This window comes from Protopterus annectens, chromosome 4.part0, assembly GCF_019279795.1.
Source record: "Protopterus annectens isolate FY-2018-M chromosome 4.part0, PAN1.0, whole genome shotgun sequence".
NCBI lineage: Eukaryota > Metazoa > Chordata > Ceratodontiformes > Protopteridae > Protopterus > Protopterus annectens.
Window position 1 is genome coordinate 493,045,496 of NC_056733.1, and position 72,089 is coordinate 493,117,584.

Below are 72,089 nucleotides of genomic sequence, written 5' to 3' on the forward strand. Positions count from 1 at the left end.
TCACCTTGTGTCCCCAGGTCTCTCATTACATGTTAAGTATGTAATGGGTTAACACCTATGTGGTAATTGGTGGGCACTTACTGTATATCCATGGGGGTTGACTATACACTTTTCTGCAATTAGCTTGCTGACATGGCTATGGCACCAGTTGTCTGTTTCTATGTGGCCCTTTTGTGGGATGCTTGTGTCAGCTGGAGGGTCAGATATGTTGGGCAGTTTGTAGTCCTCTGCAAACATGTTCAGACACTGTCCTTCCATGTTGGCCTGTACCTATGGGACATATATACCAAATGAGGGAGGTCCCAGGACCAAGCCTTGTGGGATGCCAGTTATATCTGGTTTGTAGTCTGACAGGGCTGCAGCATGTCTGTCCATGTCAGTTCTGTCCTTGCTCTGGTTTGCAACCCCTCTACTGACATAGGGGTTTATATTTAAGCTGGTGAGCATATCTATAATGAACACATAGGGTATTGTATGGAAGCCTTTGCAAGGTCCAGCTATGCTGTGTGGACCACATTGCCCTCATCAATGACCTTAATGACTATTTCAAATGAGTCAAACATGTTTAGGGGCAGGATCTGCACTTAAGAAAGCCACACTGGGTAAGGTCCAGTGTCAGTAGGTCCCCAATATCTTTATGTCTGCGGTACATGCTGATCCTTTCCATAGCTGTGCAGACCAAGCTTCTCAGGATTCTGGGGTGGTAGTTTTCAGTATCCATTCAGGCAACACCTTTGTTGAGAATGACCACTGTTGTTGTACACTGCTCTTTGGGTACATATCCTGTGGTAAGGCTGACATTTAGCAGTAGTGCGATTTGGCATTCCATTCTTCTTGGAGTCCATGTTGGACTCAGCCCAGGACACCATCTCATATCATTGCTGCTGTGTGTTTTGCTTTGTAGATGCTGGCTGTTACCTCAGCATCTGCAATGTCAGGGGGCCAGCAGTCTGCTGGGATAGATATTTTGTATTCTGTGGGGGGGGGGGGGTTGCACTGCACCTGTCAGGATGTATGTTGGCAATATGTGTGTGTGTTTGGTATGTTGTTTGTAATATTTGTGTGATTCAGAGCATATCTGTGAATTCCCAACATGGTTCCTACCATCAGTTGAGGAAGCCTTGGGATTATCCTTAGTGTCCTGCACAATTTGTATCTTCATAGGTTCATAGGTTCATACTAGGCTATCCACCCTAGGGCATTTGTAAGCCTAGCCAGAGTGTGTGTGGCTTTTGCCACCCCTTGCTATGTGAATATTATGGCCATTTATGATTTGCTTTGCTGTGCCTCTGTCTGGACATGACACAGTGAAGACCCGCAGTGTAAATCTATGATCATCCATCCACTTGGCAAGATTCCTGTTGAAGTGTCAGTGAGGGGCTCTGCCTAACATGGAGTGGGATTCTGTTCCAGGGTGTGGGGAGCCTCTGGGTTATGTATCTGTCCCTTCATCACATCCTATTTCATTATGTGTGGAGGTTGACATCTCTCATTCTCACAGCTCTGATGGCTTTGAGTTTTCTGGGGTGGAGCATGTCCATTACTCCTGTGTTGGACATGGCCTTGTACAACAGACATACAATGCCTCTGTGTAGGCAGTATGTGACTGCATTCAGCTGGGGTGTCTACAGCCAGGCAGCATATGACATATATTTGAGACCCTTTATCCTCTTGGTGAGGTACCTTTGAGGTCTTTCTAACTGCTGCAGGTGTCAGGTAAGATACATCCCAAATGAGGCATTGTACTAGATTATGGGTCTGATAAGAGAACAATATAGGGGCACAAAGACCTCTGTTGACGTTGATGTGAATCCTTTCATGATACAGTGTCCAATATAGACAGTCTTCCTAGCCACATTGGCAATGTGAGTGTCACATAACAGGTTATTGTCCACTTGTGTCCCTAGGTCCCTGATTACTCCTTCCATACATAATGGTTTACCACCTATGTGGTAATTTGTGAGTACCTTGTTTGGTATTTGGTGGGACATTCATACTGTCCAGTGTCTTCAGGACAGCTGGGTGGGGTTCCTGTGTGTGAGAGTGTGGTCTGTAGCATGCTACAGACTGTACAGCATTCTTGCCTATGGTTAGTTTCACATGGGTGGACTCCAATGCCTTGTGCATTGTCAGTTACCTGGATGTATGGGTGTCTGTGCTGAATATGGATACTCCCCCTCCTTTTATGTTTTGTTCCAGGTTTTGGGGCCATAACGCATGATATGTGGTATAACCTGGTAGTGCTGGTGTGCTGTCAGGAGGCTTTTAGCAGGTTTCTGTCACTGCACAGACATCGATGTTCTCCATACTGGGGAGGGCCTCGGGAGCATGCATATTGAGGTTTACACATCTGGCATTGGTCAGCATTACCCTTATGCTTCTTTCCACTTATGTTTTCTAGGGTGGTTGGTTAGTCTTTTCAGCCTTGCCTATGAAAGGCTGTATGGAGGTGGCAAAAGCCTTATCCAATATCCAGACACCCAGGGGTAACAGGTGCAAGCCATCCCTGGAACAGATGCGTGGCTTGTCAAGCATGACATCCCAAGCAGACAGACATTGGATCCCCTTGGAATGACACCAGTAATTGTGCCACTTGTTATAACTGATCATTCTGTGTTTGTACTGTGGCATCATTCTTGGTGAGGATAGGATGCTGCAAATGGTCAGTGTCATACCGGCCTGGGCTACATAATCGGAGAGCTCATCTATGTCTCTTTTCATGTAGTCCAGGGAGGTACATCTCAGGTCATTCACACCAGCATGGACTATGACTGCATCATATTTCTACTTGCTTTGGGGTGACCTGCATACTTGTGTTATGTGGCGTATTGTAGCAGCCTACAAGCAGCTTACTGTACCCTTTCCCTTGTTCATTCTGGTGTGCGGGACAGCAGCGTGTCTCACTATGGAGTCACCTATTACAACTGTATCAGGCATGTTGTTTCTCCTTCTGGCCTGTGACTGTTTGGCACACCAGCTTTGTGTACTATGTGTTGCATGTGCTATGTTTGGAGGTTGTTTGATTGGGTGTCTGCTTTGGAGGCCTCTGTTGGTATGGTGTGTTTATAATTCGGGCCTCTGGGAATGTTTTTCTGTGTTTATGTCTTTGGTTTGCAGTTGTGATAGGTCTATGTGGGACTGGGTTTGTGGTGTGTGTGGTTACCTTCTCCTCCTTATTAGTTTTGGGAGTACTGAGTTGAGGGAGCTCAGCCTCCAGTTTGGATAAATGGTTGCATCTCTCACATATATTTGTATTTCTTGGAGGGAGTTGAGGGTTGTCTGTGTACTTGGAGCAGGTGTAGCATTGCCTCAAGATTCACAGATTCAACTTGTTGTAGCTGGCCTTAGTGGATTGTATGTGTGGACATATTTTATTGCCATACTACTGATCAATGATTACTTCTTTTTTTATGTTTGCTCTGTCATGTAGTAGCTTCCTCATTCTCTTGCATGGTTTGGTAATGGCTGGAGTCCACCATGCCAGATGCCTGCGTGTATGGCATTGTGTCTTGTTTTAATTTAGGATTGCATAATCCAAGCATTCCTGGCAGTGTTCATGGAATGCCTGTATAACAGGTTCTGAGGTGTGGCCCATATTTTGCACCTGCACAGGGCCTTTAATGGATTCCACATCAGTTTGGAGGAGTGCAACTTTTGCTTTACACATGTTTTTCACTGTGGTTTTCTGGCCAGGGACTGTGGTCAGGATGTGTATATCCAGTGTGATTACTCTATGGTCTGGTCTTACCAGTGAGCAATACACTTCTCATCTTGCCATCCAGTACCCATGTTGCTGATTATCACATCCAGTATGCTTACCCCTCTTGTGGGAGTGGTACATTGTTCCTGGGCATTTTGGTTTATGGTTTCTATGAACTTTTGTCCTACAGTTTTGGAGCTAGTATAATGCTCCCAGTCTATGTCTGGATATTTTCAGTCACCCAATATAATGTGGTTTGGAGGACTTGATATGTTCATGTATTCCAACATAGGCCAGGTGCAATTCCTGGTGTTGTGATGGTAGTCTGTAGCAGGCTATAAACTGGGAGGCAGTTTTAGCCACTGTTACTTGACCATGGCTAGTCCATGCTGCTTCTTGTTGTGGTACCAACATGGGGGTGTGGTTATCCTTGACAATTATTGCTAGTCACCTTCCTTTTGTAGCTTGTTCTATGTTTTGAGGCTGTACAGCACAGTATGAGGTGTAACCTGGTAATGTTAGGGTGCTGTTGTGAGCCTTGACCCTGTTTTCTGTTACAGCACAGATATCAACATTCTCCATACTGGGTGAGTTTAGACTGCATGCATCTTGCTGTTTAGACTTCTGGCATTGGGTAGCATTACATCTAGGTTCTTATCCCTTCTGATACCTATGGAGGTAGGTTTGTGTTTTGTGCCTTACCTATTCAGGGCACGCTGTGGGTAACAACAGCCTTTGCCAGTATCCATACGGCCTGCACTGATAGCTGCACACCAGTCCTAGCAGGTGGAGCATCATGTCATGCTCAGCATGTCATCCCAGTCTGGCACACATTGGATCCCCTTTGACTAACTGCAATACTTCAGCCAATTATTGCAATTGATCATCTCATTGTCATATTGTGGCATGATGCTTGGTGAGGGTAGGATGTTAGTCACAGTCCTCAGGTGTGCATATAGTACATGGTGTTACATTACTTAACACATGGCATTCATGCCTCAGGTGGTGCTGCAGGGCTGCCTCTGTTGGATGCACATATTACACTCCCTGTACATGTTTGTGAGCAGGTCATGTCATTTTAGGCATCCCTGTTATTATTTGAGTGAGTCAGAGGGGGTATCATTCCCAGGGTTCCTACTGAACCAGTGTATGTGCTATGCGTTGCCTCTTTGCCAAGGCCAGGGCATACTGGGCACGCCTCCTTCTGCCTACTGGGGCAGGCTCAGGTTGTTCCTCCTCTGAGTCACTATCTGCCTGTGATGGCCTTGGCAATGGTGGGGGCTGTTTGGCCCAGCCCTATGCTGGTCCTGCTGCAGCTGTTTTCGCAAGATCATATTATGTAGCATAGCACATACCATGACAATTTGGGTATATGTAGTTGGTGTGTACTGCAAGGCTCCACCAGATGTGTCCAGACACCGGAACCATGACTTGAACAGCCCAAACACATGCTCTATTACATTACGTGTTTGTGCGTGTGCCTCATTATGGCGTTCCTGTTCAGGTGTGTGTGCGTTTCTGATGGGTGTCATCAGCCACGGCTCCAGTGCATAACCTGCATCCCCCACTAGGTGTCCGTGTGGGTTATCCCCACTGGCAAATGTCTGGTACAGCTGCGTCAAATGCCAGATGTGGGAATCATGGTAGCTCCCAGGGCAGCCAGCACACACATTCATTATTATGCCCTGGGCATCACACATGACCTGGCAGTTGATGGAGGGGAAGCCCTTGTGGTTAATGTAGGCCCTACCCCGCTCACTGGCTGGTGCTTTGATGCATATGTGCGTGCAGTCTATTGCACCCACTACCTCAGGGTATTTTGCTATTTGCTGGAGGAGACGCAGATTGCTGGCCAATACCTCACGGGCATTGGGGAAATATACATGATCACCGACATGTGCTGACATGGCATCCAGGAACTGGTGCAGTACCCTGGAGGCTGATGCCTGTGATATCCCCATCATATCACCAGTTGGTCTTTGGAAGGTATCTGTTGCTAGTATTCTTAGGCCAACACATACCTTGGTTTCCACTGGGATGGGTTCCCCTCTGTTGGTTCTGTGTGTGAGGCATGGCCTGCACAGCTCAACTATTTGCTGCAGGATGTCTCTGTCCACTCTATAGCACTCTACTATCTCCAGCTCATGTAACCCATGGTAGGTGACCCTGGGCCTGTACACTCTTCTCCGTCTCCTCACTGTGGGTTGTTTGGCACCATCTGCATTGTCACCACCCTCAGCAAGTCGCCTATGTCTCATTATGACAGCTATGGCAGCCCCTAACATTTCTGCTCTGAGTTCAGCTTTTTCAGTTTTCAGTTCTAATAGCTTACTCCTGTCTTGCAGTGTCTCTTGAGAGAAACATCCTGCACTGCTGTTTGAGAGTTTTAAGTGCTGGGCTGGGCTACTATTCTGCCTGTGTAATTGCCTGCTTCTAATTGTTTTCACCTGCTAGCTCCAGCAATATTCCCTGCTAGCTTCCTACAGATTCTGTTGCTTCCTTTTTCCTTTCTGTTTCCTCAGGGGCGAGCAGCGTGCATACCAGCAGAACACGCTCACAGTGGCTTACACGCATGCACACATGCTTACACGGTTCAGAATCTGCTTATTCGGGTTAACACGCACGCACACCCGTGCAAACAGCGTTACAAGTCTGCCTACAGGCTCCCACATGCTTAGTCTGCCCTACACAAGCACACACCAGCGCAAACAGTGTTAAATATCTACCAACACACTCCCACATCCTCAGTCTGCCTTACATGTGCGCATACTGTCCTACTCGAGCTTCATGGCACGCACACTTGCACATGCACGCCCAGCAAGAAACGTTGGTGTAGGCAACAGTGTACACCTTCCATTTCTTGACTTTCCCATGCTTATGTTGTGGCACTCCTCTTTCCATGATATGTGTCTGACATCTGTCATGTAACACTGACCACCAATGAACTGCATTTCTTTCTGCCATTCCCCCCTGTGATGTCACCTATCTCCTACTCTGTTCCTCCCCCTTATGTAACTCTTACACTACTCAGAATATGCTCATTTGCTATGTGACAGTGGAATTCAGTATCCTAACACTCATTTGCATCATCAGATTGCCTACTAATGCTTAGTTACATGTCTTAGACTCAGCTTCCCCCCTTAGCAACCACTAAACGGTGGCCATGTTGTTTTTAGTCTGCTGGTCCCTGCATTGTAAACCCATGTATTGCATAAAACCCACATTTGTGGGTTTATAACCTTAAAATTTTTTTTTTAATATTTGCATCGGGGTACCTTGCCAATGGCCACATATTTGCCCATTGCCATGCTGCCTGACACATATGCACCCTTTATTTGGAGCTGACATGGCTCCATTGTGGTTTTTGCAGAAACGTACTCAGTTGTCAACTGAGTACATTTCTGCAGCTAAAACGGCTCTTACACGGGCTGCTTTGGGCTTCCTGGATCGCTAATCTACCTCATTTGCATGCTATTCGGCTGCAAGTAAGGTGATTAGCATATCCACGCCCACTCCGTGTAAGAGACGTTTTAGCTGGTCTCTTACACGGACTTTAGGGCTGTTCCTGGATCGCGAAGGCTGCATGTAGTCTTTCACTACTCTTAGACTCCGTGCAAGCCTTCGTGAATCCTGCCCAACATGTATTCACATATTTTTTAACAACATTATTGAAGCTGTGAAATTTAAGGAGTATATTAATTAAAACAATTGAGGGCAAAGTTTTAACTGGAATGTGATATTGCAAACTGGTATTTAGTTCTTATTTCTACTATGTAATACTAATATAATAATATACTTAACTATTAATAACGTGAAATAAGCAAAATTAAATCAAAAAAGCTATCAGTTTACTTTTGGAATAGGATATCTGCAGTTTTCGTAATTGATTTACTAGTCAACACTTAGAGGAGAAAAAAAAATCAGTGATTGGATGAATAAATTACTGAACGTAAATGTAGCTTTATTGATTTATATTGTGTTGTCTGAAATTATCTGGAACTCTAAAATTGTAGACTCACTAAATAGAGCCATCTGCAACTGGGAAACCAAAATGTTGAGAATTTAATTCTACAGGGAGAAAATCTGACTGGGATTGAGGATTATGCATGCATTTAAACAAGTTGATGATGTGGGTGGGGTTTTTGGTAATGTCATATGTGATGTCATGAAGAAGGAGGCCCTTAGCAAAGTGGGTGGCAATGTTTATGATACAGTCTGAGGCATAGAATTGCACGTAAAAATCCTGTAGTGCCCCTTTAAAGTGTGTGTTCCTCATTGCTAGCTTGTCTGCCTCTGAATCACCTTATAATTACTTGTACTTAGTTGTTAGATTTTTTTCTAGTACCTTTTCAGTTGTAGCTAACTGAAGTGTGTGTTTCACATTAAGAAGACTGGTACTGAAAACTAGTAGCAGAAGAAAGGCAGTCTGGTCGGAGTTGGGATACACTCAGGTAGGCTTAAGTGAGAATTACTTGTGTAGCTAGTTGCTTGATTTGTTTCTGATACCTTTCATTTTTGACAAACTAAAGTGTGTTTTTAGATTAAGAAGGCTAGGACTGCAATTTTAGTGGGATTAGAAAGGTGGCTTGGTCTATTTTAGTTGGGAAAAATGAGGGAGGCTGAGAGGGGCAAATACTTTCACTTTTGGCTAACCAAAATGTGTTTTTACATTGAGAAGACTGGGACTGTTATTCTATTAGAAGTTTTAAAGTAGTCTAGTCCAGTCTGAATTCAGAAACACAAAGGGAGACTTACAGTGAGATTTTTTTATTAGCCAGATGGCTTATTATGTACTTAGTTGGTCAGTGTTAATCTGTACTTGATTGCTACTTTTGCTGTACTTTTATATTAAGAAGTCCCAGGAAGGATCATTCATCTTGTGGCAAAAGTTGTTTACCTGGTTTTGCTGAGCTGAGAAGCATTCCAGGGATCTCAAAATACAGTCATTTATTAGCCACAGGGCACAGGAGTTAGTTTTCCTGTTTTTTCTGTCTGCTATAAATTAGGTACTTCTTTATCAAATGATTCACTGTGCTGTGGTTGTTCCAGTACCCTGTATAGTAGCAAACCTATAAAGGTAGTACTTAAGACTTTAACCTAAAAAACAGAAAGGCTTTGTTAGGAGCTAAGCTTAGAGCAGCTATTTATTGCATCAAGCAGCACTAATATCATATTATAGATTAACTAAGATCGAGCCATAACCATAGACACCAATTAGATGATCCATGTAAACCCAAGTCCATAAACCATAATAGCCCATCCCTAAAACAGGTCTTGTTACCAATGATTTGCCATTTCCTAATGTCTCTGTGGACAGCTTGGTCGATATGGGCATCCTGGGACAATATAGCAATTGTTTCATATACTCAGACAAACTTTTATTGCTTAAACAAACTAACACCTATGCAAGAGACTGATATACATAACTTGGAGGCAAGAATCTCACTTACAAAGCAGGTTGCCAAGAACATGAATGCTATACATCCTTCACACATATTGTTCACCATGCACATAGAACGTCTTATGCTGAGGTACTTAATATAAACCTTTCCAAGCCTCAAAGACCTCCAAAGCTGTCAAATGGTAACACTTATCCTTAACAATCACTAAAATACACTCCAAAAGCACCACCTAACACCCCACAACCAATGATTCCCTAAGACCAAAGCCCATAAGGCAAGGAAACACTTTACATAGTACTCTTGTCATAAGAGATTTTATTGTATGACACACCAATGCCCCTCTCACCAGGCTGGACAAGGAGAAGGTAAGGTTTAGTTGCTATTTTTGGAGCAAGGATGTACAATATCATGCACCCACTCAGAGTACCACACTGCAGGTACCAATATGATGTTATTGTACTCCATGTAGGTGTAAATGATCTGAAATATATCTCACTGGACTATATGAAAAGTGACATCATGGATTTCTCTGCATATGTGTCACAGACAGGTACATGCTTTGCAATGACCAGCATTGTGCTTCACCAAGGATGATGAATGATGCCACAGTATGAAAAGAAAATTATTGACTTTAATAACTGGCTTAGTATCTGGTGTCACTTCAGGGGAATCCAGTATCTATCAGCATGGGAGGACATGGCTAACTGATCACATTGCTTTGCCAAGAATGATCAGCACCTGTCCCCTCAGGGCTTCCATATATGGGCTAAAACTTATCCTTACAGCCTTTTTAGGCAATGTCAAAATAGCGAAACTATAAACATTGGAAAAAAAATCTCAAAGCAACCTTATGGTGTTACTGGTTCAGAGCCTAAACAAGAAACTCCACATCCTACAAGCTTTCCTCTTCTGGGGAATATAAACATCTGTGCTGTCAGCAAGTCTTGGTTTAAAACTGCAGAAAGTACTCCAGCAGCAGTGGAAGGCTACAGTACCTTCCACACATTTAAACCAACAGTAAAACAGACAGGCATTAAAGAGGGAAGTGTCTTGATCTACATTAGCAACAAATACAACTCCAGGTTGGTTAAACAGGATGATGTCTTGGAGTTCATCCACATCCAAGATTCTATAGACAAGGTTCTGTATCATGTCCTTGTCAGCTATGGGTTGCCCTCTATGACCCATGAAGTTCACAGCTCTTACCTAAGCCTACTAGGGGTACTCACCATCCAACCAAATACCCTATTAAATGGAGACTTTACTTTCTCCTCCATAAATTGGAAAACATACACTGTCTCTAACTCACAGGCACACTGTTTCCTGGAGTTTATTAACACAAACTCCCAAGGATCAGATAGTGTGCACTCCAACAAGATGATCAAACATAATGGATATAGTACTCACCAACATGGGAGAACATTGCAACACCTCACCCCGTATCGCAAATTAATTGATGAAGTCAGACCACAAAGTTGTCTACCTCAAAATAAAAATAAATCCAGAAATCCCATCTAAACCTCTAACAGTTAGTAACTATTGTAAAGCAAACTTTATTCTATTAAGTGACAGTTTGTCAAAATTCACATCTCCACCAAACCCCAAGAACTCAGCTGTCTAAGCAGAATTATTTACAGAAACCATGTACAAGCATGAAAGTGACTGCATTGAGGCTGATGTACCTATCAGAAGTAAGGACAGATCTAAAACCAAAGCAAACCCCACTGGTGGAATTTTTCTCTCAACAGGGTACATGAAAAAAATGCCATGACCAATATCAGAAAGAACAACTCTCATACAGACAAGAGCTCTGTAATTCAACTAAATAAGAAACTAACAAGAAACTAAGAGGTTTAATAAAGACCAAAAAGGCCAATTTTGAGGTCAAGATAGTCTTTCAGGCTATGGACAATCACAAGAAATTATTTAGCTATGTCAGGAATCTTAAAGAAAGCACTCAGCAGTGTGAAGAACTGGAGGTAATTGGCACAACATTCAGCGATCTGGGTGACATAGCAAATTTACTGACTCAAAAATGTATCTCTAACATCACCCTGCCACTACCCCTGTGAAATATCTTCTAGCATATCAACCAACTATCAGCAGGAAGCAGGTAGCACTCCTCTAAGATCAAAAACAGTGTTTCATTGGGCCACAACAATATCCCTTGTTGCCTCCTAAATAGCCTAAAACATGAATTATCAGGACTACTTGAGGCATTCTTCAGCTACAGCCACAAAATAGTTTACATACCAGGTGAATAGAGGGCTGCAATGGTCATCCCTCTTTATAAGGGTGGACCATCAACCAATCCTGGAAACTACAGACCATGTCTGACAAGTCTGATATGCAAATCCAATAAAGTGTACTGGAACAGGATACTGGATGGAAATAATTTTAATGAAGAACACACATATTAAGTGCTTTCTTCTCCACAAAAGCAAGACTTCATCAGAATATTCTGATGAAGTCTCACTTTAGTGGAGATGAAAGTGCTTAATGCGTGTGTTCTTCATTACAATTATTTCCATCCAATATCCTTTTCCAATACGCTTTATCAGATTGGTGTTTGTGCTGGGGCTCATTTTCTTGTGGTTATAAGTCTGATATGTGAAGCCATGGATCAAATTATCATGGGAACGATCAACAAGGACACTGGCAAACTACAAACACTGGACCCATCCAAGTTTGGCTTTGTTAAGGGAAGATCTTGCCTACTCAACCAGGTAGACTTGTTTGAGTGGGTCACCAAGGTTATGGATGTGGGAGAAATGGTGCATACCACCTACCTTGACCTGGCCTAGGTATTTGATATAATACCCCACTCAGGTATTGTTGACAAACTCTCAGAACTTAGCTCACAGATAGGACACAAGAAGTCAGGATTGGTGAGGCTACCTACACCAGAAGACTAGCCACCAGCAGAGTACCCCAGGGCCCTGTGCTGGGCTCACTACTGTTTGTCATTTACTTATGGGAAGTAAAAACTAATGTCAAAGGCCTCTGTTTCACCAAGTTCACAGATAACTGTAAACTGGGAGTTGTCATAGATTCACCCCATGACTGCAACATTCTACAAGATGATCTAATACAAACAAATGACTGATGCCAAAGCTACAGATTAAAACTCAATGCAAAGAAATGCATCATAGTGCCCTTGGGGAAATCGTCCACCCAAGCTAATTACTCCATCAATAAAAAAATCCTTAGAGTTGAACAGATAGTTAGTGATCGCAGAACATATGTAGACAGTAATCTGGCCTTTGACAAACAGATAATCAAGACAGTAAGAAAATCATTCTATGTTGCCCAATTCAAAAGCAAAAGTATGCCATCCAGGTCCAAAGAAGTTATAATACCAGTCTACTCAACTCTTATCAGATGTATCATTGAGAACAATGCCCCTGTTGCCAAGTACCTAGCAAGGCACACACTCAAAGGTATTTCACAAAGATAATCCAGGGTGTGATTACCTTGTCCTATATAAATTTCCTTGATATACTATCTCTGTACTTAGTCTCCTACAGGTCACTGAGAGGTGTTAAGGCATCCTTAGATATAGCTCTGATGAATGTCCTCCACAACTGCAAAACAAACAGCACTTGCTGCAAGGACATGAACTTTCCCTGTGACATACACAGACCACGCTGGAGTGACCAATATGTGTCTCAAACGATCCTCATTCTGTGAAATATGCTCCCCGACTATATGAAGCAGAAGTCATCCCTGACCCTATTCAAATGCTACCTTGATCATTTGACAGAAAATCACAAATTCACCTCCACTCTGGCCCCCATGTCTCTAATGGACAGAGATCGACAGTAAGTAAATTAATCCTTGACTAACATGCTCCCCCCACCATAACCGTCAGTGATTTTTTACTAACATACCCTACTATATAGGGATCCAAGAAACTCAGGGACAAAACTGGGTTGAGTTGCATGGCTAGGCTTGTAAAGACCCTGGTGGTTGTTAGACTAGTATAAACCTGTGAAACTATAAGCCTGACCGGGGGTGATTTATTTTGCTTAGAAATATTGATTTAAAGGATGCAGACACCCTGTGGTACAGAGCAGATGTATAAATGCTGGCCTCTGTGAGTAGACATTCCAGCAATCAACTGAGCATTAAATTTTGCAGTAAAATGCAGAGTTATAGTGAACCAAAGCTAATTCATGATGGTAGTATACTACTACAGTATAGCACAGTGTCATCATATGGTTACATATGCAAGACAGCTAATGGACATGTGCCCAGGAATGCAAGCTCAGAGGAACTATCCAATAGCTACTCAGTGCTGAACAGATGATACATACAACATCAACATAAGTAATATACGTGTGATTACACCATCACTGATTAATGTAAATAATGTCACAGATATGTCTTGCAACAGACAGAGACAGACCTAGCCAAAGCATACAAAAAACATTTGAACATACACAACAAAATGAGGTGTAACCCATGCATTGCATTGACATAATTGCACCCATTACAGACCCCAGTAATTGGTACCCTGCACATAGAGTGATAAACAAAGTACAGTAACTCATAAGGCCCAGTGGATTTTACTGATTGCTGCAGCAATAGCCCTATCTGCAGTGGGGCAATGAAACAGAAATGATACATGCCTCATTTACAAGGAAAACAGGCAAATGGTCACAAAATGGTCATAGTATGCTAGACATGTCTCACCACCGGTTGGCCACAGTCTCCATCACAATTTTGGGCCTTTTTTTCACCACTGTCATTACTGGCAGGCACCACCATCATTTAAGCCAGGTGTCCTATTATCTGGTATCTATCTGATATCAATAAAAGAGGAAGTAGAAGAGGAAAGTAGAATCAGAAAAAAAGGAGAAGATGTTTGACTGCAAGAATGACGATGCTCAACTCCATCTGGTAGCCCAAGCAGTGGGTTGAAGGGTGATACATATCTAGAACTGTCCAGATCATGCACATAAGCCTGCATCACAGATATGAGTGAGTGCTGTTCTGAGACAGGGAGGTGCATCTCTGTAGAACCACCCAGAAACATAGGCAAAGCATGCAGTGTTGCTGCGAACTGTTATGTGCTGTGACCTACTGGTTACTGGAAATGATGGCTATGGTAAAATAAAAAAAACTACTATGCTTTGCTGTAGTTGTTTCCTTATCAGCAGAAGGACATTCAACTAACTCACATTCTGGTAGAGGTAGTCATCACTGGTTTGGCCTGTGCTTCTGTTACTTGCCTCATCTTTGCCCACTCATCCCAAGTGGGGAGTTGGCCAACTCCACAGTTGTACCAGCCTTGTTTTCTGTAGGGAACACTTCCACCTCAAAAATAGTGCAATTCACATTTCTCACCGGCCAACCCCCATCTGTAAATACCTTACAGTAAGAAAAAACACTATGTGTTCTTTATCAGCCTGACCTTGCAATGTCAGCATGTGTAAAATGCTGCAGCTCCACCTTTAAGCGGATGTTAATTCTGCAACATTTACAGATTTGTATGTCCTGAAAATCATTGCTGTCAAGTATTAATCAAGAATAACTTAACAGCTTCTTGCTTACAGCAAGCAGCCTATAGTGTCACATTAAATTGTGGTTACAAGTAGCATAGAGCACCATTTCATCCATGGAAGGTGCAACTACATTCACTCTACCAGGAGAAAATAATGATAGAAAGCAATACCATGTAATGCATAGTGAAAGTTATTTTTGATGCATCTATGTATATTGCAATGAGTTGAGCATTACCATACAATTATTACAATATCTGTATGTCACTGAATGTCACTGACTTTTTGCCTGTGTAAAGTTCTGGGAAATGAGTGCAGGCACCCACATGAGTTCTATTCTATTCTATTCTAGTCTATTCTATTGTAATGGCAACCGGTGTTGCCTAAAATGGATCTACAGCATGTAGAATATATTGGCCACCACCACCCATAGGTGGTTGCTAGGGTAATGACCCGGGAGAGCCTTTCTACGCCTAGCTATGCATCCCAAAAAGAGAAACAAAACCTTTAGTTTGTGTGTATGAGGTCAGCACCTTAACCATTACACCAAGTGCCATATCTAAGTCCCCATTAAATTCAAAGGAGCCAGTGATTCTCCATGGGTTGCATGGTGTGATGATTGATTTCAACCTATCTGGTCTACCAACCAGTTTCTAAGTACATACATTTCCATGCAGTAAATGGCTCTACCCCAAAGTATTCTATCTGTTTAACATTTAGTATTACCTTTGAATATCCGTGGATGGGAGATAATGGAGGATACTGCCATATCTCCCTTCTGTACCCCACTGTTATTTACTTTTGCAAGTGATGATCCCCTTGAAATTGCTCTACTATAGGTACTGTTGACCTCCTGCAAGGGAAACCTAGTGTTGCTTCTGACATGGCCACAGAATTCAAAACATGATGAATATTGACATTCAACCCGATGTAGTCCATTCTAACTTATTTTCACTTTCAATGCACTTATGACATACACAGCACACTACTGAAATTTGTACATACTTAAACGTACAGAATACTCATCTCTTTGTACATATTTATTGTGCCTCACTCATGCCTAATGTTACCAGACCCATGAAAATAGAAATTGCAGTGTGCTGGAAACTGTTTTCTAGCACTTTCATGTACCACTATAACCCAGTGTTGAACTACATGTACCTACAAATCATACACTAGCTGCCTGTTGCCACTCATACCTATTCATTCTTGGGGCACAGCATTATATAAATATATATATATATATATATATATATATATATATATATATATATATATATATATATATATATATATATATATATATATATATATATATATATATATAGGTTCAGAAGTTCATAGGTTGGTACGAGGCTATCAGCCCTAGGGCCTATACAAGCCTAGCCATAACAATTCCCTGGCTATTTCTTTCCACACTATTTACTTCCCTGGACCACTGTCTAGCAGGGTGACTGACGTGATCCCCGGGATGAATTTCCTTTCTCCCATCCGATCGTCAAGGTTCCTTTTGAAGAGGGCCAAAATGGCACTCTGCTTGACATGTATGGGCAATCTATTCCAGAGTCTGGAGAGTCTCTGGGTCAGGAACTTATCCCTCCAGCATGTTTTGTTTATTGTGATGACAAGGTTTAGATCCCTGGAGCGTGTGGCTCTGAGGGATTGGGATTTCTTTAAGTGTAGCATGTAAAACAGCTCTGGATTTGACATGGCCTTGTATGTTAAGCAGAGATCACCTCTGGATAGATGATATGCGACAGAGTATAGCTGGAGTTTTTTAAGGCGGTCAATGTAGGGCATCTGCTTTAGGCCTGTAATTCTTTTAATGAGATATTTCTGCGGCCTTTCCAGTTGTTGCAGATGTCTTGAGAGTTACATACCAAATGGGACGTTGCATTCTATAATGGGTCTAATGAGGGATGAGTACAGTGGGACAATAACCTCCTTTTTTCTGGATGAAAAGCCCTTAATGATGAAGGATTTTCTGACTGTTGTGGCGATGTGGTTATCGAAGGTGAGACCACTGTCCACCTGTGTCCCTAAGTCTCTTATCACACTTTTGGTGTTTAGTGTACTGCTACCTATATGGTAATTCATGGGTACATGTTTTTTCCCAAAGGGGCTAACTATACATTTCTTGGCATTGAGCTTGAGCCCATGGCTCTGGCACCAAGCATCTGTTTCTGTAAGGCCCTTTTGTAGAGTATCCACATCATTTGCGGATTCAATAAAGGCTCCCAGTTTGTAGTCATCTGCAAACTTTGTTAGCCAGAGTCCCTTAGTGTTGGTCTGTACTTCAGAGAAGTAGATGCCAAACAAGAGCGGTCCCAGGACTGAACCCTGAGGTACTCCACTTGTTACTTGTCTGGAGCTGGATTTGGAGTCGGCTACTTTTACAGTGTGGGTTCTATCAGTAAGCCAGTTAGCAACCCATTGGGTGACGTATGGATTAATGCCCAACTTAGTAAGTTTATCTTTGATTCCAGAGTGGGGGATGGTGTCAAAGGCCTTGGAAAGGTCTAGATAGGTTGTATGGACCACCTTACCCTTGTCCATGGCTCTGGAGACTGATTTGAAGAAGTCGATCAGGTTCAGGAGACAAGATCGGCCATTCACGAACCCAAACTGGGTGGAGTCCAGTGTTTGAAGGTTGCCAATGTCTTTGTTTATAAGTTCCATGATAATATGCTCCATGGCTTTGCAGATAAGGCTCATCAGACTGATGGGACGGTAGTTTCTGGGATTTAAGTTGGATCCCCCCCTTGTGGAATGGGATAACTGTAGCTCTGCGCCACTCAATGGGCATGGAACCTGAGGTGAGGCTATGATTATACATGACACTTAGGTGAGGTGCCAGTTCATATTGTAGTTCATGTAGTACACTGCCCGGGATGTCATCTGGTCCCATGGATGCTGTATTCTTAGCTTTGCAGAGTGCATTTTTTTACCTGTGTGGCCGTTATTACCGGAATTTTGCAATCTTCCAGTATTGAGATGGGCCATTTAGGGGGTGAGAGGCGGGTGAAGTTGGCACTAAATCGATCTGCCAGGATATTGGCAATATCCTTGGGATCAGTATATTTAATGCCATTCTGTTTTAGCTCAGAGCAGATCTGAGCATTGTCATTTAGATTTTTGACATATAGAATGCCTTGTGGTTGTCTTTGGATTCTTTGGCAATTTTATTTTCGTATCTAGCTTTGGAGGATTTTATGAGGGATCTCAGTTTCTTACTGAGGCTGGTAAGGGAGTTTTTTACATCCTGGGATTTTCCTCTTTTCTGTAACAGTTTCTTCCTTTTGTTGTAAAGTTTGTTTATGGTAGGGGACCACCAGATTGGCTTCCTTTTTTTGGAAGAGAGCATCTTGGTTCTATTTGGGATGGCACGATTCATGCATGAGTGGATGTGCTCCTACAGTGCCTTAGTGTAGGATTCAGCAGTTGAACTTTCAGTTCCCGTCTGCATGGGTGTCATGAAGTTTGTCACTTCTGACTTGAGTAGCATGAAGTTGGCTTTGGAGAAGTATTTTATGGAGGTTTCCTTACTGGGGGGTGGGGGTGGGATTTGGATGTTAAGGGTGATTAGCTTATGGTCAGACCTGACTAACAAGGGGGTGACCATAGGTGTGGAGCATCGATTTCCCATGTTGGTAATGACCAGGTCTAGGATATTGGAACCCCTGGTGGGACTATGGATTAGTTGATCCAGGTTGTTGGAATTTGTGAATTCCAAGAACCGTTGGGCAAAGGTGTTGGTACATGAGTAGTTTTCCCAGTTAATGGCATATATGTGTGTGTGTGTGTGTGTGTGTGTGTGTGTGTGTGTTTGTGTGTATAGAGGTCTACTTTTTAACGAATTGACACTTCACCGAACCCGGTTTTCCAAAAGCTTACTTCATCTTATTATATTTGATTGACACAGGTAACACTGTTCTGGTGGTGGGAGAAGTGAAGTTAGAGGTTTTTTACTGCATACATAGCTGGTTGTGGTGCTGAATAGTTCTCTGCTATGCCACCTTTTCAGGTAGGTGTTACAATAGTTATAAAGAGCAGAAGTCTTTTAAAAGCATTAGTAGCTTTAGTTTGAGAATGTGCTGCAATAAGGATTGGGAAATTTGCCCTTCTTTTCACTGTACTGCAATCTCGGAGTTGGTATATATAGTTTGCAGGGGGGGGCATACCCCCTGCAAAAATACTAAAAATTGTGTTTTTTTTTTAATTAATAATGTTTTGGGATGTTTTGTATAAATTGTTATACTAAAAGTGAATGCAACTGCGTTTATGTTTTGAGAAGTTATTTAACTGTGTTAAAACTGTAAAGAGGAAGTTCAAATTGTCCCATTGTTTGTATTTACATTAATTTATTGCATTGTCTTTTGTAGGATTGTGTTTGTTGTTTCAGGCTGGATGCTTTTGGGTAAACTAGTTTAACTGTTTTATTTCATGTTTGCTGAAGTGTCAATTCATTAAAAAGAAGTAGACCCATATAACCCATAGATATATATATATATATATATATATATATATATATATATATATATATATATATATATATATATATATATATATATATATATATATATATATATATATATATATATATATATATATATATATATATATATATATATATATATATATAACTGTAACTGCCGGCATCATGAGTCATAACAGGAAAGGGATAAATAGATTCTGCGGCTTTCTTCTTTAAAAAACAGAAATGTAAATATACTAGTTTTTCTCTCTATTACCAGTGAATTTCTCATTTGAAATAAAAAGCTACACATGTGTTTATATTCAGTGAAATGTCATTTTTATTTTGCAGTACAGCATACACTGCACAATTTGACTCATGTCTGCATTTATCTATAGGTGAGACAACAGTAATGATTCATGCTGCGTCTTAACAAATATTTCCAGCACTTGTGTTTTGTAGAACATATGATAAGGACAATGTTTTTGACCTGAGTTATAACATATGGGACAAACAGTCAAGACCCCTCTATTTCCTAAAAGGCACCCTGAATACTGGCTGTTGTGTGGCATAACAACACAAATTCCAAGTCACTGAATATTGAAAAAGACATGAGGCCTGGTATTCAGAAAGGCTTAGTGGGATGCTAAAACTATAACACCAAAGATTTCTGCATTGCAGTAATCCATTCTGATTCAGAAAACAATCTCCCATTCTGGCATTTCCCTGGCAGTCACACCCAGAAATAGGAGTAGTTCTGGACTAACTCAGCCAAGTAAATCAAAGGATTGATCTAGCCAGTTATTTTTCTTTTTTTTCTAGGAGAAAAAAGTGAATATCATTTTTTGAGGGCATTCACACACTCACTCCTAGGAGAGAAGTCATGGCTCATACCTCTACTACAGGATAAGTATAACAAAGATGTGTGTGTGTGTGTGTGTGTGTGTGTGTTTGTGTGTGTGTGTGTGTGTGTCTCTGGGTGCATCTGGGATATTGACTGCTCTCATTTACCTGCACGTGCATGTGTGTGCATGTCTGGGTGGTCACACTGAAAGACGTGGATATGGGATATCGACTGTGCTTACACACTTGTGTGTGTGTGTGTGTGTGTGTGTGTGTGTGTGTGTGTGTGTGTGTGTGTGTGTGTGTGTGTGTGCTCATGTGTGTGTGTGGCTGTGTTCACACACTTGTGTGAGTTTGTGTTGGTGTGTGAATGCAGGTGTGTGAGTGATTCTGTGAGTATGTATGGATGATTGCAGGAATGTTTTCATTTCTTGAGCATCCTCCACTGTCATTTTTCCAGTCCTGGCACCAATGTGTATACCAGGCTTGGGCACTTTTTTATCCTGGAACTTGTGGACCATGCTGCATTTTTTTATATTTTAACCTACTTCCGTCCATCATCTTGCTATATAAAACACAGTCTATAAATCATTGTTGTCTCAGTGAGATCTTGTAAAAACAAGGACCACCTTGTGAAGGTGCTCACCAAGACATGAGGATGAATTCAGTTCCAGCAATACTACTTTTGTTTCTTTGCTGATTGTATCATCTCTCCATTTGGACCCCTTTTGTAGTTTTTGTGGTCTACTAAACTACAAAAACTGACAGGCTAAAAAAAGAACCATAAAGATGATAGAGTGGACTGTTGAGAATAAGAAAAAAATTATTTATTGTTACTATTATGCAAGAATCTCACAATTTCCAGATAGAAGATATTCAAAAAGATTAAGAGAGAAATTAGAGGAAATAAAAATACTTGTACAAGCAAAAACTTGTCAAAAGCTTCAAATGCAAATTTCTGTTCATTAATACAATAGATCCATGAAAAACATTAAATAGACCAAGAAACTTTGGGCCATTTGGAAAAAGAAGCTATTTAGCAAGTGTAAAAATATAAAGAACAAAACCTAGAGATTTAAAAAAGGTATAAAAAAAGAATCATGGACGTGGGAAAGAAAGTGAAATCTGGTATGGTGCAATATTTATGCAAAGGAGAAAACCAAACTAATCAATACAAAAGAGCAGCTCCAAAGATATTTGAAGAAAAATACAGGCAAAAGCACAAAGCTATAAATAATTTCACAATACAATAAAAAATAAGATCACAAAGGGGAATGTAAAACAGAAGATTAGTAAAGTAGAAATTAAACAAATAGAAGCTGAAGTTACGAAATGCCTGCAAAGTGAAGGATTTAGTGTAGAAAGTGTAACACGGGTAACAGCACAGCATAATGAAGCAATGAGTCCCCAGAGTAGTGAGAAACAAGTGGAGCAGAAAACATCGGAAGAAGAGATATAGACACGGGACAGAAAAAGATCATTAATATGGTGCAATATTTTTGCAAAGGAGAAAGCAAACCAAATTAATGCAAAACAGCAGCATCAAATATATTTAAAGAGAAATACAGGCAAAGGCATCCAGTATGGAAAGTTTCACAATACAAAAAATAAGAAAACAAAGGGGAAAAGTAAAAAAAAAGAAATTAATAGTAATGGAGAAGTTAAAGAAATAAAAAAAATAAGTTATGGATTACCTGCAAAAGTGAAGGATTTAGTGCAAAACATCCATCTCTGATAATGTCACAGCATGATGAAACAGTGAGTCTCCATATTTAGGAGAAACAGGTGGAATGGGAAGCATCTAATCACATACTGCATGGAGATAATCTGTAGCCTTTGGTAGAAAACCAGCAATGAAAGGAGCAGAAAACAGTGGAAACTCTGAAGCAGTCAATGTTGTGGAGTGATAGGTCAGTGAGTTCCCATATGAAAAAACAACCGATGACACAGGATGCCGCTGAAGAGAATATGTCATAGGAATATGTACTGGAACGTTCACAAAGAATGTACCCTCAGTTCAGAAGAAAACAATCTAAAGAAAGAGTTGATGCTATGTATTCCTATCTCGCCGTAATTCTTGCTGGATGGGTTTGGAGCCGATATTCGGCTCCGACTCAGCCTATACTAAAGCTCGAGAGCTTTTTACTGGCTCGAGGCTAGCCCCTATCCCATGGTGCCTCACAGCAATTCCCCAGATCTTTGTTTGTCACAAAAGCTTCAAGGTTGTGTCCTACTGGCTCGTTGGGAAAATAAAACGATGTTTTACTTATTTAGTCCTTTTCTACCACCTTTTTCTATTATATATATATATATATATATATATATATATATATATATATATATATATATATATATATATATATATATATATATATATATATATATATATATATATATATATATATATATATATATATATATATATATATATATATATATATATCTTAATAGTGTCTTCTGTATTGTGCATCTGTTTTTTGAAAGTTTCAAACCCTATTCCCCCCTTAGGACTGTATGTCCCATTTAAATTAGATGGCCGTAGTGCCCATTTAAGTTAATGGCCCTTTCCTCCCTGTGTGTGTGTGTGAATGTTATTAAAAAAAAAAAAAAAAACCAAAAAAAAAAAACTTTTATTCTTCCTTACACTTTTATTTTTTAGTGTTTAACTATGTCTAAAGATAAATATAAGGATGACAAGGATCATCGCCATTCAGGCTTCAAAAAATGTGACAGGTGCGCACAGAAAATGTCCCTTAGAGACAGCCACACCAGTTGGGCATATTGTCTGGGTGAAGCCCATTTACAGTAACCTTGCACCTTCTGTCACGCTTTTAGTACAAGAGTGTTAAACGAAAGGAAGAGAAAACTTATTGACATGGGGTCGCATGACCAGTTCCTTCCAGGAACAGCTAGAACTTGGTTAGGCAGCTCCAAAATCTTTAAAGAGAAAATCATCGGCCCCGACTTCGGAGCCTACCAAAAAGTCTAAAGCATCGGAACCAAGGAGTTCCAGTTCTGACTCTGCTTTATCTTTGGTGGAGTCAATTCCATTGGTTCTGATACAGTCTTTGGTACTGAAGATTTTGCCTGACATTGTGACTGTATCTCCTAATTTGAGATCTCCTATTTTGGAGAGAAGGAGGTCTCCTTCAGTTTCCACCAGATCTTCCAGGACCCTATCAGATGAGGACATTGAAAGGGTGGAGAAGACGTTGCTTTCAGATCCAGCTCTGGCTAGAAAATTGACCCCTCCAGACCCAAAGGTCACAGAGACATCCCCCGTACTGATTACTGTTCCTCCTCCTCCGACCACTTCGCTCTCAGAGCCTATTAAGTCAGTGTCTTTGACCCATTGGCTCCGGGGATTCAGCCTGTTTCCTCTGAGCCAATTACTCTATCCTCAATGGCTCAGTCTGGAGGGTAATGGGAGCCAACGGTCTCATGTCTACTCCGAGGGAGACAGTCACCCTGGGTTCTCTTTGGAACCGACCCTCCCTCACGGAGCCTCGGTTCGACTCAGCTCGGTTCCCACTTTTGCTTTGGAGACATTCTCTCTTGCTAGGAGTTGACCATCTGCCCCCTCAGAGTGGAGGTCTTCTTTGGATTGGGGGGAAAGGCTTTTGAAGCTATAGAGAAGGCTTTATCCTCTGCCAAAGCCATTCCTTTGGAACCTGTGTCCCACCAGCAGCAGGCAGCAACCTCTTCCCCCCTGCCACCCCCACAGCATAGGAAGCAAGAGGCCCAAGTAGCCCCCATTAGAGGTGCCCCCCCCTTCTGAGACCTCCCCAGATTATCCCACTGGAGACCTCCTCGGAAGAGGTTATGTAAGAGGAAGCATGTTGACACCCCTGAGTCTGTCACATCAGACACTGATTTAGAGGAATCAGAAGGATCCCCTAGATCTCCTTCTGAGGATGTCTCCTTCTCTGACATCCTAGAAATCCTTAGACAGAGGGGTGATTGGAAGACCCTTAACCCTACTGAGGATGAATCAGTGCATCTTGAGGCCTTTGGCTGTTGACCTTCCACCTCTTGGGTGACACTGCCTTATGACCAACTTTTGGGTGTCATTTCGCGGAAAGCATGGACCTCTCCAGATTCAGTGGAAGCCGTCCCAAGGAGGCCAAACAAATTTATGACAGCACCTGAGGACAAGTCTTTCCTTAACAAGGGCGTTCCAGTTGATGCTATGGTGGTAGCAGTGGCCACCAAGAATGAATTATCTGAGATGTCTTCTAATATCCATCCTCCTAACAAGGAGTCCAGGACGATGGATAGGTATGGGAAGCATACTTTTTCTTCAGCAGCATTTACACTAAGATCGCTGAATTACCTTACTCATTTCACTCATCTTCAGAGGGATCTCCTGAAAGAGTTAGGAGATACCCTCCAGGGTTCAGTAGCTCTGGGTTCCATGGACAAGGTTTCTGTGCAGCTCTCCACCCTTGCATCCACAGCTAACTCCTCCATGAGGCTGATCTCATATGTGGCAGATGGAGTGAGCAGGGCAGCCGCAGCAGGAATATCCCTCAGGAGACATTCGTGGATGCGTCTTTGTAATTTTACACAATCCTTCAAGTCTTCCTTCACTAACATTCCCTTTGATGGTTCATCTCTTTTTGGACCCCAAGTGAAAGAGACTTTGACTAGGTGTTAGCAGGAAGGAAAAACCTTATGTGCCATTGGAGTCCATTTCTCTCTCCCATCCAGACCCTATCCCAAGGGTAATACAGGAGGGAAAATGTGGTTCCAGAAATCCCAAAAAGGTTTTTCTCAGGCACAAGGTCAACCATCCCCCAGGGGCAGAGATGGAGGATATAATGGAAGATGCCACCCTCGTGACAGAGGAGGTCTGCAACATCAGGGAGACAGAGAAGCTTTCTCTGATCGTCCCTTCCATCGACCCTGAAGGGTTGCCCGACTGTCCGTCTCTGGAGGCAGATGGGGTCATATATTGCTGTACCCAAGCATCTGGCTAACTATCACTCAAGATCATTGGGTAGACACAGTAGTAGCCAGAGGTTACCTGATTCCCTTTATTTCTGAACCCCCAACAAACCAGTCTCTTCCAGACATGCCACCCATCTAACTAGACTGTGCAACATCAGAGGTCATCTCGTTGATGCAAAATTGAGTCATCCAAGAAGTCCCTGCAGAGCAAGTAGGATCTGGAACTTACTCTCGATTCCTTTTAGTTCCAAAAAAGACAGGGGACTGGAGATCAATTCTAGATCTCAGCAGGCTCAACAAGCATGTAAGAAAATCAAAGTTCCGAATTGTCACTCTGCAGTCGATATTTCCCTTTATCATGAAAGACAACTGGATTTTCTTAATCGATCTCCAGGATGCTTACTACCACATCAAAATGGACAGGTGCTCCAGGAGACACTTACTCTTCCATCTGGGAGCCAGCCATTTTCAGTTCAGAACACTGCCCTTTGACCTCACTACAGCTCCCAGAGTGTTTACCAAATGCTTGGCAGTGGTAACGGCTCACGTGAGACGTCAAGGATTCCAGGTGTTTCCATACCTAGATGACTGGCTCCTCTTTGTTACCACCAAGCATCAACTCATAAGGACCAGGGACAAGACTCTATCCTTGTGCACCAGCCTAGGCATCACTGTCAACTTGCAAAAGTCAGTCTTATCTCCCTCACAACATATTGTATACCTAGGCTCAGAAATAGACACAACCACCATGTCAGTAAAGCTAGCACAGGAAAGAGTGGAATCTCTAAGCAGTCAGATCAGATCATTATTAAACAAACAAAGAGTCCAGGCCAGAGAAGTCCTTCAAATCCTAGGGACTATGGCTTCCGCCATCTTATTAGTTCCTCTTGCTCATCTCCATATGAGGATTCTCCAATGGATGCTGTTTACACAATGGTCGATGCACGACCTTCCATTGTCTCACCAGATATTAATAACAAACACAAACAAAAAGGATCTGACATGGTGGTTACACATGAAACAACTTGTCATAGATCGTCCACTTGTTCCTCTCCAAAAGAAAGCAGTTTTGACCACGGACACTTCCAGATAGGGTGTGGGCGGGCATTATCTGAGAAAGCCAGTCCAAGGTACTTGGCAAAACCATTAGAACCACTTACACATCAATGTTCTGGAGATGAGAGTGGTGCTATATGCATTCACAGCTCCCTTCCTACTGAAACATTTGTGATTCAGTCAGACAACATGTCTGTTGTGTGGTACATAAACAAACAAGGGGGAACCAAGTCTTACCCACTTTTCAGAGAGGCCTTAAGAGTTTGGAAATGGGTGATGGATACTCAACGCTTCCTGACAGCAACACATATCCCGGGGAAATCCAACGTAATAGCAGACAAACTCAGCCGAGCAATTCTGATGCCTCATGAGTGGTCCCTGAATCCAATGGTTGTGAAAGAGATCTTTCACAAATTGGGCCAGTCTTGCTGTAATCTATTTGCCACTCACCTAAACACCAAATGCAGCAGCTACTTTGCCCTTATTCCCCATCCAGGGATGTCACCCAGAGATGCTCTAGTTCACGATTGGCCCCTGCGACTTCTCTATGCCTTTCCTCCCTTTCCATTCATACCCAAAGTAATACAGAAAGCAAGACAGTTGAGGAGTTCCTTGATCCTCATTGCTCCTTACTGGCCTCGACAAGTTTGGTTTCCTTTCCTGTGGCCCTACCTTTTGGAGGAACCATGGATTCAGGATCCATCTCCAGGTCTCCTGATTCATCAATTGGGACAGTTCCACCCCTCCATCCACACCCTCAAATTGACAGCATGGCTGCTCCAATTCCACGTATAGCCATGTGGATTCCCTTATCCCCAACGGTAAAACACATCCTAATTTCATCCCATAAACCTTCCACTCAGAAACTATATGCTAGCAAATGGAAAAGGTTTTCCCTTTGGGCTACGAACCAGGGCTTAGATCCATATACAGCTCCTTTAGAATCAATTTTATCCTTCCTAACAACACATTTTCATGAAGGAGAGGCAGCCACTACAATTAGAGTTCAATTAGCTGCCATTTCCAATTTCCATTTTGGTTTCATGGGAAATCCAGTCATGCAACACTCCCTCTGTAAAACCTTCTTAAAAGGAGTTCTTCTTCTTAGGCCCCCAATAAAACAACTTTCAGAACCCTGGGACTTAAATTTAGTCCTCTCATTTTTGATATCTGCACCCTTTGAACCATCCTCATCATCAGACTTAAAATTGTTGTCATGGAAAACCCTGTTCTTGGTAGCTATAACACGGGCTAGGATAGTCTCAGAACTTCAAGCCCTAACTATTCGACCTCCTTACATTATCTTTCACAAGGATAGATTCTCTCTTAGGACAAACCCTTCCTTTCTTCCTAAGGTATGCTCAGAACACAACCTGAATACTATCATTGAGCTACCTGTGTTTTTTCCAAACCACTCCAATAAATCAGAGTATAGACTTCACCAGCTAGATGTCCACAGGATACTCAGATTCTATATACACATGACCAAAGAATTCAGGAAATCTGATCAACTTTTTGTTTCCTTTTCTGAGAAAAGGAAAGGCTTACCTGTTTCAAAAATGACTCTTTCAAAATGGCTTTCGAATTGCATATCCTTTGCTTATCAACAAGCTGGTAGACAATTACCATTAAAAGCTAAAGGTCACTCTACTAGGGCTGTAGCTACTTCATGCGCCTTTAGATCTAGGCTTCCAGTTGATACTATTTGTGCAACAGCTACTTGGGCAAGACCACATACATTTGTAACTCATTACAAATTGGATTTGGCCTCCTGGGACAGGTCATTCTTTGGTCCACTGTGCTGAAGACTCTCTTCGCTTGATCCACCCAGCAAGAATTATGGCGAGATAGGACTACAAAACATAAAGAAGTTATGTACTTACCATAACGTTCCATGTTTGTAGTCCATCTCACCTATATTCCTGCGTCCCTCCCTCCAACCCCCTTCCTGTTTCTGGGAGATCTAGTGGACCTCTTTTTGGGGCTGCCTGACTTTGCTCTTTATTGTCCACCTGGAATGGATTATGTTTCTAATCCCTTGCTGTATTTTTACAGCTTCTTTCTTATTATTATTACCTGATAGGTATTTATTACTTTCTTGCAAATGAGATTTGGGGAATTGTCGTGAGACACCATGGGATAGGGGCTAGCCTCTAGCCAGTAAAAAGCTCTCGAGCTTTAGTGTAGGCCGAGTTGGAGCCAAATATTGGCTCTGAATCCATCCAGCAAGAATATACGTGAGATGGACTACAAACATGGAACGTTATGGTAAGTACATAATTTCTTTTTTGATTTAATAGAGATGGACAGACATATTAAGATCAATAAAAGAAACAGATTGCAGAAAGCCAATAAGACCCAAAAATGTTAGAAGTCTGATAAAACAAATGAACCCAGTAATCAAGACTATTAACATAAATTCATGTAATATAACAGAAGTAACAGGATATATTAGTGTGCAGCTAAATTAATAACAGATAAAGTCTTACCACAAAAACAGAGAGCAATAAGGGAAAGGAAGGGAAAAAAATCAAATGCCATCATGGAAGTATCGAATAGAGAAAACAACAAAGCAATTAATATGAGAAGAGTTACTGTTAGAAGAGAATAGAAGAGGGAATAGAACAACAAAAATACTTAGAAAGATAGATGTGATAAAAGCAATGCACAATGTCAAAACAGACCAGGATCTATCATACACTATTGCAAATAATAAACCATAGATATCAACAAAGGTAGGAAAACTTAGAAGATATGCAGATAATAGAAAGGCAAAGTACAAAAAAGCAATTCATTGATGACCCCAAAACATTTTATAGAGAACTGGGAAACACAGCTAAAGGAATAGAAACACTACCAAAAATAGAAGAAATTGACACATTTTGGAGAAATAACTATGAAGTAAATATCAAAGATATTGAATGGATAGAAGCAAATGAAGCAATAAGAAGTTCAAATGTGAAGGTATGAAATGGGACGATATAACAGCCAAAGAAATTGAAACAGAATTAGGAAATGCTCCTAACTGGCAAAAATGCCATACTTAACTTCTAGCTAAAAGTATTAACATATTTACAGGAAAATTTGCCCTGAGTAAGAATTACTTATATATGCATCATCAACAGGCACTGACTTGGTTAACCACAGGAAAAATTATATTCGTTCTTAAGAGTGAACCTGCAAGCTATCCTAAAAATTATAGACCAATAACTTGACTTCAGATAATGTACAAAGGATAATGTATATATATTTTTTTAATTTCCACAAATCTTTTGGGTTTCTCATACTATGATGGGAATAGATCCCATTCCTAAGTCAAAGTTATGATTACAGTTCATGAAATTAGCATTGTTTCAATCTTTGATGTCAGCCAAAAGTGCTCTTCGCAGCACTCACAATGTGCCCAGTAATGACTCCTTCTGCAGTTCATATGGGGTTAAAGGATTGGTAACATATCTAAATATGATTGTAGATTCTTTTAATAAGACCCATTGCTCCAACTACTATTGGAACTGTCTGGGTATGTGGTACTTATGTATTATCGCAACCACATTTTTAATGTCCTGTAATTACTAATGTTTTTGTGAAATGACTGTAGGTTAAAGTAAAAGTGAGTGAGTGAACTTCTACTTACTACTGTTTCACCTTGTTTGAGAAACAGGAAACAGAATAAGAAGCACAAGCAGGAGGTTGTCAAACACCTGCAAATGGATGACAATTTTCTGCAAGTGCGTTTTTTAACACACGCAGCCTACAACCATTCTGTGTACCAATCTGCCCAGAAAAGCAGGGCAACTGCAATCCTGTAAGTGTTTCACTTGTTTGTATTACTTTTGAACTAACCTTCCTAAAGCAAAACTTGAGCAGTTATGCTACTTTTCTAAAGACAATCTCTATTCATTACCCATGTGAGAACCCTCTTCTTCTTAAAAGTCAAGCTCCTTCGTAAGCTGTTTGTTGTAGGCACTGCACTCCAGACACTGGGCATAATGCGTGCTGAACTCAGAATTCACTTTGTAGGATTTCTCCTAGGTGTAGTATGCTCCAAACTTTCAGATTACAGTCACTTAAACAGGGGAAATCCTCTTCCTTGGGAAAATGGTCTATCAAACTGAGGTAAACCTGCCATTCAAGCAACTGTCCAAGAACAGAAAGAAGGAGTCCAGAATTGCTGCTAAAATAGTGATACTCAGTTCCTTGCACCCTGCTTGTGAATAAATGATTTAAGTCAGCATTTGCATCCTCACAAACACAACTTCAACTGACTTATTTCTGGGGAATTAAACCTTTGTAACAGTATACTGCTGCTGATTTCAGGGTTGCTACATGTAAATGTCAGCAAATGTTTTAGGCCACCGAAAACTGTAGTAATTGCAGTACGTTAAAAATGTGGTCGCGATAATACGTAAGTACTGAATATCTTTCTTCCACATTGCTTTTGTTTCTGGCTGCAGAACCTGATATTGCAGTCACTGGATATAGCAATTTTAATGATCAATGCTACTTTTGTCGACTTTTCTTTGACCACTATATCCAGTTTTCTTGCATCTATATTTTGAACTGTTGGTAATGGGTAATCCCATTTGATATAAACTTCATCATTTCCTATGATGTTTTGGGATCATGTTTCCAGTGTTTTTCAGCCACTTCAATACCATAATGTTTGCACAATCCCCAGTGCAACAGTCTTGCCCCATAATTATGCCTTTCAGTGTACAGTCCTTCTGCCATTAGTTATGTCACAACCAGCAATGAGGTGTGTGACTGTTTCCAATTTGGTTTCACAAAACTTACATTTGTTTGTTTCTCCCACATGTTCAATGGACTTTGTAAACCAGTGTGTACACAGTCCACTATCTTGGGCTGACAATATTAACCTTTCAGTTCTTGGTTTGAATTTGCCTCTCCTTAACCATTCTTGTGTTTGTTCCTGATCAACATGAGGTTCTTCCAGAAGTTTTCTACACTTGCAACTATATTTATGCTTTTTCCATATTTCTTGCCTTCTCATCTGGTCTGTCACCTTATATTCTTTCTTTTGTTTTTTTGGCACATTCAATTCTTGCCTGATTTTTATCTACTTCTGGTTTGATTTTCATTCCTGCTTGAGGCTGATATGCTTCTACTAAATTAAGCAGAGAAGTTATCTTAAATTTATTCTCCTCATGTTTCAAAACTTTCACTACATTTGGACCTTGTGAGGTCAGCAGACATCTGTGGAGTCCCACAATTGCAGATTTATACATGTAATAAATTTCAAGGAGACCCATCCCTCCTTTGGAATAGGAAATATATAATCTTGGTATACACTGATTTTTATAATTAATTTTGTGAGCATGAAGCATCTTTCTTGTTTTCCTATCAAATCTATCCAACACATTTTGGTGCAAGTCAGTCACTCCAAAACTGTAAGTTAGGGCAGGAAGAGCAAATTGGTTTATAGCTTGGATTGTGTTCCTAGATGCCAGCTCTGTTTACATAATTAATTTAAGTCTTCTAAAGTATTCCTTATTAAGTTTATTCACATTTGTTCATGTTTTATTGTTGATCTTTCATCAATTCCCAAATATTTATACACTCCCTGTTACTCAAGTTTTTTTATATCACATTCTTTTCCCAAACTGATGTTTTCCTGGTGCTGCAGTTTTCCTGCATCAAAGATTGCTTTTCCACACTTATTAAGACCAAATGACATTCTTATATCATCTGAAAAAGTTGTGACAACCTGCAGTTCTGCTTTCAGTTCCTCATCTGATGAGCGATGCAGCTTTAAATCATCAACAAAGAGAAGATGAGAAGTCTTTGCACTTTGTTGTTTTTTATTTTAGGAGAAAAATGGTAGCCATGGCCTAAGTTGTTAAGTAAACAGCTTAATGGGTTAATAGGAAGACAGAATAGCAATGGTGACAGAGAGTCACCCTGGAATATCCCCCTTTGAATTTTTAACCCTAGGATAATAAGCTGTCCTTTATCATGGCTTAATTGCAAAGTAGTCTGCCACTGTTTCATGGTCACTGTAATGTTGTCAATCAGTGTAGGGTGTATCTTATACATTTTAAGCACTCTTTTATCCATGAATATGGAATACTATCAAATGCTTTTTATAGTCAATCCATGCCATGCTTAAATTCTTCCCCTTTTACAGTTCTCCAATATGAATTATTTAACAACAAATGATCCTTTGTTCCATATGACTTTCTTTTATTGCCCTTTTATTCTACTGCCATAATTTAGTTTTCTTCTAAATGACTATAAACTCTGTTGGCAGCAGTTCCCATGTATAGTTTATACACTGTCAGAAGACACGTTATTGGTCTATAATTTTTAGGGTAGCTTGCAGGTTCACTCTTAAGAAGTATTTCTTTGCCTGCTGTTATCCAGATGGGTGTCTGTTTGGGGTGTGCATATAAATAGTTCTTACTCATGGCTAAATCCTCTTGCAAAGATCTTAATACTTTTAACCAAAGGTTAAGTACTGCATCTGGACCTGGGGTTTTCCAATTAGAGGCTTTTCTTAACTTTGTCTCAATCTCTCTGTCTGTTACTTCATCCCATTTCATATCCTGAACCTTTAAACTTCTTATTCTTTCTTTTACTTCTTTTATCCATTTAGCATCATTGTTATGTTCCATGGGATCTTCATAGATACTTCTCCAAAATGTATATACTGCCTCTTTTTTGGCAGTCTTTCAATTACTTTTACCTTATTTACCAGTTCTCTATAAAAATTTTTTGGTCATCAATAAATTGCGTATTTTGTAGTTTTCCTTTATATTTATCTGTGTATCTTCTAAGTTTTTCCACTTGTGCTGAAATTTTTAGTTTGTTGTTTGCAATAGTGCATCATAGATCTTGGTCTGTTGTAATACTGTGTGGGCAGGATTCACGAAGGCTTGCACGGAGTCTAAGAGACGTGTAAGACTCCATGCAGCCTTCGCGATCCAGGAACAGCCCAAAGTACGTGTAAGAGACCAGCTAAAATGTCTCTTACACGGAATGGGCGTGGATAAGCTAATCACCTCACTTGCAGCCGAATAGCATGCAAATGAGGATGATTAGCGATCCAGGAAACCCAAAACAGCCCGTGTAAGAGCTGTTTTAGCTGCAGAAATGTACTCAGTTGACAACTGAATATGTTTCTGCAAAAACAACAATGGAGCCATGTCAGCTCCAAATAAAGGGTGCATATGTGTCAGGCAGCATGCCAATGGCCAAATATGTGGCCATTGGCAAGGTAACCTGATGCAAAAGTAATAAAAATATAATTTTTTTTTGGCGATTGCCGATGTTTAAACCCAGCGAAGCCCCGCGCAAATGGGCTGCGCTGTATAAAACATAAAAATGAAGGTTATAAACCCAGAAAATGTGGGATTTATGCAATACATGGATTTTCAATGCAGGGACCAGCAGACCAAAAACAACATGACCACCGTGTAGTGGTTGCTAAGGGGGGAAGCTGAGTCTAAGAGATGTAACTAAGCATTAGTAGGCAATCTGATGCAAATGAGTGTTAGGATACTGAATTCCACTGTCACATAGCAAATGAGCACATTCTGAGTAGTGTAAGAGTTACATAAGGGGGAGGAACAGAGTAGGAGATAGGTGACATCACAGGGGGGAATGGCAGAAAGAAATACAGTTCATTGGAGGTCAGAGTGACATGACAGATGTCAGACACATATCATGGAAAGAGGAGGGCCACAACATAAGCATGGGAAAGTCAAGAAATGGAAGGTGTACACTGTTGCCTACACCAAAGTTTCTTGCTGGGCATGCATGCGCACATGTGCATGCCATGAAGCGCGAGTAAGGCAGTGTGCGCGCGTGTAAGACAGACTAAGCATGTGGGAGCATGTTGGTAGATGTTTTACACTGTTTGCGCGGGTGTGCACACGTTTTAACCCAAATAAGACGATTCTGAACTGTGTAAGCATGTGTGCGCGCGTGTAAGCCACTGTGAGCTTGTTTCTGCTGGTATACACGCTGCTCCCCCCTGAGGAAACAGAAAGGAAAAAGGAAGCAACAGAATTAGTAGGAAGCTAGCAGGGAATACTGCTGGAGCTTGCAGGTGAAAACAATTAGAAGCAGGCAATTACACAGGCAGAATAGTAGCTCAGCCCAACACTTAAAAATCTGCAAACAGTAGTGCAGGAGGTTTCTCTCAAGAGACACTGCAAGACAGGAGTAAGCTATTACAAGTGAAAACTGAAAAAGCTGAACTCAGAGCAGAAATGTTAGGGGCTGCCATAGCTGTCATAATGAGACATAGGCGACTTGCTGAGGGTGGTGACAATGCAGATGGTGCCAGACAACCCACAGTGAGGAGATGGAGAAGAGTGTACAGGCCCAGGTTCACCTACCATGGGTTACATGAGCTGGAGATAGTAGAGCGCTATAGAGTGGACAGAGACCTCCTGCAGCAAATAGTGGAGCTGTGCAGGCCACGCCTCACACACAGAACCAACAGAGGGGAATCCATCCCAGTGGAAACCAAGGTATGTGTTGGCCTAAGAATACTAGCAACAGGTACCTTCCAGAGACAAACTGGTGATATGATGGGGATATCACAGGCATCAGCCTCCAGGGTACTGCACCAGTTCCTGGATGCCATGTCAGCACATGTCAGTGATTATGTATATTTCCCCAATGCCCGTGAGGTATTGGCCAGCAATATGCATCTCTCCCAGCGAATAGCGGAATACCCTGAGGTAGTGGGTGCAATAGACTGCACGTACATATGCATCAAAGCACCAGCTGGTGAGCGGGGTAGGGCCTACATTAACTGCAAGAGCTTCCCCTCCATCAATTGCCAGGTCATGTGTGATGCCCAGGGCATAATAATGAATGTGTGTGCTGGCTGCCCTGGGAGCTACCATGATTCCCACATCTGGCATTTGACGCAGCTGTACCAGACATTTGCCAATGGGGACATCCCACACGGACACCTAGTGGGGGATGCAGGTTATGCACTGGAGCCGTGGCTGATGACACCCATCAGAAATGCACACACACCTGAACAGGAATGCCATAATGAGGCACACACACAAACACGTAATGTAATAGAGCATGTGTTAGGGCTGCTCAAGTCACGGTTCCGGTGTCTGGACATATCTGGTGGAGCCTTGCAGTACACACCAACTACATGTACCCAAATTGTCATGGTATGTGCTATGCTACAAAATATGATCTTGCAAAAACAGCTGCAGCAGGACCAGCATAGGGCCAGGCCAAACAGCCCCCCACCATTGCCAAGGCCATCACAGGCAGAGCGTGACTCGGAGGAGGAACAACCTGAGCCTGCCCCAGTAGGCAGAAGGAGGCATGCCCAGTATGCCCTGGCCTTGGCAAAGAGGCAATGCATAGCACATACACTGGCTCAGTAGGTACCCTGGGAATGATACCCCCTCTGACTCACTCAAATAATAACAGGGATGCCAAAAATGACATGACCTGCTCACAAGCATGTACAGGGAGTGTAATATGTGCATCCGACAGGGGCAGCCCTGCAGCAGCACCTGAGGCATGAATGCCATGTGTTAAGTAATGTAACACCATGTACTATATGCACACCTGAGGACCCTGACTAACATCCTACCCTCACCAAGCACCATGCCACAATATGACAATGAGATGATCAAGTGCAATAATTGACTGAAGTATCGCAGTTAGTCATATGGGATCCAATGTGTGCCAGCCTGGGATGACATGCTGAGCATGACATGATGCTCCACCTGCTAGGACTGGCGTGCACCTATCAGTGCAAGCCGTAAGGATACTGGCAAAGGCTGTTGTTACCCACAGCGTGCCCTGAATAGGTAAGGCTCAGAACACAAACCTACCTCCATAGGTATCAGAAGGGATAAGAATAAAATAAGGGATAAGTCGAAACAGCAAGATGCATGCAGTCTAAACTCACCCAGTATGGAGAATGTTGATATCTGTGCTGTAACAGAAAACTGGGTCAAGGCTCACAACAGCACCTTAACACGACCAGGTTACACCTCATACTGTGCTGTACAGCCTCAAAACATGGATCAAGCTACAAAAGGAGGGTGACTAGCACTAATTGTCAAGAATAACCACACCCCCATGTTGGTACCACAACAAAAACAGCATGGACTAGCCATGGTCTAGTAACAGTGGCTATAACTGCCCCCCAGTTTATAGCCTGCTACAGACTACTGTCCCAACACCAGGAACTGCACCTGGCCTAAGCTGGAATACATGAATATATCAAGTCCTCCAAACCACATTATATTGGGTGACTGAAAATACCCAGACATAGACTGGGAGCATTATACTAACTCCAACACTGTAGGACAAACGTTCATAGAATCCATAAACCAAGATGCCCGGGAACAACGTACCACTCCCACAAGAGGGGTAAGTATACTGGATGTGATAATCAGCAACATGGGTACTGGATGGCAAGATGAGAAGTGTATTGCTCATTGATAAAACCAGACCATAGAGTAATCACACTGGATATACAAATCCTGACCACAGTCCCTGGCCAGAAAACCACAGTGGAAAACATGTGTAAAGCAATATTTGCACTCCTCCAAACTGATGTGGAATTCATTAAAGGTCCTGTGCATGTGCAAAATAGGGGCCACACCTCACAACCTGTAATACAGCCATTCCATGAACACTGCCAGGAATGCTTGGAATATGCAATCCTAAATTAAAACAAGACACAATGCCATACACACAGGCATCTGGCATGGTGGACACCAGCCATAACCAAACCATGCAAGAGAATGAGGAAGCTACTACATGATAGAGCAAACATACAAAAATGAAGTAATCACTGATCAGTAGTATGGCAACAAAATATGTCTACACATACAATCCACTAAGGCCAGCCACAACAAGTTGAATCTGTGAATCTTGAGGCAATGTTACACCTGCCCCAAGTACACAGACAACCCCCATCACCCCCCAAGAAATACAAATATATGTGAGAGATGCAACCATCTATCCAAACTGGAGGCTGAGCTCCCTCAACTCAGTACTCACAAAACTAGTCAGGAGGAGAACGTAACCACACACATCACAAACCCAGTCCCACATAGACCTATCACAACTGCAAACCAAAGACATAAACACATAAAAAATTCCCGGAGGCCCACATTACAAACACACCACACCAACAGAGGCCTCCAAAGCAGACACCCAATCAAACAACCTCCAAACATTGCACATGCAACACATAGTACACAAAGCTGGTGTGCCAAACAGTCACAGGCCAGAAGGAGAAACAACATGCCTGATAGAGTTGTAATAGGTGACTCCATAGCGAGACACACTGCTGTCCCGCACACCAGACTGAACAAGGGAAAGGGTACAGGAAGCTGCCTGTAGGCTGCCACAATACGCCACATAACACAAGTATGCAGGTCACCCCAGAGCAAGTAGAAATATGATGCAGTCATAGTCCATGCTGGTGTGAATGACCTGAGATGTACCTCCCCGGACTACATGAAAACAGACATAGATGAGCTCTCTGATTATGTAGTCCAGGCCGGTATGACACTCACCATTTGCAGCATCATACCCTCACCAAGAATGATGCCACAGTACAAACACGGAATGATCAGTTATAACAAGTGGCACACTTACTGGTGTCATTCCAAGGGGATCCAATGTCTGTCTGCTTGGGATGTCATGCTTGACAAGCCACGCAGCTGTTCCAGGGATGGCTTGCACCTGTTACCTCTGGGCGTCTGGATATTGGATAAGGCTTTTGCAACCTCCATAGAGCCTTTCGCAGGCAAGGCTGAAAAGACTAACCCACCACCCTAGAAAACATAAGTGGAAAGAAACATAAGGGTAATGCTGACCAATGCCAGATGTGTAAATCCCAATATGCATGCTCCCGAGGGCATCCCCAGTATGGAGAACATTGATGTCTGTGCAGTGACAGAAACCTGCTGCAAGCCTCCTGACAGCACACCAGCACTACCAGGTTATACCACATATCATGTGTCATGGCCCCAAAACCCGGAACAAAACATAAAAGGAGGGTGAGTATCCATATCCAGCACAGACACCCATACGTCCAGGTAACTGACAATGCACAAGGCATTGGAGTCCACCCATGTGCAACTAACCATAGGCAAGACTGCTGTACAGTCTGTAGCATGCTACAGCCCACACTCTCACACACAGGAACCCCACCCAGCCGTCCGGAAGACACTGAACAGTATGAATGTCCCACCAAATACCAAACAAGGTACTCACAAATTACCACATAGGTGGTAAACCATTATGTATGGAAGGAGTAATCAGGGACCTAGGGACACAAGTGGACAGTAACCTGTTATGTGACACTCACATTGCCAATGTGGCTAGGAAGACTGTCTACATTGGACACCGTATCATGAAAGGATTCACATCTACGTCAACAGAGGTCACTGTGCCCCTATACTGTTCACTTATCACACCCATAGTCTAGTACTAAGCCTCATAAGGGATGTACCTTACCTGACACCTGCAGCAGTTAGAAAGACCTCAAAGGTACCTCACCAAGAGGATAAAGGGTCTCAAATATATGTCATATGCTGCCTGGCTGTAGACACCCGAGCTGAATGCAGTCACATACTGCCTACACAGAGGCATTGCATGCCTGTTGTACAAGGCCATGTCCAACACAGGAGTAATGGACATGCTCATCCCCAGAAAAAATCAAAGCCATTGGAGCTGTGAGAGAGAGAGATGTCAACCTCAACACATAATGAAATAGGATGTGCTGGAGGGACAGATACATAATCCAGAGGCTCCCCACACCCTGGAACAGAATCCCACTCCATGTTAGGCAGAGCCCCCCACTGACACTCTTCAACAGGAATCTTGCCAAGTGGATGGATGATCGTAGAGTTACACTGGGGTTCTCCACTGTGTCATGTCCAGACAGAGGCACAGCAAAGCAACTCATAAATGGCCATAATATTCACATAGCAAGGGGTGGCGAAAGCCACACACACTCTGGCTAGGTTAACAAATGCCCTAGAGTGGATAGCCTAGTATGAACCTATGAACCTATGAAGATACAAATTGTACAGGACACTAAGGATAATCCCAAGGCTTCCACAAGTGATGGTAGGAACCGTGTTGGGAATTCACATATATGCTCTGAATCACACAAATATCACAAACAACATACCAAACACACACACATATTGCCAACATACATCCTGACAGGTGCAGTGCAAACCCCCTCCCCCCAGAATGCAAAATATCTATCCCAGCAGACTGCTGGCCCCCTGACATTGCAGATGCAGAGGTAACAGCCAGCATCTACAAAGCAAAACACACAGCAGCAATGGTATGGGATGGTGTCCTGGGCTGAGTCCAACATGGACTCCAAGACAAATGGAATGCCAAATCACACTACTGCTCAGTGTCAGCCTTACCACAGGATATGTACCCAAAGAGTAGTGTACAACAACAGTGGTCCTTCTCAACAAAGGTGTTGCCTGAATGGATACTGAAAACGACCACCCCAGAATCCTGAGAAGCTTGGTCTTCACAGCTATGGAAAGGATCAGCATGTACCGCAGACAGAAAGATATTGGGGACCTACTGACACCGGACGCTACCCAGTGTGGCTTATGTAAGTGCAGATCCTGCCCCTAAACATGTGTGACTCATGTGAAACAGTCAGTAAGGTCATTGATGAGGGCAATGTGGTCCACACAGGGTAGATGGACCTTGCAAAGGCCTCTATACAATACCCTATGTGTTCATTATAGATATGCTCCCCAGCTTAAATATAAACCCCTATGTCAGTAGAAGGGTTGCAAACCAGACCAAGGACAGAACAGACATGGTCAGACATGCTGCAGCCATGTCAGACTACAAACCAGATATAACTGGCATCCCACAAGGCTTGGTCCTGGGATCACCCTCGTCTGGTATATATGCCCCATAGGTACAGGCCAACATGGAAGGACTGTCTCTGAACATGTTTGCAGAGGACTGCAAACTGCTCACCATATATGATCCTCCAGCTGACACAAGCATCCCACAAAAGGGCCACATAGAAACAGACAACTGGTGCCATAGCCACGTCAGCAAGCTAATTGCAGAAAAGTGTATAGTCAACCCCCGTGGATATACAGTAAATGCCCACCAGTTACCACATAGGTGTTAACCCATTATGTACTTAACACATAATGAGAGACCTGGGGACACAAGGTGATAGGTATCCTGCATTGGACAAACATGTGCTGTAGTGTTCAAAGAAACATACCATATACCCACCTAATCACGAAGGTTGTCAGATCTAGATAAGGGGAGGTCATTGTGGCTCTGCAGTCATCCTTCATCAGCGTTACAATTGACTACAATAGCCCCTGTGGAATGTACCTCAGCAGACACCTCCATCAACTGTAAAGTCCCCAACAGTACCTCACCAGGAGTGTCAAAGAGCTTGCACAGATGCCATGTGTTGCCTGATTAAACAAACTGCAGCTACACACACTGCCATACTGCCCACCCAGAGGCAAGCTGTGCCTGATGTATAAAGCCATGTCCAAGCTGGTATCAATAAACATGCTGCACCTTGTACAATCTGAATGGCAGTGAGCTATGCACATGAGAGACCTGAACCCCAGCACTGACTGACATAGGACAAGCTGTACTGCATGATCCATAGCACAGAAGCCACCCTCACCCATGAGCAAACTCCCAGTACAGGCTATCCATAGAGTCACTCATTGATTCACCTCAAGAGGAATCTTGATGAGTGGATGGGAGATGGTAGCTTTACCCTAGGTATCACTGTCATGTCACAGGTAGACAGAGGCACAGTATACTAACCATGACATATGTCATGGCAAACTCCACTTACAATGCATGTAGAAGGACAAACACACTCTCCAACTAGCATTAGAAATGGCCTAGGGCACATCGCTAGTGTTTGCAAATGTACACCTATGTTGTGAAATACACTACCAGTGTTGGACAAGCATGGTTTAAGTAGTTCATATCTGAACATAATGCAACATGGTCAGATATGCACAACTGGCCCCTAACCAGGCTGTTGTGCTCACTATGGAAATGTAAAGCAGTGATAGGACTAAAGCCCAGGATGCTGTCCACCACAGTCGAAGTACTGAACCAGTACACTATACAGTACTATAGTGTTAGGTCAGTGTGAAAGGATGTTGACAACTGTATGCAAAGTATCCCATGCAAACCCCGCAGGCACAGTATAATCATGTTGTGTCCACACACAAAGCAGATGGACAGTAACTACACAACATGACACACAACACACAACCATAAACGGGAGATATTAGTTGAAGTTCACACTCATCCACAAATGTGGTGGGCTGCAGAGTTCAACATATGGAAAGCTCACACTGGGCATGCTCACACACTTTGATAAATGAGACATATGTCAGACAACATGCCATGGGAAGGCTGTACTGGGCATGCTCACACACTTAGGCCAAATCTCATTTTAGCAGTTGGCCACACATATCTGGTATTTTCACGTGTTATTCCAGGGAATGCTATGGCAAGAAAGACGTGCAAACAGTCTATCAGCAACAAATAATGTGCATTTGACAATTAAACATATGGGTGTAGAAGTCAACACTAGGCTGTTTGCCCTAGGGAATGACAGCTTAGCCAGAGTGTGCTTGGCGTCTGCCTCCCCACAGGATGCACAGTCCGCTTTCTAAACACTGATGATGCCAGCACCCTATAAGTATAGCAGGAGAAAGGAAACCTCTCAGAAATGTGAATAACGTGCTCCGCTAATGTGTCCATCTCAAGTGTCATAACATAGTTAGGTAGGGGGTTTGAATCCTGCAAATGCTCAGTGAGTGTGTGTGATTGGGGTTGTTGTGTGTGCAAGTCTGTGGGAGGGAAATGTCCCTTTCTGCAACTGGGAAAACATACTACAGGATGCACCTTCCCCTTTCTAAACACTGATGATGTCAGCACCCTATAAGTAAAGCAGGAGAAGCAAAACCTCCCAATAATGCAAATAGCGCGCTCCGCTAATGCGTCCGTCTTGAATGTCATAACATAGCCAGACAGAGGCTTGAATCCTGCAAATGACAAGTGTGTGTGTTTGCATGAGTGGGGTTAGTGTGTGTGTGGGAAATGTCCCTTTTGGCAACTAGGAGAACAGACTACAGGATGCACATTCCCCTTTCCAAACACTGATGATGTCAACACCCTATAAGTAAAGCAGGAGAAGGCAAACCTCTCCGTAATGCGAATAGCGTGCTCTACTAATGTGTGCATCTGGAGTGTCATAATATAGTTAAGTAGGGGTTTGAATCCTGCAAGTGTGTGTGTGTTTGCATGAGTGGGGTTAGTGTGTGTGTGGGAAATGTCCCTTTTGGCAACTAGGAGAACAGACTACAGGATGCACATTCCCCTTTCCAAACACTGATGATGTCAGCACCCTATAAGTAAAGCAGGAGAAGGAAAACCTCCCAAAAATGCAAATAGCGCACTCTGCTAATGTGCCCATCTCGCGTGTCATAATATAGTTAGGTTGGGGTTTGAATCCTGTACTCTGCTAATGCGTCCATCTCAAGGGTCATAACATAGTTAAGTAGGGGTTTGAATCCTGCAAATGGCAAGTGTGTGTGTTTGGAGGGGAGGGGGGTTAGTGTGTGGAAAATGTCCCTTTTGGCAATTAGGAGAACAGACTACAGGATGCACATTCCCCTTTCCAAACACTGATGTTGTCAGCACCCTATAAGTAAAGCTGGAGAAAGGAAACCTCCCAGCAATACGAATAGCGCCCTCTACTAATGTGTCCGTCTCAAGTGTCAGAACATAGTTAGGTAGGGGTTTGAATCCTGCAAATGGTGTGTGTGTGTGTTTGAATGAGGGGATTAGTGTGTGTGTGTGTGTGTGTGTGTGTGTGTGTGTGTGTGTGTGGAAAATGTTCCTTTTGGCAACTAGGAGAACAGACTACAGGATGCACATTCCCCATTCTAAACACTGATGATGTCAGTACCCTACAAGTACAGCAGGAGAAGGTATGTGGCATGGACAATGACTGAGTTATATGTGTCCATGCCTCTGACTGACCAGTATGCTTGTGTTATGTGGTGGACCATAGTGCCCCACAGGCATATCACTGTGACCTTCACCTTGTCCAGCCTGGTGAGCATGACTACACTGTACCGGACAATAAAGGTAGCTAACACAACTGTGGCAGGTGTGTTGTCTAGCCGTACAGGCTGTGACTGGCACACAGGATTTGTGTGCTATGTGTTATGTGTGATGTGTTCAAGCAGAACGTATGCCTGTGTGCCAGCTGCAGAGGTGTGTGCCGCTAAGGCAGGATGCTATTCTATGGCTCCACGAATGGCCCAGTGTGTTCACGTGCTTGTATTGCTGTCAGTGTAGGTCTACATCAGACTGGTATTGTAGTCACTGTAGTATTGCATGCCACCTGACAGGTTATGCCAGTACTGGAATCAGAGTGCTTAGTCCCCAGTTTGACTATGTGGTTCCATCCCATACATGTCTTGTATGTACATGTGTAGGGGAGAGGGTTGACTGTGTACATGTGGCAGCTGTGACATTGCCACATGTCCCACATATTCCACAATTGTAGCATAGAGGTGACTGACAACTGACCCTTGCACATGCTACCATAGTATTGTGATTGCCATGGTGAGGGCCAATGGGGAACAAGGTACATAGGTTCATAGGTACATAGCGTCATACTAGGCTATCTGCCATAGGGCATTTAAGAACCTATCCAGAATGTGTTTGGCTGTCGCCATCCATTGTAAATATATCTTGCCATGCCCTGTTCTAACAGTGACACAGAAGTGATACCTGGGGTAAACCTACAATGTCCCATCCACTCATCAAGATTCTTCTTGAAGAGAGTCAATGAGGGACTCTGCCTAACCTGGACTGGGATTTTATTCCAGAGTGAAGTGAGCCTCTGGGTAATGAATCTGTCCCTCCAGCATGTCCTACTTATTTCAGTGCTGAGGTTCTGGTCTCTCAAGCGTGTAGCCCGATGGGATTTGGATATTCTCAGGTGCAGCATGCCCATTAATTCAGGGTTTGACATGGTGTTATACATTAGGCACAGATCACCTCTGAACAGGCAGTATGCCATTGAGTAGAGCTGGGGTTTCCTTAACTGGTCAGCATTTGGCATTTGTTTGAGCCCTTTGATCCTTTTGGTGAGGTACTTGTGGGGTCTTTCCAGTTGCTGCAGGTGTCTGGTAAGGTACATCCCGACAGGGGGATTGTACTCAATTATGGGTCTGATGAGGGATGAGTAAAGAGGCACGATGTCCTCCCCTGATGTAGATGTGAACCCCTTCATGATGGGGTGGGCTATATACAATGTCTTTCTAACCACTTTGGCCATGTGGTTGTCAAATGAGAGATTGCTATCAACTTGGGACCCCCGGTCCCTAATCACTTCTTATGTACGTAATGGAGTACCACCTATGTGGTACTTTGTGGGCAATTTCCTTTTGCCAAAGGGGATGACTATACACACATTTGCATTCAGCTGGAGGCCATGGCTCTGGCACAAGTTGTCTGTTTCTATGAGGCCCCTTTGGAAGATGCTTGTGTTGGCTGAAGAGTCGATTATGGCGGCCAGTTTGCAGTCATCTGCATATTTGGTCAGCCGCAGTCCTTCCGTGTTGGCCTGTACCTCCGATAAATATATACCAAACAAGAGAGGTCCCAGGACTGAGCCTTGTGGGACACCACTTGTAACTGGTTTGGAGTCTGGCATGGCTCCAGCAATTCTAACCATGTGGGTTCTGTCCTTGAGCCAGTGTGCAATCCATCTAGTGACATAGGGGCATATATCTAAGCTGGTGAGCTTCTCTAGAATGCCCGAGTGGGGTATTGTTTGGAAGGCTTTTGCAAGGTCCAGGTAGGCTGTGTGAACAACCTTCCCCTTGTCAATGGCCTTGGTGACTGTTTCAAAGAAATCAACCAGGTTTGGAAGGCAGGATCTGTCCTTAACAAAGCCAAACTGGGTATGAACCAGTGTCTGTAGGTCCCCAATATCTATATTTATGTGGTCCATTATCCTTTCCATAGCTCTGCAGACCAAGCTAGTGTGGCTTATGGGGAGATAGTGTCCAGGATCTGTTGAGGCACCACCTTTCTGTAGAGGGACCACTGTTGCTGTACGCCACACTTTGGACACATATCCTGTAGTAAGGCTGGGATTGAACAGTAGGTTTATGTTTGGTTGTAGCATGTCTTGGAGGTCATGTAGGACACTGCCCGGGACACTGTCTGGTCCCACTGATGCAGTGTGTATTGTTTTGGAGAAGGCGGCTCTTACCTGAGCATCTGAGAGGTCAGGGGGGCAGCACTCTGCTGGGATACATATTTGCCCTTTCAGTGTGGAGGGGGTTGAGAAGCTTGCACTGAACCTGACAGCTAGAATGTTGGCAATGTCTGTGGGTTTGGTGTTTCTATTGATATTTTGGACTACCTCTGAGCATATCTGGGAATTACCACCCATGTTCCAAACATAACTAAAGAAAGCCTTGTGATCATCCTTAGTGTCCTGTGCAATTTTGCTCGAAGCTGGCCTTAGACAATCTTATGAGTGCCTGTAGTTATTTGCTAATACTGATCAGTGATGCCTTCCCTATTTGGGAATTTGCTGTATCATTTAGTAGCTTCCTCCTTCTATTGTGTAGTTTGTTTATGGCTGGGGTCCACCAGACAGGACATCTGCCTTTGGAGGATTGGGTCTTGGTTTTATTCGGGATCACATGATCCATGCATTCCTGAAGGTGTCCATAGAATGCATTTATAGAGGAATCTGCAGTCTGGTCTGTAGTTTCCACAGGCCCGGGGGCTTTGAAGGTTTCCACCTCAGTTCTGAGGGATGTGAATTTGCTATAGAGAGGTTGTTCACTGTGGTGCTCTGGGCAGGTGGTGGGGTCGGGATGTGAATATCCAGTGAGATTAGTTTATGGTCCGATCTTACCAGTGAGGGATACACTTCTGGTCTGGAGCATAGAGTCCACATGTTGGTGATGATCATGTCCAGTATGCTTCCCCTTCTTGTGGGAGTGATAACAAGTTGTTCCATAGCATTTGAGCACATATATTCTAGGACTCTTTGGCCTAGGGTGTTGGAGCTAGAGTCATGCTCCCAGTCCATGTGTGGGTAGTTGACGTCACCCAATATAATGGTGTTTGGAGAGACCTTCATATTCCCACTGTTCACATGACGGCCGAGTGCAGTTCTCGGGTTTGGGAGGGTGGTCTGTAGCAGGCTATAACCTGGAAGGCAGTTTCACCCATTGTTAGTTGCACATGGATAGTCTCTGATGCTTGCTGCTTTGCCACCAACCTGGAGGTGTTGGTATCTTTGATGAATATCAATACTCCCCCTCCATTTGTGGTTTGTTCCAAGTTTTGGGGCTGAAAATCATGGTATGAGGTATACCCTGGTAGTGCTGGGGTGCTCTCAGTAGCCCTGAACCAGGCATCTGTTACTGTACAGATATCGATGTTCTCCATGCCAAGGAGAGTTTCGGGTGCATGCATCTTGAGGTTTAGACTTCTGGCGTTGGGTAGCATTACTCTTAGTTTCTTATCCCTTGTGATACCTATGAAGGTGGGTTTGTCATTTGAGCCTTGCCTAACATAGGCACTATGGGGGTAGCAAGAGCATTTGCAAATATCTGAAAGCCCAGGGGTGACAGGTGCGAGCCGTCCCTAGTGAAGCAGGTGGTTCAACAGAGGATGAATATGTGAGGGTGTAGTGCCTGTGATTAGTTAGCAGTAGCATATATGACTGCTCACATGTACAAATGCCAGGTAAGTCATATGCAATGTGTCACAGGCAACGCACATGTGAACAGGACAAACAGTGACATTCTGTCAAGTGAGACATGGACATACATATAGTAAGCTATGCAGATGTCACTAGGTGTCCACAGAAGCTTTGTAACTATGCATTGCAGGTGGGATCAGTATTCCAGGGTAACTGCAAGCAAACATGCATGCAAACAAAGCTACAGTAAGCAGGGCTGCATGTAGTCCATTGTACAACAAACAAGCTGTACCACTTCCAGTAGGTAACATTGCAAATATGCAGGCACTATGCACATGTACATGGAAATACACAGGTCAGATGGCTAGGGTCCAGTCTCAGTGCACACAAGTGTACAGACCATGTACTGTCAGGTTGTACAATAACTGGATGGAAACCCATGTGCGCATACCTGCAGTAATACACATGTCAAATAACAGACACTGAGCCTTCACTCAGTGGTTCCATACTTAGTAGGATGTATGCTACCTGGCCTGCCACCACAGTATCCCTGACATGTATGGGGACTCTCCCTCCTGTTACAGTTAGTTTTGTGTGTTGGGGCTGTCTAGCATGGTATGAGATGTGAGCATGAAGTGCTAGGGTGCTCCTGTGTGCCCTGTACCAGTCGTGTAGTACTGCACACATATCAACATCCTCAAACATCCACATTGCAGAGTCCAGTGTGGGCAACATTCCACTTGCAGTTTACATGTCCATCATTGCGTATTACTACATTCATTACCTTATTCCCTGTGCTACCTATGTATGTAGCCTTCTGTTGACATCCTTACCACCAGTATGTCAACATGTGCAGATGATACACTATGGTACTTACCATGGGTGTAGACAACAGTACATGACAATCACACCCTTACTGCATCAGGCATGCTGTGATATACCCACAATTATTTCAGCGCACAGTACTGTTACCAACATGATACTATTACTACACGTCTATGTAGTCACCCTGTGCATCAGCAACATGTTAACCTGTACCTGCACAGATGTTACAGATTGCAGGAGGTGGCACAGTTTCATCATATGCACAGGGTGTGAACTTGGTATGCCTGAGCCAGCCACCGATACCACCGATTGACATGTATGTGTATGTGTATGTGTGTTGGTGAGGGACAGCAGTACAAGGTGGGGCAATGTTGATGCAGTGTGTGTGTGTATGCGGTAGCCCTAGGTGTTGTCAATTCGCATTTGTGTATGGATGCACACAGTTCCACCTCATGGCTGCCATATACTGGTGTTTGTGGACAGCCACAGACTGTACCTGCCAGGTCATACAGATCAGTGTCTCTGGCCACGGACACGGTACCTGTGCCTTGCAGGGGTGCGACGAACCATATCCGGTACAAACCCAGACTGGGTACTGTCATCAGAAGCAGGTGTTTATTGACTGGACACAGATCCCTGTTGGGCCTGGCCAGAGCCATGTGTACATGGTCTCCTGGGGTGGTATGATGACAGCACAGACCCAGCATTGCTGGGGCTGCTGCTGGCACTATGGGGGCGGCCGCGGCCCTGTTGTCATCCGCGATGACTGCCAGCTGCTGCTGTTGCTGGCATATGCCCACGTTGACACCTCAACTGTCCACCATCACCCTGGCTCATGGATATGTAGTTGTGGAACCGGTCTAATATGTCCCCACAATGTCTGTCTATGACAGCGGTGAAATTACAGATGGCAGCCGCAATGTCACGCATACTGTCAGTCATGGCTGTGCGACATGCTGTCAGCTCCCTCAGACCCTGTCTGGTGTACCATTCCATACACGACTGTGCCTGCATGACAGCCCGGAGCATAGCTGAGGTTGTAAGACCTCTGTGGGCACGTCTGATGGGGGCAGTACACCCACGGATGCTCCCACGAGAACCCCTGGACATCTGTCTGTGTGGTACCATCTCTGGGCCATGCCCATGGTTGCTGTGTGGGGAGGCATGTGCCACAGATACCACATTACCCTGGTCAATGCCCACTGTATGCTGTCTATCACCTAGGGACATTGTTGACAAAGGGTGTATTGGCAGGATAACTGTGAGCATTGATGCGGTCGACAGCTGTGTACTGTCAATCGGCTGACCAATGACGGACCCTGGAATACCTTCCTGTGCCATTACACAGATGTCATCATTATCAGTACCCATGGCACCTGATTCAGGTTCCCTGCTGCATGACACCAGAGCAGCACCAGAACCTGTGGGAGGGAAACAGGAAACACAGTTTACAATGTCTACACATTACCAGTGATGCACACATCCACACATGCACAGGTCCAGACATGCACACATGCACAGGTGCACACATGCACACATGCACAGGTGCACAGGTGCACACATGCACACATGCGCACATGCACACATGCACACATGCACACATGCACAGGTGCACACATGCACACCTGCACAGGTGCACACATGCACCCATGCACAGGTGCACACATGCACACATGCACACATGCACAGGTGCACACATGCACACATGTGCACATGCACACATGCACACATGCACAGGTGCACACATGCACACATGCACACATGCACAGGTGCACACATGCACACATGCACACATGCACAGGTGCACACATGCACACATGCGCACATGCACACAGTTGCACACAATTGTGCACTACTTAGTATGCATGATATCAACACACAGACACAGACACACCTACATGCATACAATGAGCACTACTAAGTGAGCCTAATATTTCTATTACTATCAAGACTATTACAGGGATTGTTAATACACACTCACCAGCATGGATAGGCTGCATTGCTGTGATACCGGAGGGACCTACAGACATGAAGAAACTAATGTCAGTGGGCACAACTGTGCCATTGTTACTCAGTATGATACAGGTCAGTAGTACAACAGTCCCCTTTCACAGGTCAGCTGCTAATATTGAGGATATCACACTTGCACATTAAATACTATGGTGACAGCTACAAACCAAGGACACACCTCAAACATGCATTCACTACCAGTGTACACAACAGTCAACCATACATATGACATATTACCTGCACGCTCACTGTCTTGCTGCTGCGTGGCTCCAGCCTCCATCATAATGCATGTCTGCTGCTGATGTTGTTGCTGGCGGACAGGAGCCACTACACTCATGAGTAGTCCCTCCAGTCTGGTGAGTGGGGGATGTGTAGCCACCCCACCATCTGTAGCGACCTGTTGCCTGTGGATATCCGACGCATGCTGACGGACATTTCTGATTAAATCACTGCAGTGATGTCGTACCTGCTCATATGTCCTATTATGCGTGCCTATGTCATTTACCCGACGGACCAGGTCTTGCCACAGTGCAGCCCTCTCCTGCTGATTCTGGCTGGTGCAGGAAAAGAGTATTGCATAATCCTGCACAAGGCTCTGGTGTATCTCCTCATCCTCAGCTCTGGAGTAAGCGGGATTCCGCGGGTGAGCCAGGTACCTGAAAAGAAAATAACCTGGTATCAGCAATACATGTCAGCAGAATTTGGCACACATACTACACATGCTACTCGACTGTTATGATACAACATATCTGACATATATAGCATCTGTCTGTCTATTGGTGGATACACATGTAAATGGCCAGGTATCAGTGCTCAGCCAGCAACTGTGCAACAGTACCTGGCACACTCCATATGACATACTACCAAACCCCAGCAGTCAGAACACTGATTCATGTCTAGAGCACCTCCTCACTCTGGGGGTTTGTATCTAGGTACTGTATGGCCTACATCATCAACTACTGTCAGCTGACCACACACTAATTGCCCTGGATATACATATCCCACCTCCACCACCTGCACAAACGACTATAGTGTATAACATTGCAGATGCAAACTTTACACATTGTAACAGTGACATGGTATCCTTTCAGCCCACTGGGCCAGTGGCAGATACAACCCACAATGCTGACCTCTACACAAATACTTTCTATAGACATCTTCGAGAATGCATGGATCATGCAACCCCATATATGAGCAGGACACTCTCCACAAAGGGACAGCATCCTGTCTGGTGGATCCCAGCCATAGACAGATCATATTACAAAAGATGGAAGCTACTGCAAGACAGAGCATAATTCCATAAAGGGAGGGCATGTCTGAGCAGCACTAGTAAGGATCTATTTTCCATCATACAAACATCCATGGGCAACTCTGAAAGGGAAATCAGGAGGGAAACTACAGATAACCAGAAGGCCTTCTTCAGTTATGTTAGCAACCTGGTTGGAATACATCCCCTATGCCCCTAGTTAGTACTCAACAACAAATATTTCACTGAATCCACACATATTGACAACATTGTGGCAGACAGGTTCAGTGCAGGTGTCACCCCGTCCTCTCCCCCAGAATAAGACATAGTTATCCCAGCTGACTGTAACCTCCCTGTCATCACAGATGTCCAGGTGAGAGCAGCCCTCATGAAAGCAGAATACACAACATGAGTGGGACCTGATGGTATCCCCAGTTGCATGCTACATAAACTCTGACAGGAGCTAAACACACATATAGAAGTGCTATGTAACACTAGCCTGACTACAGGATATGTACCTGTACACTGGTGCACAGCAGCAGTGGTTCCACTCCACGAAGGGGGCACCTCAACATACCAATACAATACAACACAATACATTACATTACAATAATTACTATACAATATGCTATTGCCCCTTGGAGTACAGCAGCATACTGTTCTGCTACCCTGACCATTGTGACACATGTGGTGTGATGGTACCTGCTGCTGTCACAACAGTTACACAGGGTGACTCATATGGCATATTACCTATCTGACTAACATTCAGCAGGGGTATGTGTGACATGTACTCATGGGGGGTATTGCTTCTCAACACTGTGTGGTTTATTGCAGGGTATATCTTATCTGTGGGTGGGAACCTTTACCTACACATGTGCTCTCTATTGCAGTGGCATGGACGACACACAGCAGTCATTTAGGTTGTGGATGGTGTGAGGTGTTACTATGATTGTTGGACATGTGTCATGGGTGTGACTTACGTATGTAAATTCGGGAGTGGTAACCTCTATGTGGGTAGTATGTGTGTACTCTGTGGTATTGTCAGTCACTGTGCATTGGTAATGTGTTTGAGTGCATTGTCACAGTGTTGTACATGTCACTGTGTCCTTCTCCATATCTGTAGCTGTCATGTGAGGTCCATACCATGGCATCCATTATGTGGTGTGGAGGGGTACACCGACCTACATGTCCATAGCTGACACACCATGTCTGCTGACACATACCATGTGCAGGTATTCCAGGAGTAGTGTGCCACTGTGAATATCACTGGGGGCACTATTGTACACATTTCTGACCCTGTTCACCCCTGACACATGCAGTGGTGGGCAGCCAATCACATATCTGGTGGTTACTGGTGTAGGTGATTTGTAATGGGGTATGGTACTCCGGTTTAACACTGATGTTCACTCCATGCCTTTGTCACCAGGCACCTGTTGCAATACATCTGTACACATGTGCCTCACTCAGGATATATGTACACATCTCTCTCTCTCTCTCCCTATATATATATATATATATATATATATATATATATATATATATATATATATATATATATGTATATGTATATAGATCTATATATATATATATATATATATATATATATATATATATATATGTCTGTATACATATACACACATATATATATATATATATATATATATATATATTGATGTACATATATTGCTATAGATATAGAGAGGGGGGGGCACAGAGTGGGTGAGAGTGACAGAGGGGGTGGGACAGGGGGTGTTGAGGTCGTCATATACAGTCATACCTGTAGATAGTCAGATCAGTCTGTCTATGTATATGTATCTACATATACCTGTATCTGCATGTGTGCATTACTGTTTGTACATATTCTATCTACATCTGTTTATGTATTCCTACATCTCTCTTTATGTATGTATACATATATGCATATCATATATGTATATATATATCTATCTATATATCTATCTATCTATATATATATATATATATATATATATATATATATATATATATATATATATATACACACATACATATTTTGACATACATATGTATCCATATGATAGACAGGTATATCAACATGTTTGTCTACCATATTGTATACACACACTAACATACTGCTAAACATACATAACTGTGAAACCTACTCTGTACATTGCACTAGAACCTACAGTCAACCTACAGCGATATGTGCACATAGATGCTCTCACATACAAATGTATGTACAGCCTTCAATGATAGTTGCTGTATGTCCCCTGCCCTTTACACATCTTCATATACATATGGATACAGACCAATGACACATATGGAGGATTCACAGTATGTAGACCTTTATAGTATTACTTCACATTACCTGTGTTTGTCACAGCTGCTTGTGTTGCCATCTGGTTTTCTGTCCTGCTGCTCCACTTGCCAGTTGTCAGCTCTCAGGTGGCTGTTGCTGAACAGTTCTGTTTGTGTCTGCTTAATGTCAATTTTCTCTGTCTCTGTGTCTCTCTCTCTCTCTCTGTCTCTGTCTGTCTGTCTATCTCTCACGTCCTCCTCAAGGTGCAATGAAAGTCTTGCATGTGTGGACTAGGAGTACAGCATACTTTTGTAGGTATCTGCATATGTCCGTGTGATGGCCTCTGCACCAATTGTTAGCCAGCATTTGCTAATTGCATGCAGCCTGTTGTGTACTGATTGCAGTTCTCACTGTGATTTCAGAACAGTGCTATAAAAAGGTATGTGAGATAGGCATAGCCCTTTCAGATTTTAAGGGCAGGGACCATGCTAGTATGCTGTGGACGATGTTCTGTGAGTGCAAAGGTTGGTATTTCTCTCATATTTCCAGCTGTGTTGTAGATTAACATTCCTCCATTCATTTCTCCAGTTTCCTGTACTAACTGTGTATGTACACTGACACCTACAACTACTACTACTGTTAATGTGTGTGTGTGTGTGTGTGTGTGTGTGTGTGTGTGTGTGTGTGTGTGTGTGTGTGTGTGTGTGTGTGTGTGTGTGCTTTCCTTTCACCTTTGCTTGCACTTTGTTGCTAAGGCTTCAATATTTGCCCTTTACAGTCACTACTTGTATGCCTGCTAGGTGTCCTGACTGTAGTGTGCTGCTGTGGCTTTCATATTTTCCATGTACATTCCCACCTTGGAATGCTTGCTATATCTGCTAGGGTGTTACAGCATGTAGTGTGGTCTGGCCATGGTGTGGGCCTTGACATCTATTAGGGTATTTGAGTATGCTGCTGGGCAGGCCCCAGAGACTCTCAAAGTCATCTGTTATCTGCCTCATGGAATAGTACATATCAGTGGGGTACACCCATTAAATTGTCTGGTATGCTGCAGTTGTGACTGTGGGTTAGCATAAGCATATGTATTACTAAACTTATTCTGCCATGCAAGTGGTGAATACTTTCAGGACTCCATAGTTACCATTGCATGTGTTGTTACACCTTTCTGCCTACTGTTTGTACATTTCACATGGAGTCTGTGGGGTATCCCTGTAACTCATTCACTGTTGCTATGTCTAGGCTCTTAACTATTGAAATATGGTGGTGTCAGACCTCTCGTGTACAAATATTTGCAGGTTGTCCCCATTTCTGCCCCATATTTTGGTCAATATCTCATGCACAGCTTTTTCTGGCAAATCACTCTGGGCTCAGGTCAGAATATAGTGACAAACATTCAAGTTTCAGACTTCATACCCTTCCAAACATCCCACAAAATGCAGAACCTGTTACTCTCTGAACTGCCTGCGTTTGTTGTAACATTATTTGTAATGTGTCCCTGGTGTTGGGCCTTTGCTCCACATATTTTATTACTTGGTCCGGATGTGTTCCTGTAAGGGGTTGTGGGGTATGGGCAGTGATTATCCTGCTGTGAGTATGTGTGTGGCTTCCAAGGTGCTACAGTGACATTATTACCTACTAGCTACCAACTAGCATGGCTGTTTCTGTTCACACACTACTATTATGGAAATCCACTAGTTCTGACAGTAATTCTACATGACATGCTTTGTGTACTACACATCCTATATTCCCTTTACATTAATTCCTACTATTACATGATATATTTATTTTAGCACAACATTCTTGCATAAGAGTCATGGCTTAGTGGGAAATCGTGCAGGCTACTGTTTCCAAGGTCCTGGGTTCGCGACTGACAGTGGGATTTTATTTTGCTTTTGAACTGACAACAGGACCTGTCAATCAGAGTGACTAAGGCACTTTTAAGCAGTTTTAACCGGGTTAGCGCTGGTTTGCGTGGAGCTCACGCATGCGTACTGGCGTTTAGCTCCGCGCACACAAGCGCACACCCGCTTACAACCGCTTAAACGTGCTTACTCTTGTGCACACCCGCGCTATTTTCTTTGAAATAAATGAAAATGGGGAGACAGGAAAGTGGTGAAAAAGGGGTCACAAAGAGGGTAAGACAGTAGGGAAACAAGCTTGGGTTTTGCAGGAGGGATGTAGGTAAGGCCCATAGCTGCCCATTTCTTCATCAGCAACAGCTGTGCATATGTTTGTAATTTGGTGTGACATTTGATACCTTCCACCCCTGAGAGAGGTGTAAGGACAACAATAATACTTGTTGTACAGCCAATTGTAATTGATAGTTTCCATGTCTGGTAGACATATGTGCGGACTGGGCAGCTATGTATGGGGCGTAATTTTTTTGTGGGTACAGAGTGCCCTTTTTTTTTCAGGTGAGAGTGGTATGTTAGGTGAAGGAAGTCAGTATAGCTGGGGAGGTAGGTTGGGTAGGTCAACAGACAAGACAAACAAGACGCATACAGGGGCAGTGTATGACATGTGTGGGGGGGTTACACAATTGATGGGGATGGAGGTTAGGATATCCAGAGCCCATGAGCCCACAGATGGCAACAGTGGAACTGATATCCCCACCCATGGGCAGTTGCCACTGTTCCTTCACTGCTCAGGATGGGGCTGTGCTGGGGGCTGTGTAGGCCGGGCAACAGGCATGCCCGTGAGCTGTGCCACATGTGCCTCAAGCTGGCATAGGGGCTCAAGGACAGAGTCCCAGATCTCCCTATGCACCACAGTCTGGATGCTACAACGGGTGAGTGGTGGTTCTCCTCCAGCCACGCTTGCAGAGGGGGGATGGGCCCCATCTCCTGCAGCACTTCCACCCGCAGGTGGCACAGGGCCACCGGAGGAGGGTCCAGACTGGGCACTAGTGCCAGGTGCACTCGCCAGCTGAGGTTGGAGAGGTGGGTCCGCTGGAACCTGCCTTCCCTGTTGTTCTATGTTTTGCATTATTTCATGACAGTTTGGGTTAGTAACATACAATACCATTCGCAATTAGTTGTAACAGCATGCATTAGTATTCCCATTAACCAAACACCCAGATATTCACACCATTGAACAGCGAGTATAACACATGCATAATATGAACAGCAATACACAGTCCAACAACATGCAGGGTTGATAGATGGCAACAGGCCATCAGGTTTGGATGTATGAACAGGGCAGATGCATCAACAGTCATGCAAATATTTATGACCCATCAGGACAAATGTCCAGGGGTGTTAATTGTGAATGCACATACCAATTTTCCCGTGCAATGTATTATATGTGGTTATAGGGTGGGGTGAAGAAAATATTATTAGCAACTCCGAATACCAATATATATGCTGTACATTTCTAATAGCTACAGATATATACACACTACTGTTCTAACTACAGTTTCCTATATGCTACTACTTAACTTTGGTGATAGGACTGTTACTGCTACGGCAATATACATTTTATTGTTATTCATACACATTCATATCTGGCTTTGTTCAGCTACATCATCCTGCTACATTTGCTTTATATAGCTATAGACAACTGTGGATGTTTGATATTTCAGACAATCATACTATCTGCATATTGCAGACTGAGAGCAACATATCCAGATTTTGGGATACACATTCTGGCTGCAGCAACACTTTGGACACATTTCGCAGTTTGGTTCTACTTGTCACATTCATTTCATTCTGTACTGACTGCAGTATACTTTATTCAGGGGTTATTACTGCTTTATTGGTGGACTCATTACTCTTTCTCATACCCTCTCACTTGTTTTCATTTTACTATTCAGGATAGTACTTACTTCTAGGCTTTCTTGGCATGCTTTACCTTTAGTTATTACCATCCTTTCCAGCAGTCTCACTTCTGTCATGTTTCAGTATTTCAACAGGGATATATTTCACACATTTGAGTTGCTCATCTTCTGCAGCTGTACTTTTCAGCCTGTTGCAGGTTGTGCACTATGATATTATAGGTGGGGCATCTTTATTTCATACTTTATTTCAGACATTTTCATTTTTCTGTGTGGATTTCAGACTGCAACACACTTTTGTAATCAAGCAATACTTGCAGAAACTTTTACACTGTTACTTGCACATGTTATTACTTAGTGACTACACTGCACTCTTTTGCTAACTGTCATACTTTTATATTTCTTTACAGTTACTGGGTGTGGATTACTGACCTGCCTGGTGGCGCAGCCGCACCAGCCTATCACCATAGGCTCTGCGGTTCGCAGAAGGGACACCTGCAGCTGTAATATAAATGCAGTAATATTGGAATACACATCTCCATAATATCAGCTAATTTAATTTCTTACATACATAATTAAATGTAACTTACTCAGTAGTGGGGCGTTGGGCATTTGCCGGGCCTCCTGGATCCATAGGTTCAGTTGGTCCTGCTTGCATCTCTTCAGGTCCACATGGTGATGACAGACCTGCTCACCAGTCCTTGGAATCCCTGTGGCACTGGTAAGATCATGAGCCAACCAGTCCCATGCCTCAGCCCTATATGCTCCCCACAGGACCTGGCCCTGCATGAGTTGGGCCTCATGATTGTGGACTAGGAGCCAGACCATGTATCTGGACTCCTCAACACCCCACCTCTGTGCTCGAAAGCAATTACCCTTACCTACACCTGACATTCTGGCTGCAAGTCAGTTCTACAATCGTTTATGCTGTGTATTCCCGCCTATGGGGCTTATATATGCCGTTTTTCCCGCAGTTATCTGTGATTGGCCATTTTGGAATTGTATCCACTTCACAAAACCTGCTTTGTCATGCTCCACTTTCTATTCATTCCTATATACTTGCTATTACTGCATTTCTGGGTACAGCTGTTGTAGCTTAGTGGTTCAGTACCTTGACTATAGTGCATGGTATCCTGGGTTCGAACCTGGCCACTGAGTTTTATATTTTATGACTGTCTAGACAGTCTAGGGGGTGTGTCTGTGTAAAGGCAGTTTTGTTACAGCTTGCTCAACGTTGCCCGTCGGTTAACTTGTTGGCGCGGAGCGTAGCTCCGCGCAAATGGGGTGCGCTGGTTTAAGCCTCATTTGGCTATCAGCACGCATATTACGCTCAGCTCAGCTATGGTCACACAGTCTCAGCGTGTGAAACCACTGCTCAGCTACGGGCACTCATTTTGCTCCTGTTAAACCACTGCTCACCTACGGGCAGATGCACTCACCTTGTTAAACTGTAGCTCAGCTATAGGCACATCTGGCATTTTTTTTTGTTGTGTTACTTCACATTTCTTCAATATAAATGGACTAGTTCATTACATTTTAAATAAAATGTGAGTTTATATGTGTACTTGTTTGTCAGGGACTTGTTTCGTGCTTATTTTGCTAGAAATAAAAATTGGTGTTGTGGGGACTCGAACCATGAATGCCTGCTCTTCAGCTGATGTCTCTACCGCTACGCTATTGCTTCTTAGTTTACTTTGTATATTTAGTTCTTATATGCTTTCCCCGCTGACTGCTAACTGTAGCTGCGCTACGGGCACGCCCGAGCAAACGAGCGCACTCACGGGCAAACATCTTTACAATTTAAAAAAATATATAACATGTTCATTTATATATTTTCTGTTCATAGTCTGTGGGAGCATGTGTTGTGTTGTGTTTATTCACATTTCCGTGGAGTCTGTCGTGGGTGTTTACTTTGGGCACTTTTACTCTTCTAGAGACATGTCTGCTTGCATGGCTGGGCCTACGGACACGCCCCCTACTGTCTTACACAGACCGTGTTAGACTTAGGTGTGATTCAGCATGCTCTCATGAATATGCAGAGCATGCTGACATCACTCCGTTTAACTGCAGCCTCCGTGTAAGAGTTATAACTCTTACACGGAGGCTTCGTGAACCCTGCCCTGTATTTTTTTAATCACGTCTGTCTTTTTTTAGTATTTTTGTTGATCTATTCCCTCCTTTATAGTCTTTTAAGGGTGACACTACTTGTCTTAACTGCTTTATAGTTTTCTCTATTCGATACTTCCATGTTGGTATTCAATTTGCCCCCTTCCTTTCCCTCACTACCCTGTGTTCTTGTGGTAGAACTTTATCGGTTATTAATTTAGCAGCACAGTAATATATCCTGTTTACTTCTGTTATATCACATGGATCTCTATGGACAGTTCTAATTACTGCATTTATTTATTTTATCAGACTTCTGACTTTTTGGGTTTTATTGACCTTCTGCAGTCTATTTCTCTTATTGATCTTGATATATCTATCCATGCCTGTCAAATCAAACAACTCTTCTCTTAGCTCATTTTTTTTCCAAACTGAGGGCACATCCCTTGTTTTCCATTTCCTGTGGGCATTCTATAAAATGTTCTATAGCATCTTCCTGTGGCATCTTCTCTTCAATTACATCCTGCGCCATCTGTTGCTCTGTCATATGGGAACTCACTGGCCAATCACTCCTCAACATTGACTGCATTAGAGTTTCCACAGTTTCCTGTTTATACTGATTTCCTGTGGAAAGCTCTGGAATATCTTGATATGGCACCTGACCAATTACATCCTGTTGCACTTGTTTCCCCTTAATTTGGATATCCATTACTCTATCCTGTTGTGGTGCTTTCTGCATTCAAATTTTTACACTGAATCCCTCACTTTGCAGGTACTCCAGAACCTCAGTTTCTATTTCTTTAACTTCTCCATTATTAATCTCCTTTTCTACTTTTGCTGTTTGTCTTCTTATTTTTTGTATTGTAAAGTTTTCCATTTCTAGATTCCTTTGCCTGTATTTCTCTTAAAGTATCTTTGGTGCTGCTCTTTTTAATTGGTTAGTTTTGCTTTCTCTTTTATGTAAATATTACACCATATTAAATCTATTTTTCTTTCCCATGTACATATTTCCTCTTTGGGGACTCACTCCATCATGTTGTGATGTAACCTGTACTAGAGCTTCTACACCAAATCCTTCACTTAGCATGCACTCCATAACTTCAACTACTATTTTTTAACTTCGACTTTACTAATCGTCTTTTCTACATTCCATTTTTGTGATATTATTTTTATTGTAAAAGTTTCCATATCTGTATGCTTTTGCTTGTATTTTTCTTTTAACATCTTTGGGGCTTCCTTCTTTATATTGATTAATTTGGCTTTCTCCTTTGCATAAATATTGCAGCGTATCAAATCTCTCTTTCTTTCCTATGTCCATATTTCTTTTTTTATATTGTTCAAATATCTCTAGGTTTTGTTGTTTATATTTTGTTCTTCCTCATATGCTTCTTTTTCCAAACAGATCAAAGTTTCTTGATCTATATACTGTTTTTCACAAATCTGTTGTATTAATGAAAGCAAATTTTCATTTGAAGCTTTTGGCAGTTTTTCTGTGGACGTATTTTCTTTCCTCTAATTTCTCTCTTAATCATTTTGTATATCTTGTGTCTGGAAATTCTGGGTTTTTTGCATAATGGTAACAATACATAATTTCATTCTTAACCTCAATAGTCCACTCTATTGTCTTTATAGCTCTTTTTTGGCCTATCATTTTTTTGTGATTTTTGTGGACTTCTACATTTTTCTACAGCAGGGGGACAATCCTCCCCCTGGACCTTCCCCTGGACCTTGCCTGGCCCCATTGTAGGAATGTTTCCATATTTTGAGGGTTCTACACTGTCATTTTTTCACTCCTGGCACCAGTGCGCCTACCAGGATTTGGCATTTTTTTTATCCTGGGTCTTGTGCACCCAGCTCTCTCTTTTAATTTTTGACCTACTTTCTGTCCATGATATATACTATATAAATACAATATATATATCAGTGTTGCATTGGTGAGATTTTGTGAAAACAGAGTCCACCTTGTGAAGGTGCTCACCAAGACATGAGGATGAATTCAATTTCAGCACTACTTTTTTCCTTTGCTTGCTGATTTTTCATCTCTCCATTCAGACCTCTGTATACTGAAGATGATGCTGACTGAGATCAGAGTTATTTACAAGAAAATTCAATCATGGCAATAAAAAAGGAGTAAACAAAAGTCATATGGAACAAAGGAATAATTTATTGTTAAATAAAATCATAATGGAGAATTGTAAAATGGGTAAGAATCTAATTATGGAATGGATAGATTGCAAAAAAAAAAAACTTTTGACAGAATCTCAAATTCATAGATAAAAGTGTTTATAGATATGTAAGATACACCCTACATTGATCAATTATATTAATGTGACCATAAAACAGTGGCAAACCACTTTGCAGCTAATGATAAAGGACAAATTGTTATCTTAGGGATAAAAATTCAAAGGGGATATTCTGGGAGATCTTTTGTCAACACTACTGTTCTCTCTTGTCCTTACCCCATTAAGCTTTCTGTTTAACAGATTAGGTTATGGTTACAATCTGGCTCCCAGAAAACAGCAACATGTAGAGACTTCTCATTTTCTTTTTGTGGAAGATTTAAAACTGTATAGTTCATCAAATAATGACCTGAAAGCACAACTGCAAATGGTCAAAAATTTCTCAGATGATATAAGGATGTCATTTGTTTTTTTTTTCCATAATAAATTTTTATTGATATGTATTTTCAAAATGCAATAAAATCACACACATAATTCACTACTATTACTATCAAAACTATATACACTATCTACATGAAATGCTTCCATATAAAAATCGTCATTATTCCAAAAAAGATGACACCAGGAAGTAAAACAAAGCCAAAACATTTGTAGAAGTACTTTGCGTCCATACATATCATATATGTTTTCAAAACATTGTTTCCTCCACATATTTGGTTTTGATAAATGTGTAAAAACAATATTTGAAGCAGGAAAGCTGCAGCACCACAAAAATATCAGTTTGGGGCAGGAATGTGATATAAAGGAACTTGAGCAAGAGGGAGTGCATAAATATTTAGGAACTGATGAAGGATCAACAATAAAACATGAACAAATATGAACAAACCTCAGAAAGGAAAATTTTAGAAGATGAAAATTAATACTCAAAACAGCACTAATATCTAGGAACAAAGTCCAATCTATAAACCAATTTGCTCTACCTATTCTAACTTACACGTTTTGGGGTAACTGACTAGCCCCAAAGGGTATTGGATCATTTGGACAGGAAAACAAGAAAAATGCTTCACACTTATCAAATAATATATTAAAATCAGTGTATACAAAGATTTTATTTTCCCCATTCTGAAGGGGGTATGGGCCTTCTCAAAACTGATTAGATGCATAGCTATACACTTGTAGTACTGCATACATATCTGCTGAATCTGCTGACCTCACCAGATCCAAACATTGTGGAAGTTTTTATCCATGAGCAGAACAAGTCTAAGATGCCTTCCCAGCTTAGTTAGTGAGAAGCATATCGCTGTCAAGTTGAAATGGAAATCAAACCAGAAGTAGACAAAAATCAGGCAGCAACTGAATGTGACAAAAATCAAAAGAAATAATCATAAAGAGAAGGGGGTCTACATCAGAAGAGCGAAAGTTCACAAGAATGAATGCTCAAACATCGAAAAAGCACAAACATCGAACTTGATATTGTGGGGGGCTGCAACCCCCACACCCCCCGCTAAATATATATTCCAACTCCGAGGTCGCACTACAGTAAGGGAAGGACAAATATTCCTATCCTCACTGTACTGTGTCCCCAGAAATAGCATTTCGCTGTCCAACATTTTCGATCGGAAGAGCGTTCTTTCTTGTGAACTTTTGCTCTTCTGCTATAGACCTGGAGAAGGATCAGATGAAAAGACAAGAAATGTAGGAAAGGCATAAATATAGTTGCAAGTAAAGAAAACTCCTGGAATAACCTTATGTTGATCAGGATTTGACACAGGAAAGGTTAAAGAGAGGTGAATTTAAACCAAAAGACGAAATGTTAATCTTGGCGGCCCAGGATAGTGGACTACATACATGTGGGAGAAACAGATAAATGCAGGTTCTGTATAAAAGAACTGGAAATAGTCACACATCTTGTTACTGGGTGTTATGGACTAATGGCAGAGGGCCTGTATACTGGAAGCCATAATAATGTGGCAAGACTATTGCATTAGAGATTGTGAAAATATTGCAATATTGAAGTAACTGAGAAGCACTGGAAAAATAAGCCAGAAAGCATTACAGAGAATGATTACATTTATATCATATGGTATCACCTATTATCAACAGTTCAAAAATAGATGCAAGAAAACCAGACATAGTAGTCCATGAAATGAAGACAAAAGTAGCATTGATCATTGGAATTGCTACACCCAGTAATTACAGTGATTACAGTGTCTTAAGTACAGACAGACACAATGTCATAAAATACTAAGATTTACAGGCAGAAATGAGGGCACTAAGAAAGAAGGATACCCAGATATTTCCAACAGTAGTAGGAGCAATGGGTCTCATAACAAAGAATTTACAATCATATTTAGATATGCTATTGATACATGTAACTGTATGAGTTGCTGAAGGAGTCACTTCTGGGTACATTTCGGGTGCTGCAAAGAGCATTTTTGGCTAACATAAAAGATTGAAACAATACCAATTTCATGAACTTTAATCATACTTTATTTCTCTGAGGAATAGGGTACATTCCCATCACGCTATTAGAAATCCAAAAGACTTGGAAAATTAAGTTGGTTATGACCATAATTGTGCAAAAATGCACAGGAAATTCTACTCAGCATTGTTTTTAGAGTAGCTGACATGCATTCATTACAGCCATGAGTACTGTATGATACTTCAACATGCAAATTGTGTTACAATAAATAACGTTCGGACCAACTGCATTTTACCTGAATGCAATTTCTGGAGATATGGATCGTAGTACAGTCCCACTGATAGCCTATGAGGTATGCTGTGCACAATTAAAAGCAAAATTGAAAATGAAGCTTAAAATAGAGACAGAAATTAAATCAGAGCTGTAAAACAACATATATACATGACCTGCACATATATACATGACTTACACTTGACCCACAAATTTACTTGAAAAGTTAAGAGCTTTCTTCTCAAAACTATTTGCAGACTTCTTTAGAGTATTAGTATTCTGTGAACCAAGCCTTATTTACATCTCATTACATCTGTGGGATGACATTGCATTATGAACAGTGAAACTACTATGCCAGGAATTCCTACTGTTAGGACTAGTACTCTTCTGATGGATTATGTATACATCAAAATTATTTACTTCACATAGAACTGGACACCTGTACACACTAGAGGCCAAAGTTAGAGGGTGGAGGACAGCAAGCTTCAGGCATGAAGGAAAACCAGATACCAGTTTCTCATGACTGTTGTAAAAAATGACTTATACTGCTTCTAGCCCAAGAGGGCCAAAATTAGTATGAGGGATCAACTGGGTACAAATAATGGCTGTCATGAATGCAGCCACTGTCCACCAAGCCAGTGTCCACCAAAACTATTTGACCATTGTGCTGTTGCTTCAACATGGATGTGAAGGGTACAAACAGGAAAAATGTTCAAGACATGAGGTTACAGATGAGATGAGATAATGCAAAAACGTGATCTGAGGAATATATGCTTTCTCCAGATTAACAGTTCCTGGGGCTTGCTATACTTGACAGTACTATCCGTGATGTGCAGCTTGACACTGATGTGGATGCCTAGTGCTATACAAGTAGATGTAAGTGAATGGCAGAGAGGCCTGTCCTTCAGGGTCTGTAGCCAGCCTGATAAAAGTGGGGTCTTGAGACAATGTCTAGAAATGGTCGTCGTGAGAAAATGTGGTAATTATTTTACGGTTTCTGACAGATACCTAATTATTAAACAATCTGTTACAGTGCATGACAGATGCAGTTACAACATCTCTCTGGAGGCAAAGCTCTCACAGACAACCACAAGTACAAAAATGCTTGTCAGAAACTTACACTACTACAAAATATCTGCTTCACACTCTGCAGGATAAACACATAGACCTACATTCGCTGAGGTTCTTAAAAGTAATCTACCTATCCAAAACCTCAAAGACCTTCCAGACAGTAACTACAGTAAATACTCTCAGCAACCTCAAAAATGCACTATCAAAGCAACACCCACCATGATGCATTCAATGTCATCTCATTGCCTTGAAGGCTATGCCCATGAGGCAAAGCAGTACACAATCCAGCATTTTGGTTATAGGGGACTCCATTGTGTGACAGACCAATGTCCCACTAACCAGACTGAGCAAGGAGAGAGTTATGGTAATTTACCTGTCAGGGACAAGGATCCATTAGATCACACATGTATTCAGGTCATTGAACCAAAATTGCCAGTATGACTCGGTCATAGTCCATATAGGAGTAAAAGTTTGGAGATTTACCTGCATGGGCTATACAACAGGAGACATGATGGAGCTCTAAGACTATGTGTCCTCTGGTGATATGTGTCTAGCATTGAGCAGTATTCTTCCTTCTCCAGGGATGATGCCACAATATGAACAGAAGATGACTTTAATAATAGGTTTAGTTTTAATTGTCCTCTGGGGGGGGGGTACAATATTTGTTAGCATGGGAGGATACTGTTGACAGACCATGCTGCTTTTCCAGGGACAGTCTGCACCTGTCTCCCCTCTAGGCTTTCAAATATTGTTTAAAACCTTATCCATTCCCTGTTACCTTTTTAGGCATTACCAACCTGATAAACATTCTGGCATAGCAAAACCAACCCAAGAAAATGTGAAGGTGTTACTACTCAATGTCAGGCGTCTAGAGAGTCTAAACAAAAAACTCCACTCCTTGCAAGCTCTCCTCAGCCTGGAGAATGTAGATGTCTGCGCAGCTGTTGAGACATAGATAAAAACTGCAGAGAGCATCGGTGCAGAGCTATCATGCCTTCCACACATTCAGCCATGTTACCAAACAGAAAGGGCCAAAAGGTGGAATTATCTCCATTTATATAAAACACGAATACATCTCAAGGTTGGTCAAACAGTATGACACTCGGGTTTCTGCACATCCAAATTACCTTATACAAAGTCCCATGCCATATCCTTGTAAGCTATAAGTGCCCATCTATGTCCCTGGAAACCCATAATACAAACTTAAACATACTGGAGATACCCCCCATTCAACACAACACCATATTAATGAGTGAGTTAATTACCCTAGTATAAACTGGGACTCATACAGATATGTTAACATGCAGTCCACCAGATTCCTGGGCTTTGTAAATACAAATATCCTGCACCAGATAGTCCATATGCCCATTAAGGACAGAAACATCCTAGACCTATCCCTCACCAACATGAGGGAATGTTGCCCACTGCCCCCCCCCCCCCAGCACACACTGCCTATTGTTCTTATTCAACGGGTCAGACTGTAAAACTGTCTTCTTTAAAATAAAAATAAAATTGGGGACACCAGGGGCAGGATTCATGAAGGCTTGCATGGAGTGTAAGAGACGTGTAAGACTCCATGCAAGCCTCGCGATCCAGGAACAGCCCAAAACTCCATGTAAGAGACCAGCTAAAATGTCTCTTACACGGACTGGGCGTGGATATGCTAAATACATCACTTGCAGCCAAAAGGCATGCAAATGAGGTAGAGTAGTGATCCACGAAACAGAAAGCAGCCTGTGTAAGAGCCGTTTTAGCTGCAGAAATGTACTCAGTTCTGCAAAAATCACAATGGAGCCATGTCAGCTCCAAATAAAGGGTGCATATGTGTCAGGCAGCATGCCAATGGCCAAATATGTGGCCATTGGCAAGGTACCCCGATGCAAATATGAAAGAAGAATAATTTTTTTTTTGGCGATCGCCGATGTTTAAATGCAACGCAGCCCCACGCAAATGGGCTGCGCTGTATAAAACATAAAAATGAGGGTTATAAACCCACAAATGGGGGTTTTATGCAACACATGGATTTACAATGCAGGGACCAGCAGACCAAAAACAACATGGCCACCGTTTAGTGGTTGCTAAGGGGGGAAGCTGAGTCTAAGACATGTAACTAAGCATTAGTAGGCAATCTGATGTAAATGAGGGTTAGGATACTGAATTCCACTGTCACATAGCAAATGAGCACATTCTGAGTAGTGTAAGAGATACATAAGGGGGAGGAATAGAGTAGGAGATAGGTGACATCACAGGGGGGAATGGTAGAAAGAAATGCAGTTCATTGGAGGTCAGTGTTACATGACAGATGTCAGACACAGATCATGGAAAGAGGAGTGCCACAAGATAAGCATGGGAAAGTCAAGAAATGGAAGGTGTACACTGTTACTTACACCAAAGTTTCTTGCTGGGCATGCATGCGCACGTGTGCGCATCATGAGGCGCGGGTAAGACAGTGTGTGCGCGTGTAAGGCAGACTGAGCATGTGGGAGCGTGTTGGTAGATGTGTAAGACTGTTTGCGCTAGTGTGCACGCGTGTAGAGCAGACTGAGCATGTGGGAGTCTGTTGGCAGAGTTGTAACACTGTTTGCACTGGTGTGCACGTGTGTAGGGCAGACTGAGCATGTGGGAGCCTGCTGGCAGAGTTGTAACACTGTTTGCGCTGGTGTGCATGCGTTTTAACCCGAATAAGCAGATTCCGAACCATGTAAGCATGTGTGCACGCGTGTAAGCCACTGTGAGCGTGTTTTTGCTGGTATGCACGTTGCTCCCCCCTGAGGAAACAGAAAGGAAAAAGGAAGCAACAGAATTAGTAGGAAGCTAGCAGGGAATTCTGCTGGAGCTGGCAGGTGAAAACAATTAGAAGCAGGCAATTACATAGGCAGAATAGTAGCTCAGCCAAGCACTTAAAACTCTGCAAACAGCAGTGCAGGATGTATCTCTCAAGAGAAACTGCAAGACAGGAGTAAGCTATTAGAAGTGAAAACTGAAAAAGCTGAACTCAGAGCAGAAATGCTAGGGGCTGCCATAGCTGTCATAAGGAGACATAGGCGACTTGCTGAGGGTGGTGACAATGCAGATGGTGCCAGACAACCAACAGTGAGGAGATGGAGAAGATTGTACAGGCCCAGGGTCACCTACCACGGGTTACATGAGCTGGAGATAGTAGAGCGCTATAGAGTGGACAGAGACCTCCTGCAGCAAATTGTCGAGCTGTGCAGGCCACGCCTCACACACAGAACCAACAGAGGGGAACCCATCCCAGTGGAAACCAAGGTATGTGTTGGCCTAAGAATACTAGCAACAGGTACCTTCCAGAGACCAACTGGTGATATGATGGGGATATCACAGGCATCAGCCTCCAGGGTACTGCACCAGTTCCTGGATGCCATGTCAGCACATGTCGGTGATCATGTATATTTCCCCAATGCCCGTGGAGGTATTGGCCAGCAATATGCGTCTCTTCCAGCAAATAGCGGAATACCCTGAGGTAGTGGGTGCAATAGACTGCATGCACATACGCATCAAAGCACCAGCCGGTGAGTGGGGTAGGGGCTACATTAACCGCAAGGGCTTCCCCTCCATCAACTGCCAGGTCGTGTGTGATGCCCAGGGCATAATAATGAATGTGTTTGCTGGCTGCCCTGGGAGCTACCATGATTCCCATATCTGGCATTTGATGCAGCTGTACCAGACATTTGCCAATGGGGACATCCCACACGGGCACCTAGTGGGGGATGCAGATTATGCACAGGAGCCGTGGCTGATGACACCCATCAGAAATGCACACACACCTGAACAGGAACGCCATAATGAGGCACACGCACAAACACATAATGTAATAGAGCGTGTGTTTGGGCTGCTCAAGTCACGGTTCCGGTGTCTGGACACATCTGGTGGAGCCTTGCAGTACTCACCAACTACATGTACCCAAATTGTCATGGTATGTGCTATGCTACATAATATGATCTTGCAAAAACAGCTGCAGCAGGACCAGCATAAGGCCAGGCCAAACAGCCCCCCACCATTGCCAAGGCCATCACAGGCAGAGCGTGACTCAGAGGAGGAACAACCTGAGCCTGCCCCAGTAGGCAGAAGGAGGCGTGCCTAGTATGCCCTGGCCTTGGCAAAGAGGCAGCGCATAGCACATACACTGGCTCAGTAGGAACCCTGGGAATGATACCCCTCTCTGACTCACTCATATAATAACATGGATGCCTAAAATGACATAATCTCAAACATGTACAGGGAGTGTAATATGTGCATCTGACAGAGGCAGCCCTGCAGCACCACCTGAGGCATGAATGCCATGTGTTAAGTAATGTAACACCATCTACTATACGCACACTTGAGGATCCTGACTAACATCCACCCTCACCAAGCATGAAGCCACAATATGACGATGGGATGATCAATTGCAATAATTGGCTGAAGTAATGCAGTTAGTCAAAGGGGAGCCAATGTGTGCCAGCCTGGGATGACATGCTGAGCATGACATGATGCACCACCTGCTAGGGGTGGTGTGCACCTATCAGTCCAGGCCTCATGGATACTGGCAAAGGCTGTCAGTACCCACAGCATGCCCTGAATAGGTAAGGCTCAAAACACAAACCCACCTCCATAGGTACCACAAGGGATAAGAACCTAGATGTAATGCTACCCAATTCCAGAAGTCTAAACAGCAAGATGCATGCAGTGTAAACGCACCCAGTATGGAGAATGTTGATATCTGTCCTGTAACAGAAAACTGGGTCAAGGCTCACAACAGGACCCTAACACTACCAGGTTACACCTCATACTGTGCTGTACAGCCTCAAAACATGGAACAAGCTACAAAAGGAGGGTGACTAGCAATAATTGTCAAGGATAACCACACCCCCATGTTGGTACCACAACAAGAAGCAGCATGGACTAGCCATGGTAAAGTAACAGTGGCTAAAACCGCTTCCCAGTATATAGCCTGCTACAGACTACCATCCTAACACCAGGAACTGCACATGGCCTATGTTGGAATACATGAATATATCAAGCCCCCCAAACCACATTATATTGGTTGACTGAAAATACTCAGACATACACTGGGAGCATTAGACATACACTGGGAGCATTATACTAGCACCAACACTGTAGGAGAAAAGTTCCTAGAATCCATAAACCAAAATGCCCAGGAACAACGTACCACTCCCACAAGAGGGGTAAGCATACTGGATGTGATAATCAGCAACATGGGTACTGGATGGCAAGATGAGAAGTGTATCCCTCACTGGTAAGACCAGACCGTAGAGTAATCACACCTGATATACACATCCTGACCACAGTCCCTGGCCAGAAAACCACAGTGAAAAACATGTGTAAAACATAAGTTGCACCCCTCCAAACTGATGTGGAATCCATTAAAGACCCTGTGCAGGTGCAAAATATGGGACACACCACAGAACCTGTTATACAGGCATTCCATGAACACAGCCAGGAATACTTGAATTATGCAATCACAAATAACAACAAGACACAATGCCATACACACAGGCATCTGGCATGCTGGACTCCAGCCATTACCAAACCATGCAAGAGAATGAGGAAGTTACTACATGACAGAGCAAACATAAAAAGGGAAGTAATCACTGATCAGTAGTATGGCAATAAAATATGTCCACACATACAATCCACTAAGGCCAGCTGCAACAAGTAGAATCTGTGAATCCTGAGGCAATGTTACACCTGCCCCAAGTACACAGACAACCCTCATCTCCTTACAATAAATACAAATATATGTGAGAGATGCAACCATTTATCCAAACCGGAGGCTGAGCTCCTTCAACTCAGTACTGTCTAAACTAGTCAGGAGGAGGAGGTACCCACAAACACCACAAACCCAGTCCCACATAGACCTATCACAACTGTAAACCAAACACATAAACACAGAAAAACATTCCCGGAGGCCCTAATTACAAACTCACCACACCAACAGAGGCCTCCAAAGCAGACCCTCAAGCAACCACAACCTCCAAACATAGCACATGCAACACATAGTACACAAAGCTGGTGTGCCAAACAGTCACAGGCCAGAAGGGGAAACAACATGCCTGATACAGTTGTAATAGGTGACTCTGTAGGCAGACACACTGCTGTCCTACTCACCAGACTGAACAAGGGAAAGGGTACAGTAAGCTGCCTGTAGGCTGCTACAATACGCCACATAGCACAAGTACGCAGGTCACCCCAAAGCAAGTAGAAATATGATGCAGTCATTGTCCATGCTGGTGTGAATGACCTGAGATGTATCTCCCTGGACTACATGAAAAGAGACATGGATGAGCTCTCTGAGTATGTACTCCAGGCCTGTATGACACTGGCCGTGTGCAGCATCCTAACCTCACCAACAATGATGCCACACTACAAACACTGAATGATCAGCTTTAACAGGTGGCATAATTACAGCTGTCAGTCCAAGAGGATCTAATGTCTGTCTGCTTGAGATGTCATGCATGACAAGCCATGCTGCTGTTCCAGGGATGGCTTGCACCTGTTACCCCTGGGCGTCTGGATATTGGATAAGGCTTTTGCCACCTCCATAGAGCCGTACGTAGGCAAGGCTGAAAAGACTAACCCACCACCCTAGAAAACATTAATGGAAAGAAACATAAGGGTAATGCTGACCAATGCCAGATGTCTAAACCACAATATGCATGCTCCTGAGGCCCTCCCCAGTATGGAGAACATCGATGTCTGTGCAGTGACAGAAACATGCTGCAAGCCTACTGACAGCACACCAGCACTACCAGGTTATACCTCATATCATGCGTTATGACCCCAAAACCTGGACCAAAACATAAAAGGAGGGGGAGTAGCCATATGCAGCACAGACACCCATACGTCCAGGTAACTGACAATGCACGAAGCATCGGAGACCACCCATGTGCACCTAACTGTAGTAAAAACTGCTGTACAGTCTGTAACATGCTACAGACCGCACTCTCACACACAGGAACCCCACCCAGATGTCCTGAAGACACTGGACAGTATGAATGTCCCACCAAATACCAAACAAGGTACTCACAAATTACAACGTAGGTGGTAAACCATTATGTATGCAAGGAGTAATCAGGGACCTAGGGACACAAGTGGACAGTAACCTGTTATGTGACACTCACATTGCCAATGTGGCTAGGATGACTGTCTATATTGGACACCGTATCATGAAAGGATTCACATCTACGTCAAC